Here is a 70,356-nt window from a genome sequence, read left to right on the forward strand (position 1 = left end):
AGAGTTGAACCCGTGTCAAGCTCCATGCGGCATGGGGCCCCCTCTATCTGCACCTCTACATAAATTTTCTCTACGTTGGGGTGGGGCAACTGGTATACCTGGCAGTCCGTGAGCTCCGTCGAGTTGCCTTGGTGCGTTGGGCCCCGGGACCTGGGGCTCTTGGGTTGGTCATCTGATGCCTGGTGTCGGGTGGGCCGAGCCCGACACACCCGGGCGATGTGTCCCAATTTTCTGCACTGCCTGCACTCTGCATTGCGGAAACGGCAGGTCCTCCTCTCGTGACTCTCCCCGCAGCTTGCGCAGTTTCCTCCTTCTCGTCGAGGCAGCTGTGGTTTGTGCGCTGCCTGAGTGCGCTGCTGTACTCGGTGCACTTCCTCCCTGTCGGATCCTGAGTCGTCAGTGAGGTCTTCGTGGTGGACCCTTGGTTGGGATGGCAGGCTCGGCCGTGCCTCTTGCGTCGACCTCTCGGCAGCTTCCGTTGCCAGTGCCTCCTCCAGAGCGACCTGGAACGTTAGGTCCTTCTTAGCGTAGAGGCGTCGTTGCAGCTTCTCATCCTTCAGGCCACCGACGAGGCGGTCACGAAGCATGTTCTCCAGCTCTGAGAAGTTGCAGAACTGGGTGGCTTGGCGGAGAGAGGTCACAAACCCAGTTATGGTTTCCCCAGGGGCTTGTCGCTTTGCGTAGAAGGCATTTCGACGAGCCACCACTGAGGGCTGCGGCGAAAAGTGCCCCTTCAGCTGTTCCATTATTGTTTTGTATGGAACAGTAGCGACGTCTTCAGGCGCAAGGAGAGCCCGGGTGATTTCAAATGTCTCCTCTCCGCAGACGCTGAAGAATATCGCCCTCTTCTTGGCGTCTTCTTCGTCGGTGACCCCTTTGGCTTCTAGGAGGAAGGTGAAACGGGAGGCGTATGCTTCCCAGTCTCCAGATGCTGGGTTGAATGACGAGAAGCTGCTGTTGGCTGCCATTCTGAGTTCCTTGTGTCCCGGAGCTGAAGCCTGGATACATGGTGCGAGGCAGCGGTGCGGCAGGTGGCGGTGCTGCGGTGCTGTGTATGCCAGTCAGCTCAGCAGGATCCCATCCTCGTCGCCAGTGAAATATACTCAGAGTCGCAAAGTGATTTCATGCTCTTTATTCAGCTCATAGTGGTGAGGAGGAATGAATGAAAGTCCCCTCACAGTATCTGCTTTATATACACTATTTACACAATGGGCTGCACATGATTGGCTAATTCCGGAATTCTACTGTAAGCCAATCAGGTTGTGGATTCACTTCTATCTGGAGCAGGATTGGGTGGTTCCTGCCAACCAATCATACTGCTGCATTGTTCTAGGACCAATCAGACTGCTGCATTCTGAATCCTATTGTTCTAGGACTAATCAGACTGCTGCAATTTGGATCCTATTGTTCTAGGACCAATCAGACTGCTGCAGTTTGGATCCTATTCAACTCAGTACATAACACTTTTACTTAGTGTCAGATCACCAACATCCATAGAGGTGAACACCAGGTCTAAGGCATGCCTGTGGCTATGTGTTGGGCCAGACTTATTCAGGGACAGCCCCATGGAGGCCATGCTTTCCACGAAGTCCCGAGTGGCCCCTTGTAAGGTCGTGTCGGCATGGATGTTAAAATCCCCTAGGACAACCAAACTAGGTGTCTCCAGGACGACATCCACCACGACCTGAAGCAGCTCGGGCAGGGAATCCTTGGTGCAGCGGGGAGGTCGGTACACCAATAGGAATCCTGTACTGCCCCTATTGCCCAACTTCCAGAACATGCACTCAGAGAACTGGGTCTTTCCAATAGGACGCCTGGTGCAAACTAATGACTTCTTAAAAATCACAGCAACACCCCCTCCCCGCCCACAAGGCCTGGGTTGCTGTGCGTAAGAGAAACCTGGTGGACAAGCAGCGGCAAGGACAGGCCCATCTGCTTCATCCAACCAGGTCTCTGTCACACATGCCAGGTCAAATCCTCCATCCACAATCAAGTCGTGGATGGCAGTGGTTTTATTCATCATTGACCTGGCATTGCACAGCAACACTTTCAGGTCATGTGGGTTTCCCTTGCTGATTCCAGTACCCTTCCGGTCAGGACCAGACCTGGAGGCAGGGATAGTCCTCAGACAATGAATAAGCCTGCTTCCTCGGTAATCACATGGTCTGGTCTTAGCGTAACTCCTCCTCCTACCCATGATCACTGAGATCGGTTGTCCCAGTGCATCCCCCCCTGTGGAGCCTGCCCCAGCCATTTTGTTTGCTGGGACCCACTACCAGGCAGCCCTGACCCCTCCCCTTAAAATCAAATTAAAACCTATACAAAAAACAAACTAACAGAACAATAAAACTATAAAAACAAAAAACAAAGTTACAAACACAATATAATTAAATTAAACAAATTCCCACACCCAACTAAACACCCACCCCACCCCACACACCCGAGGCCTCCCTGGAGCCCCATAGGCTGCAGAGGTGAGTATGGGGCCCACCCCCAGGCCCAAGGTGGAAAAAGGGCTTCCAGGGGGAGCGGTCCTCCCCACAAACTCACGGCAAAGCTGCCAAAAGAACACATTGTCCTCTGTTCTTTGCTCCTGTGTGAACCCTTATTCCTACGTTCTCATTAGATCCTCTTTTACTTCACCACCCTTTTCTCTGTCTCTCCTGTCCATTCTTCTTCTCGGGCCCCTGCTTCTTATACTTGGTTGGTATCCATCTGTCTCAGGAGACAGTGGAAGAGTGCGCCTTTGGGGGTGAAGTCAAGCAGTTGGGAGAGTTGCAGTGCCTGCCATGGTTGTAGAGACCAATAAAGGAGAGGCCTGTTTCATTGCAGCTGGGGTAAATGAAGGCATCCAGTTGTGCTGATGTAGGTGTACCGTGACGTTACTTCTTTCTGCACTCTTCCCAGTCATTGTTCCTCCTCTGGCCACTGCTGTAGATACACAACCTGACACATTGTCTCCAGGTGATGTGGTTGACTGCAAGCGATTCCCACATGGTGGGGTTGATGTTGCCAGCCTTCATGTCACGTTTGCACACGTCTTTGTAATGCAGAGTTGGTCTGCCAACGGGCCTGGTGCCTGAAGCCATCATCCCAAAGAACACATCCTTGGGGATCCTGTCATCTTCCATTCTGTGGACATCAGCAAGTCATCGTAGACTTCGCTGAGACAGGAGTGTGAACATGGAATGTGGGCTTGGGAGAGCATATCTTTGTTTGAGACTGTCCTGTCATGTGATGCCCACATGATATAGAACAAGTGGAAGGCATTGAGGTGTTGCTCTTGACAGCTGCAAGCTGCCCATGACTAAGTAGTGTGCTCAATATGCAAGCCTGGTAGACCTTCATCTTGTTCTTGGATGTTAACATCACATTCACCCGTATGCTTTTGGAGAGGTTAGCCATTGCCATAGCTGTGCCTTTTAACTATGCTCCTTTCAGACACCCTCTCCCTGCCCCAAGCACACACTCTGGACTGATCATAGAACTGTAGAGATGTATTATGGTCCTCTGTGCACCAGAAGCAGTTTAGTCATGCTGGCCACACAACCTGAACATGGACAAACACCGGCTCCCTTGGCCTGAAATGTGAGATGAGCGCCACACCCCATAGTCTTATGGTCACTAACTGCTCGGAGAGAGGAGTTTTTCAAGACTCAAAAGAATTAAAAATGAATTAAGGGCCACAATGTCTCAAGAGAGGTTGTCTACACTGAGCATTCTGTACACTGAAAGTGACAAACTGAGACAAACGAATTGTGATGAAGCTGTGGATGATTTTGCTATGAGGAAGGCTAGGGGAAAAAACATTTTAGCCTTACAGTGGTGCCTCGCAAGACGAAATTAATTTGTTCCGCAAGTTTTGTCGTCTTGCGAAGCACGGTGTTGGAAAAGTTTTGGAAAAGCTTCAAAAATCACCAAAGTCTTCAAAAACCTCAAAAAAGGCTACCACACCGCGTGCTATGAGTTGCTCCTCGAAGTCAAGTCGCAACTGTATTAACGGTTTTTTTAAAAAGGAAACAAACTTGCAAGACGTTTCCGTCTTGCGAAGCAAGCCCATAGGGAAAATCGTCTTGCGAAGCAACTCAAAAAACCAAAAACCCTTTCGTCTAGCGAGTTTTCCGTCTTGCGAGGCATTCGTCTTGCGAGGTACCACTGTACTGTATTTGATGGTTGTAGTTTACTTCTTAATATGTATTTTAAAACTGACTTTTTAATGAAAGCGTAGATTCTAAAAGTGCCACACTGCCAGGTAATCATGGTCATGTTATTTACACTTCCCAGGCAATATAATTTGTAAACTCAATGTGTGGGTTTTTTTTTTAAAGAATAACATTACAACTTCATTCCCCTAAAAAGTAATGCTTATTCCACAAAAGGTTTACAAAGTTCAGCTATTGCAAAAGTTTTTCAGTGTTAATTTAATGCATTTTTTTAAATCACCATGGTATTTAACAATAACATCTTACGCCCTTTAGAGGAGAAATTGAGAATCGTAGAATTTTAATACCCATCATCATCTTTGGCTTTGTTTCATTTTCTTGTAGTCGTGAGGGTGGGGGGTTGGGAGAGGCCTCACAAGTGGAGCAGCCTACCTTGGGCCTCTCCTCATCTAAATCCGGCCCTGCCCCCACCCCACAAATAGCCCTAAATGTTGCAAAGCAGCGTCTATTCCTGCGCCCAAATCATATCTAGCGAAGGGACCCAAGGGATTCAGAACGTCACTCCTCTGGCTCCTGTAACGTCAATACTAAGTCATCTGCAAATGCTCTCAATTTGTACTGTTTGGCTCCGACATGTATACCTTTAACCAACTGGTCCCTTCTAATCATGTTCAGCAAAACCTCCAGGACCGATATAAAAAGCAATGGGGAGATTGGGCAACCTTGTCGTGTCCCTTTTTCTATCTTAAATTCTTCCGTCACCACATTATTTACAATTAATTTAGCCTTTTGTTCAGAATATATTGCACTTATACCGTTTTCAAAGCCTTGGCCTACCCCCATACCCTGTAAGTTCTTCTTCATAAAACTCCAAGAAATGTTGTCGAAAGCTTTCTCCGCGTCCACAAATATTAAAACTGCCTTAGTATTTATATTCACTTGTAATTTTTCTAAAATATTGATTATGTTTCTCACATTGTCAGATAAGTGTCTACTTGGGAGGAAGCCTGCTTGGTCTTTATGTATCTCTTCCACTAACACTCTTTTTAGTCTTTTAGCCAAGATGTCTGCAAAAATTTTGTAATCCACACTGAGCAGTGATATGTGACGGTAGCTCTTAAGCTGCGTCTTTTCAGTCTCTGTTTTCGGTACAAGTGTGATATACGCTTCTTTCCACGACTCTGGTGCCCTTTTCCCCTCCATTATTTTGTTGCAGACTTCTTTCAAAGGTTGTACTAACCATTCTTTTAAAGATCTGTAATATCTAGAACAGTGTTTCCCAACCTTTTTTGGGCAAAGGCACACTTGTTTCATGAAAAAAATCTCGAGGCACACCACCATGCCAGATGGGGAAAGGTCACTTTTTACTTATGTAAAAAAAAAAAAAAATAGTAACAGCATAGAAGGTAATGGTTAGGCTAGCACCCCTCTTCCAAATATGCTAGGTTTTTATTTGCAGGGACTGTTCTACATGGGAAAGCATTCAGCACTGTCATTCTCCCATCTGCCATCTGAATTGGTACTATTCTGGGTCAACTTACTCTGCTGCATGTGTAGATGAAAATGGCACCAAGTGTGGGGGAGGGGGCAGAACAGGTTTCAGATACAGGATATTAAGCATACACGTACTTCAGATTGAACTGGTTGCTTGCTTTGCAAGTTTTCATTTCCCAAATGACTGCCTTGGCAAGCGCAATACCTACCAGGCTCAACGCCGGTCTCGCGCTGCCGCTTCCCGCGCTCTCAAGGACCCGGGAGGAGGAAGGCGTGAAGGGAATCCCGAAGGCGCGAAAACCTCACGCATGCGCAGGCCTTCCGCCTGCGACAGCCCAGTAGGCCGGCCGAAGCGAGCGGCGATGGGATGTGGGAGCTCGCTCGCTCGCCGCCCCGCGTGTGCCTATGTGGGGCACGTTACAGCCCCGTGACGTCAGCGCCACGCAGGCAGCCAGGCAGGCAGATGGCGAGAGCCCCGCGCTGGGCGGCCTCTCCTCGCTGCCGCCGCCCCGCCTCTCGCCGCCCGACTCACCCGCCTCCCTCCCACGGCACACCAGGCAACGTCTCGCGGAACACTAGTGTTCCGCGGAACACCGGTTGGGAAACACTGATCTAGAAGTCAGTCCATCCGGTCCTGGAGATTTACCCAATTGCATATTCTGAATGGCACCTTCTATCTCCTGTTCAGTTATTTTATAGTTCAACATTAATTTATTTTCATGAGAGATTTTTTGTAATCCATTTGTTTTCAAAAATCAGTCTACGTCAATTTCTTTCTGTGGCCCTTGTGTATATAGTTGTTTAAAGTACCCGTGGAAGCAATTTCTAATCTCAGGTGGGTTCTGTATATTCCTTCCTTCCACTTCTAAATTTGTAACTGTATTTAATTTCTGTCTTTTTTTCATTTGCCAAGCCAGCAATTTCCCACATTTATTAGCCGACTCAAATGTCTTTTGTCTCATTTGTATAATTTTCCATTCTATCTCCTGATTCATCATTTTCATGTATTGCACTTGATGTAACTTTATTTCTCTCAAAATCTTTTGCGACTTTGGTTTTGCTCTCAATTTCTTTTCACTTTCCTTTATTTTCTCCAAAATTTTATCCTTCTTCTCATTTTGGATTCTCTTCTTTAATGCATTCTGTTGTATCAAGAACCCTCTCATAACAGCTTTACTTGCATCCCAGATTACTCTTTTTTCCACATTGGTGCTCATATTTATCTCAAAATAATCTTTCAAGGTTTTTTAGGCCTTCTTAAACACTTCTTCGTCTCTAAATAACCTAGCAGTTCCTGGCGGGAAGGTTAACGGCGTTTCCATGCGCTGCTCTGGTTCGCCAGAAGCGGCTTAGTCATGCTGGCCACATGACCCGGAAGCTGTACGCCGGCTCCCTTGGCCAGTAAAGCAAGATGAGCGCCGCAACCCCAGAGTCGGTCACGACTGGACCTAGGTAGTTTTTGCCTTCAAACATATATGCATTTTAGGCTTTTTGAATTATGGAAGCAGAATAGTTATTTAACTATAACCCACAGTTTGCATAGACCTGGATTCTTAAAGTGCAATGAGTTTCTAGGTATTAGACAGGGGGGGAGCCACCAAGGGTGGCCCTCAGCCGCATTTTACGAGGCCCTCTGCAAATGATGGTAAATTCATATCTCTGTTGAAAGCAATCTGTCTCCGATGTTCCTCTCGTATTTATTTTTAGATTACAGTGGTACCTTGGTTCTCAAACTTAATCTGTTCCGGAAGTCCCTTCCAAAACCAAAGCGTTCCAAAACCAAGGTGTGCTTTGCCATAGAAAGTAATGCAAAATGGATTAAACCATTCCAGACTTTTAAAAACAACCCCTAAAACAGCAATTTAACATTAATTTTACTATCTAACGAGAACATTGATCCATAAAATGAAAGCAATAAACAATGTACTGCAGTCACACAATCAATCAATCAATCAGTAGCTGAACTGGGTTCCACACAGTCACACACACAAAAAAGACAAAAACACAAATGCAAAATAAATAGTAAAAACAGACAGACTTCAGCGTTACACTCAAAACGTAAGTGTTGCACTCAAAACAGAAGCGTAACACTCAAAAAGTTTGCAAACCAGAACACTTAATTCTGTGTTTGCAGTGTTTGGGTTCCAAGTTGTTTGAATATCAAGGCGTTCGAGAACCAAGGTACCACTGTATAAGCAATTTGGGGGCAAGGACTCGTCATCACACACTTTGTCCGAAGGTTGTGGGTTGTTTGTTATTTATTTATTCTATGATATTTTTTATCTATGTACATAGGTGACACTATGTCAATTAACACCAACGTAATTTTACACCAGCGTATTGCTAGAGAGGGATGTGGGTGGCGCTGTGGGTTAAACCACAGAGCCTAGGACTTGCTGATCAGAAGGTCAGCAGTTCGAATCCCCGCGACGGGGTGAGCTTCCGTTGCTCGGTCCCTGCTCCTGCCCACCTAGCAGTCCAAAAGCACGTCAAAGTGCAAGTAGATAAATAGGTACCGCTCCAGTGGGAAGGTAAACGGCGTTTCCGTGTGCTGCTCTGGTTCACCAGAAGCGGCTTAGTCATGCTGGCCACATGACCCGGAAGCTGTACGCTGGCTCCCTCGGCCAGTAAAGTGAGATGAGCACCGCAACCCCAGAGTCAGCCACGACTGGATCTAATGGTCAGGGGTCCCTTTACCTTTACCTTTATTGCTTGAGAAGAGCACAAGGTGTGGTTGGTATCCTGTCATACATTTAGGCTGAAGAATGTGAAAGCAAACCGACAGAATACCGGTCAAGGTGAGCTACAGACATCCCTCTGCAGAGACCCGAGGGATTCAAATCTGAAAATCACAGGTAAGTAATTACTGTAAAGGCTTAAACCACTTTTGATATAGTATAGTATTTATTCCTCTCGCTGATCATTTGGCAACGCATAGTCTAATAGAGAAATAGTGCAAAAAGGGATCCAATGGGCTATAGCACATAAAAAGCCCAAATCTGAACCCATAAAAGCCTAATCTGAATATGGTGCATTTACAGGTTGCATTTAGCCACACAGGCTTTCCCCTTTATCAGTCAAAACCTTCAAAGCACCATTTGCTAGTTTAAAGGGTGCTTGCCGGGCGCAATGTAACGCAGCGGAAAAATTCCATTAAAAACCCAACACCCCCTCCCCACATCGACTGCCAGCCTTTCTCAGCTCCTCCAGGCAAATGTTACGCCCCTGTTTAAATGTCAGCTTCTCTTAGCTGGGTGACCCTAGAGCAACAGTACTGAATGGCAGTAAGCTTCCTGAGAGAGACAACTATCTAGAAGGACAAATTCACTGCAACAGCAATTTTAACCCAGAACAGCCTTATCTGGTAACTGTAAATAGGCTTGGCCCAAAAGGGTCTCATGGTATTTTTGAACCACATTGCTGGAGAAACTGCATTAGGAGATTCTCCCACTGACATTAGGTTGTTAGGACAACAACAACAACAACAACAACAACAACAACAACAACAACAACAACAACAACAACATTTGTACCCAGCCCACCTGACTGGGTTGCCCCAGCCACTCTGGGCAGCTTCCAACATATATAAAAACATAATAAAACATTACACGTTAAAAATGGGTGTACACATGGTATTGGCGCTTCATTTGACGCACGATCAAAACTGACAGTAGCATCCAGCCAGGACATCATTCAGCGTCGCCCACTTTGGAAAACCCTGCTCTAGCTTATCCATATTCTTTCTCAGTTCGGCGAGGCTTGGGAGGGTTTCAAGAGGTATTCGTGGCTTTCCACCATGTTCATGTCTAAAGCTTTATCAATCATCTTTTGGAAATTGGAGAAGTCAGTCAGCAGCACCCTCAAAGGTCCTGTGAACAATGCATATACGAACGTACTGCAGTGGAAAGCTTTTTCCAGTGCCTCTATCCAGGGGCGTACGAAGGGGGGTGCGGGGGGTGCTGTCTGCGCTGGGTGCCACTCTGATGGGGGGGGTAAAAAAAATGGCGGGCGGAACTCATCACCACGGGGCCTGCAGCATGCACAAGCCATGCGTCTAGGTGCCCACAGGCTCCGCGCTGTCCGCCCGCTGCCTCCCCCCCAGCTGTAGGTGGTTGAGGCCCCACTGCGCTCCCCATCCCTATGGGTGCTGCATCCCGTCCCATATGGGTGCCATGCGCTGCATCTCCTCCCTATGGGTATCACGCCCCATCCCGTATGGGTGCCACCCGCCCTGTCCTTATGGGTGGCACGGCTGTGTCTTGGCCCAAGAAGTTCCACTAGTGCTTAGAGGGTGGTATTCTGCTCATTCTAATTTCAGCTATAAAAATACCAAAAAAGTAAACAAGGAACAAATCGTTTAATTTGCAAAATTAGAGAGATCAGAGATTATCACTTTTAATTGGCAGAGATTTGGGATTCATGTTTTCATTTCCTCACTGAGTCATCAAACCATCTGCTGCAGATAAAAAGCGTTGGCTGGGTTCAACCAGAGGAGTAGCCTTCCATTTAGGAAAAACTAGCTGTTTGAATAAATCAGCCATTGGAGTTTCAAGTTGCTGGAATAAAATAGTTGGGAGTGGCAACAAAATGTTCTAGCTGTAGAAAAACACTCCCACCTAATGTTTGCAGAAGAGAAGTGCAAAGAATAAGGCCTCTTACATATGTTTTATATAAGGGTTATTTTTTCCCCTTTTCGTTTATGCATTTTTACAACTTATAAATACACCATACACTATTCATCATTATCTCTTATCCTCGGACTTCCCTGTCTATCTCTCCATGGCATTCTAAGTAGTCTTTTGTTGGCTGCATAATCTAATATTCCACCCATTTTCGTCTCAGATCTTCCTTTATTTAATGCTATCTGCTGCTCCTATGTTCATTCCTACTTGTAGGTTAAACTGACTATCATACCCTCTGAGATACAGTGGTACCTCAGGTTACATACGCTTCAGGTTACATACGCTTCAGGTTACAGACTCCGCTAACCCAGAAATATTACCTCGGGTTAAGAACTTTGTTTCAGGATGAGAACAGAAATCATGCTCCGGCGGCGTGGCAGCAGCAGGAGGCCCCATTAGCTAAAGTGGTGTTTCAGGTTAAGAACAGTTTCAGGTTAAGAACAGACCTCCGGAACGAATTAAGTACTTAACCCGAGGTACCACTGTACTCTTCAAAACACTTCCACTCATTTCTTATCCACGACTCATCCTTATTTCTTAGTTTCGCTGTCATAGTTACTAATTCTGTGTATTCTATCCATTTATTCTGCCATATTATTCCTTTCGTGGGTATCTCTTTTTTCATTCCATTTTTATCGCATATACCATTCTAGCTGCCACAGTCACATATAAAAAGAGACTGAGGGCCTTTCTCAGGATTTCAGCGCTTGTTATCCCTCACATTGGGTTGGCCTCTGCTGGAATAATAATAATAATAATAATAATAATAATAATAATAATAATAATAATAATTTATTATTTATACCCCGCCCATCTGGCTGAGTGTCCCCAGCCACTCTGGGCGGCTTCCAATCGAGTGTTAAAAACAATACAGTATTAAATACAGTGGTACCTCGGGTTACATACGCTTCAGGTTACAGACTCTGCTAACCCAGAAATAGTACCTCGGGTTAAGAACTTTGTTTCAGGATGAGAACAGAAATTGCACGGCAGCGGCAGGCCCCATTAGCTAAAGTGGTGCTTCAGGTTAAGAACAGTTTCAGGTTAAGGAACTTCCGGGTTGGCGCCATCGCCGAATGGCGGACTCCCTCCGAGCTCCGGAGGGAGTCTGCTCGGCAGGGGCTGGGTCCTACCGCGCCGGCGACGCGGGGACCCTTAAAAACCACGGTCACGGAGACCGTGGACATGGGGACTCGGCTGGTACCGTTAGCGCCCTCCCGACTCGTGAAGGAGCCTTTTTAAAGGCTACAGATCGGGTGCCGGGGAGCGGCGTGGTGCTGAGAGTCCATCGCTTCCCCTGCCGAGCGCAGCCGCATGCCATTCGTCGGAGAGCGCTGGCTTCTTCTATTGGAAATTCGGACATTTAACAACAACCTGTGAGTAATTGGGTAGTCGGGCATAAAAGGAGAAAAAAAGAATTTTTTTTTCGAATTCGGCACGAGCGGGGGGGGGGGGGATCTAAAAAGGAAGTCAGTCCCCTTCCTGATTGTAAACATGCTAAAACAAGGACTGGGAAACCAAGATCGATTCAGAAGCTTATCGCTGACAAAGATGATCAATTCCACGATGGGATATTATAAGAATAAGAATTGTGCTGGAGGAGAAAAAGTCGAAGAGGGAAAAGGCAATCCCCCCCCCCTGGGAACCGGGGCGATTCGGAGAACCTGGTGGAGAGAGACGGAGAATTTGACAGCTGTCAAAGTAGCTGTCAAATCTTGAGTATATAAAGAGGACTCTGTTACAAGCATTTTGCTGGTTAATTCTGTTACAATTGGACATAAATATGGATACAAAATGTCGGAGGGAAAAAGAAACAACAATTTGACTTTTGGATTAGAGGACACAAAGTTACTGCAACCCCCCTAGAGGGGCTTTGGGACATTACAACTGGCGTATGTGGAAAACTACTCCGGGACGTGTACAGGTCTTATCTCCTGGGAAAGCAGCTAAACTGAAATATTGTTTCGTCTACAGAGGTGACAACACAATAGAATTTTTCTATTGAAGCAAGGTAGGAACTGGACGCAAGTCTTTGTTCCTGAATAACAAACCTCTGTGGAGATACTAGATTTCGGAATAAGAATGGTTTTGCAGCTGAACAAGACAGAAACCTGAGAAAGCAAGAAACAAAAGAGCAAAGGACCAACTACGTCACAGAAAGAACAATGGGAGGAGTAATAAGGACTAAGGAAAATTAAAGGCCTCTATAAGTCTGGATTTTTGAAGTTAAACACCATTAAAACAAGCAAATTTAAAGAAAACCGGCAAGACGGATTGAGAAAATTCTGGCTGTGGACTTGAGACCTCCAGGCCGACAACACATAGACTGATGGACATGGGGAATCTAAACCGGGGAAGGGAGGGGGAATTCTAGAATCCAAAGGCTATGTAACCAATTTTTGAACTTTCTGCTATCTTTTATCTTTTATCTTTCTATCTTGATTTAATATGTTTTGGGGGGGGAAAGGGGGGGGAACTCGTGGGAGGAAAAGGGGTAGATCTTGGAGGAAAAATCTTTCTTTTTCTATTTTGTTAAAGATGAGGAGTGATCTTAAGATTGTAATTTAAATTGGCTAATAGGTACAACATATTAGGTTTAAATTGGAAATGAGAGCTTGTGGAACTAAATTAGGGAAAGGGGAATACAGTCGGGAGGGGAAGGAGGGAGTCCCAGAAAGAAGGCTAAGAAAATAAGGGTTTAATGTTGGTCTCTTTATTTCTTTCTTTTCTTTATCTTTTCTATCTTTTCTATTCTGTTATTATTGGAAATTACAATAAATATGATTTTTTTTTAAAAAAAGAACAGTTTCAGGTTAAGAACGGACCTCTGGAACGAATTAAGTACGTAACCAGAGGTACCACTATATTAAAAACTTCCCTAAACAGGGCTGCCTTCAGATGTCTTTTCAAGATAAGATAGCTGCTTATTTCCTTCACATCTGAAGGGAGGGTGTTCCACAGGGTGGGGGCCACTACCGAGAAGGCCCTCTGCTTGGTTCCCTGTAACTTCACTTCTTGCAATGAGGGAACCGTCAGAAGGCCCTCGGCGCTGGATCTCAGTGTCCGGGCTGAACGATGGGGGTGGAGACGCTCCTTCAGGTATACAGGAAACAGAATGCAGGGCTTTATGAGTCTTTGGCCTGACCCAGCAAAGCACTTCTTACATTCCTTAGTGACATCACAGAATCACATACAAGGTTCTGAAAGCATCACAAACAGCGCCTCATACTTTGTTTAAGCTACCTGTAAAGCTAATTCAAATATTACATAGAGCAAATTCTAATTGATCGGGGGGGGGGAGGAATCATTGGAGAGACTGTGAGTTAATGACACTATATTTTTATACAATCATTTCAGCATCAATGTGTTACTCTAATGGGACAAACTTAACAATTAGTTGCTCCTTAACAATTAGTTGCTGGGTTTGTTTGTTTTTTTAAAAAACTGTAAGGTCTTTTATGCTTCTTTTAGGTCAAGCTTTCCCAAACTTGAGTCTCCTGCTGTTTTTGCACTACAACTCCCATCATCGTTACCTAATAATACTACTAATAATTTTTATTTATACCCCGCCCTCCCCAGCCAAGGCTGCGCTCAGGGCGCCTAACAAGCAATAATAAAAACAATTTGAATGAATACAACTTAAAAACAAGATTACAATACAACAATTAAAATACTGAAACATTAAAATATTAAAATGCAGCCTCATCACAGGAGGAGAAAGGAAAAAGAAAAAAGAAAGAGGGGGAGGGAATCAAATTGGCTCCAAGCCAAAGGCCAGATGGAACAACTCTGTCTTACAGGCCCTGCGGAAAGAAATCAGATCCTGCAGGGCCCTGGTCTCATGAGGCAGAGCGTTCCACCAGGCCGGAGCCAGTGTTGAAAAGGCCCTGGCTCTGGTTGAGGCTAATCTTACTTCCTTAGGGCCCAGGATCTCTAGGGTGTTGCTGTTTATGGACCTTAAGGCTCTCCGTGGGGCATACCGGGATAGGCGGTCCCGTAGGTACGAGGGTCCCAGGCCGTGAAGGGCTTTAAAGGTCAAAACCAGCACCTTAAATCTGACCCTATACTCCACCGGGAGCCAGTGGAGCTGGAAAAGCACTGGGTGAATATGCTCCCATGGCAGAGACCCCATGAGGAGCCTCGCTGCAGCATTCTGCAGACACTGGAGTTTCTGGGACAGCTTCAAGGGCAGCCCCGCGTAGAGCGAATTACAGCAGTCAAGCCTGGAGGGACCGTCACATGGATCATTGTGGCGAAGAGGGTTTCTTATCACCTGCTACCTAATGTTTTTTTAATCAGGTGTGGGGAAACTTTGGCCCTCCAGATATTGCTGAACCATCATTCCTGGCCACTGGCCATGCTTGCTGGGGCTGATGGGAGTTGTTCGACAACATCTGGAGAGTCAAAGGTCCCCCACACTGGTTTTAAATGAGGATTCCAGGGATTCTGCATGCAAATCAGTTCTTTTCCACTGTATTATATTCCCTCTCCAGTAGGTGCGGTAGCTTTCAGAGAATGAGAATGATAAAAGCAAGATAGCAGCAGAAACAGCACCCCACCTTCCACCCCGAATTGGTAGGCATTTTGGGAAAGCAGTCTCTAGGTCATTTGTTTTGCCTCCTCCAACAGCTTACTAGAATGCCATTCATACGAATGAGTTGCCTGATGCTGGCAGGCACCATCGATGGCGATATATATTTGTGGCTTATAGGAAGAGTCAGGGCATCCATTTATCATGGCTGATGTTGACGTAACACCTACAGTGATTCTTCCATGAGTGCCTAAGCTGCCAGCTTATGGTCAGCATTAGAAAGGAGGTCATTGTAGGAGGAGGAACGAGAAGTCACAGAACATGTTTTGCCAATGAGACAGTCTAGTCCAGGGGTCAGCAACCCGTGGCTCCGGAGCCGCATGTGGCTCTTTTACACCTTTGCTGCGGCTCCGGGGCAGATACTAGCGAGGGGAGGAGGCGCATTGTGTGCCCCGACACTCCCCACTGTTTTAAATGTTGCAATGGTTTTGCGGCTCCCAGTTTTTTTTTCTTCGGTCCAAGTGGCTCTTTTTGTCTTAAAGGTTGCAGACCCCTGGTCTAGTCTGATGTGGAGTTAAGATATGCCTAACCCTCCATATAGTTCAGAGTTTAAATCCTTCCACATTCATACAGGCTATACCAAAATTGCAATACGACTGTGCACTTCATTGCTGAAATAAAGGTAAAGGGACCCCTGACCATTAGGTCCAGTCGTGGCCGACTCTGGGGTCACGGCGCTCATCTCGCTTTATTGGCCAAGGGAGCTGGCGTACAGCTTCCGGGTCATGTGGCCAGCATGACTAAGCCACACGGAAACGCCGTTTACCTTCCCGCCAGAGCGGTACCTATTTATCTACTTGCACTTTGATGTGCTTTCGAACTGCTAGGTGGGCAGGAACATTGCTGAAATAGTGAGGAGCTAAAAAACAGATGCCTTCACAAGGGTGAGACAATATTCACTTACAAGCGTATAAGGATCCAGCTTCATGCTCTACAGATCTCTCCACAATCATATTGATCTCATCGAACCAAGCCTATAGTAGCCCTTTCTTCTTACCCTTTAATGTACCTCACCTTAAGAGATGGGGGGAAAGGGCAGTGAAGGAAGAGAGCTCATCACAAAGCTTAACTTGCTGTATAACCACAAGTTATTAAGCATCTTTTCTTTCACAGTGGAATGCTACAGGCCAGGCATGTCCCAAGTCCGTTTCGGGGGCTGGTCAGTTTAATCTGGCCCCTGTGGCAGTTTATTTCCTGGGGTAAAATCCCCCCAAAAACCTCAACCCCCCCAAAAAAACTCAACAACTTTTGTTGGCCCTCACGGTCCTTTACTTCATCAAATCTGGCCCTCTTTGAACAAAGTTTGGACACCACTGAGATAGGCTGTAAATTAGTTATAATGTTCCTAAAAAACAAAGATTTTTTCATAATGTATCCATTATGTAACTTTTACTTTCGGTGACACATAAAACAGGAAGTTTGGAACTCACTTCTCTCCTTTCCTTATTGTGCACCCCCCCACCCGAAGAAAAAACCATTTGGACAGATCATTGAGGGGTGGGGGGACAGGACATTCAGTTATGAACTGCCAGACGGTGCATCACTTTCTTTCAAATTTACATCAATATTTCTCAGCATAACCACTTAGCATGCTTCGTATTGAAAGTGACTTCGAATGACGCTTTCAACGGCGGGCAAAGAACACATCTGTGAAGTTTCCAAGTCTGCTGAAAAAGATTTTATTTTTATGCTTTGGAGCGAGACTGTGTTCCAGTAATCGAGAAGTACAAAAGCAGTCCACAAAAGATTGTGGCACACAAATCTTGAGATGTCTTCTGATATGCCAGAATATTAAGAACTGTCTATGAAAGTGTCCAGTCAATTCATTCTAATAGCTTTGGATGCTCAATCCGTGTAATTGTCCAGTCTGGTTTCACACCTTGTGTAAATTCTCTTCGAAATCTGGGGGGGGGGGGGAGAGAAAGCACAGAAATAAGAGACTGAAACATAAGCCAAGCAGTAAAACATTTCCAAATCCTTTATAAAGCTTTTAGTGTTGTAGCAAATTCAATACTGAACTGATGGATAAAGTATCATTTGGCAATGTAATAATAGGCTCAAACTTGGCTGCTTAATCCCAGTGGGTTGTTTTCAATGTAGAAATAAGGCAAATATTCCATCCGCACAAGGATATCTCCTTGCAAAAGGAAACATCTCCCTACTCTTTCCCCCCCTGTGCTCCTGATAATCTGTTTTGGGTTCCCCCCAACCCTCTGAAGCAGATTTTGGGATTGTGTGGGGTGCACAGAAAGTCCATTGGTTCTTCCACTCTCACAAATTTTTATTTAGCTGGATACTTCCCAATGGTACACTAAATGTTGCGACAATAAATCAATCAAATCTTAATGTTTCTGTATCAATACTTTAGGAGACCTGTTAAAACATTCTCTCTTTTGCAGGAGAAGTTTAATGCACCTATTCCTGGTCTCGACTTTTATTTGCCATTTATTCACATTTATGTATATTATTCACAATTAAAGTGCATAAATTCGATTATCTTCTTCATCCCCCACACCCACCTTACTGTTGCTCACATTTCAGGAGAGAAAATAGTCAACTAAGTGGCTTTCTCACAATGGCATGGGGTTTTTTTCAGGAAAGTAAACCCTGAACTAAAATGCACTGATTTGATGGTAGTTTCTTTATACACAGAGCACAATGCCGCCGCCACGTAGAAAACCAAGGATGTGCTTACTCATAATTTGCTGTTAAAAGACGCTTCGTTTCCTGTGAAGTTTCATCTCCAAACACGACCTGGAATATTTTGGTTCCATCTGGAGTCTCGTCAGGGAGGTCAGCACTTGTCAGATACCAGAAACGCATCAGGATGCTAACAAACTTTCTTCCTGTTTTCAAGATAAAAGGGGTATTAGAAGAAGAAATACTATTCTACAGCTTCAGACACGTGGATTGGTACAAAAAGGATGGAGCAGACAGATGCTCCATTTAAGAACAAACGCACACATACAGCCTAATCTGGAAGGCTAGTGGGTGGCGCTGTGGGTTAAACCACTGAGCCTAGGGCTTGCTGATCAGAAGGTCGGCGGTTCGAATCCCCCGCGACGGGGTGAGATCCTGTTGCTCGGTCCCCGCTCCTGCCAACCTAGCAGTTCGAAAGCACGTCAACGTGCAAGTAGATAAATAGGTACCGCTCTGGTGGGAAGGTAAACGGCGCTTCCGTGTGCTGCTCTGGTTCTCCAGAAGCGGCTTAGTCATGTGGCCACATGACCCGGAAGCTGTACGCCGGTTCCCTCGGCCAATAAAGCGAGATGAGCGCCGCAACCCCAGAGTCGGTCACGACTGGACCTAATGGTCAGAGGCCCCTTTACTTTTACCCATACTACAGCTTTCAAGGAGGTGAGGAAGGTGGTGGGATAAGCGACAGATTGTTGATGGAGAAAGGATGGTACTTCCACCCAGCCATTCAAAGGTTCTTGGCTGCATATCTGAACACAAAAAGCTACTGAATTCCTCCATCAAGTTTAGTGGCTCTTCAGTAACGACCCATTTTAAGAGTCCCTCGGCTTGATTATGAGTAGACCTCTAATTACAAGCAAGCTACTCTCTTGGGCATCTCATTGCCTCCCTGACAGGGCTACTGATTCTCATATATCCTCCAATTTGGCCCTCTTCTTCCTTCTCACCCCCCACAACATGGAACCTGGAACCTTACCATCTGGGATAACCCCTATATCTCTAAATGCTGCCATGCAAAGAGAGTCACGACAGAATCTTATGTATGCTTAAAGTTCTAAGCATGGGAGCTCATTGATCAAATCTGAATTGGACCAAACACTGGAATTACTGTTGTTCATTTATTATATGTTTTGTCCATCCTCCAATGAGTTCAAACAATTATGTTGCACTCAGGGAAGGCGACTGGTTCAAGCTCAGCCCTGTGAGCTTCCCAATTGAGCAGAAATTTGAACCTGGGTTTCCCCAGCCCTAGTTCGCACTCTAACCCAAGGCTGGGGACCCTTTCCTAGGCAGAAGGCCAGATGCTCATCTCACCATCCCTGCCACTACAAATTTGACAGGTTGCCCACCTGTCAATCACCTGACACCACTATGCTATCAGGTGATGCTGCCCTTTGAAGGCCCAATTGTCAGGACTGCAAAGGAGAGAGAAACAAACAGAGGTCTGAAGAGCAGCATGGGACTGTTCGCAAAAGGACTTTCAAACACCTCCATGCTGATCTTTGAACCAATGATTCAAAGCTAATGGGTAGTAGGAGCGCACCTTGCTCCAGCAAAAGGTTAACCGGGAGCTCACCTTAAGCTCCTCATTGCTCCTCTACAGTTCTGCACTCCCATGCTTTATTGTGCATAACAACATGTGTAGGGAGGATGGGCATGGCTTGCCCAAAATGGCTTTGCTGTCCAAAGTTCTTCACCCCTCCTATATAGGGTGCGGCAAGGATACACCAAGAGATGAACAATGTACAGGACCCTAGTGGCATAGAGCCAGTGTGGTGTAGTGGTTAAGAGTGGTAGACTCGTAATCTGGTGAACCGGGTTCGATTCCCCGCTCCTCCACATGCAGCTGCTGGGTGACCTTGGGCCAGTCACACTTCTCTGAAGTCTCTCAGCCCCACTCACCTCACAGAGTGTTTGTTGTGGGGGAGGAAGGGAAAGGAGAATGTTAGCCGCTTTGAGACTCCTTCGCGTAGTGATAAAGCGGGATACCAAATACAAACTCTTCTTAATATTATTAATGTTAGCATCAGATTGAAGAAAAGTACCGTATTTTTCGCTCTATAAGATGCACCAGACCACAAGACGCACCTAGTTTTTGGAGGAGGAAAACAAGAACAAAAATATTCTGAATCTCAGAAGCCAGAACAGCAAGAGGGATCGCTGTGCAGTGAAAGCAGCAATCCCTCTTGCTGTTCTGGCTTCTGGGATAGCTGTGCAGCCTGTATTCACTCCATAAGACGCACACACATTTCCCCTTACTTTTTAGGAGGGAAAAAGTGAGTCTTATAAAGCAAAAAATATGGTACTTTGAACAGTATCACAGAGAACGGATGATAAGTGTTTCCCAAAAGCGGCCAAAGGATTTAAAGTAAAGCATTCTGAACAGGTTGCATACCACTGTCGTCATAGTAAATGCCAACATCTCCTGCTGTTGTGTACATTATTTCATCCACGTCGGCAGCTAGGGCACTTCTGTGGCTTTCGGAGAGTGAAGAAAGCTTCTCCTTCAGCACCTGCAGCATCTGATTGAGAAGGGATGATTGTTAACATAGACGGCAGGATCTCCAAGGATGTGCTCTACAGGGAGCCGAGTTTGGGTACCAGGCACACTCCTTTTCACAAGGTGCTTAACTGAGAGATTTAGGTTTCACAACTTAGTCCCTACATAAAGGTTACAGTCTCTAACTTGGGAGCCTTTCCCCCCATGAGTGGCTGGTGGTGGAGATTGCTCACTGATGAGGGGAGAAGTACTCTGCATGTGTTCACAGATGGTCTTCCTAGTAGTACTACATCTTCCAGGAATGAGCCTTCCTACTGAAAGAGCTATGGACCTGTGACTTGGCTCATATGCCTCTTTTAAGAGATGGCAGTAGAACTGAGGGAGTTAAATTAGGGGGGGGACTGAAGAAAGAATGAAGAGAGGACGAAGTGGCAGTGAGTAGGTTATAAATTGCAGGACACAGAGGAGGAAGGATACATCCTGCTTTCTGTTCCCAGAAGCTCAGGTGCTAAACCCATTTTTTTGAGGTGTCAGTTGCTATTCCTGCTTAAGTAGATGAAGGTAAACACGACCCAAATAATATATTCTAGCCTTGGTCTACTACGTCAGCTTAAGGAACGATGGATATATCAGTTTTACCATAACAATGGAAATAAACATTTACCTCTTTTGATACAAGCTCCTCCAGTAGATCATATTTACACTGAGAAATTAGCCTTGAAACAAGAGCAAAAGCCTAGAAGACAGGACACACAAACAAATATCATTTTTTTACTCCGAAGTAAATTCACAGTATTCTCTCTGTGTATTAAGTACATATTATGTCTCACAAATCAATGTGCTCTTGTTGTGCAGCTATATTCCCAAGCAAAGCAACGGCAAACAGGGAGTGATAGTTATTTTATGCTCAGTTGCCTAGACTGCTTAATGGTGTCCTGTTTGTGCAACTTGAAAACGGACTCAAATGATGGATAGTGCCAGAGAAAATGAAGAAGGGCTCTCCTACGCAACCAAGAGGTGGTGCAGTAGAAAAAGGATCAATAGAGAAGAATTTCAAACAACTGGGAAATCAGTGTTAGGGATGCCACCTTTCTTTCTTGGCTGGATTGCTGTACCTTTTAACAGTATCCTGAAAACTAAGGAATGGCAGACTTCCGGGGGCGGCGCGAAACTGTAATGGCGGTCCTCTTCGAGCTCTGAAGAGGGGCTCCGCGGAAAAGGGTCGTTCGCTGCGGCATAGCGACGACCCATCAAGATAAACCACGGGTAGAGTGAGCCCGTGGCCGTGGGACTCGGCGGGCACCAGAAGCTGCTCCGAAAACACAGAAGGGACCCCGTAAGGAGACCCGGAGTGAAGGAGGGGTAGCGGTGCTGTGAGTTCATCGCTCTTTCCGCGGAAGTGAAGCCGCGCGGCTGTTACAGATGAGCGCTGATCCTTCTTCCTAAAATCAACACCAAACTGCAAGTAACATACCCGTGAGTAAAGGGGACTAAAATTTGGCAAAGAATTTCGTAAATTTGGCTGAAAGCGGGAGACGAAAAAAGGGAAGTCCGTCTTCCGACATTGCTGACAAGATCAAAGCAAAGCTTTAAAAAGCGGAAGCGCTTGAAACGGGACTTTGGGAAGCTTTAACTTCTTCGTGCTATTAAATCTGCTCTTTTTTCTGCTGAACTGAAGTTGGAAAGGGACTTTGATTATAAGAACGAGTAACGGGGGGTCTCCTCCTACCTCCCCCTCCCTTTGGGGTGATCTTTAAAGAGCCAGATCGTCGGGCTGCCGGAGAGAGAGACCGTGCTAAACTGCGGAAACAGTTGCAAACTTTGTAAAAACTTTGTTGGAGTATAATTGATACATTTGAGCAGGAAAGTTTGGATGTGATATTGTTGCAAGCACCCCCTGTGAAACTTTGTTGAACTTTAAAAGGTGCTTTGGGGAATTTTGAATCTTTGAAGGGACTGTTGGATATTGAACTTACTGAGTCAAAAAAAAAATTTGGAACTTTAAATGGCGGATTACTTCCTTCTTTGTCTTTGAAACTTGGTGGCACTCCCCCTACAGGGCTTTCGGATTATAAAATCCTGGGAACTGACTTTTGTTTTGAATTCCACTTTACCGGTTGTTTATAATTGAATTTGTCCTTCCCATGGAACAATAGACAATTTGACCTTGAACACTGACAGATGTGTAATGAGTGGTGCAGGGAGAACAAGAGCATCTAAAGCTAAGGAATCTAAAGAGGCCAAGGAGAAAGAAAAGGAAAGAAAACCAACACAGTTTGTACAAACAACACTGACCCAAGGACGCCGATCGTCGGTTCCAGCTGTACTGGTGACCCAAAGGGAACAAGGGGAAACAACTGAGAAGTCCACTGAGGAAGATATGGCAGCAGGTGGGTCAGATACACTATTTAAACAAATATTGGAGCAACTATCAAGTTTAAACCAGAAGGTGGACGACCAGTCTTTGAAGATAGATAAAGCAACTTCCTCGATTCAAAAATTGACTGATCAAGTTTCCCAGCACACGCAAGCCATAGAGAATTTGCAAGGAGCAACAGCGGAAAATCGGGAATTGGCTGGAGAAGCAATCCAGAAAGTGGGAGCTCTACAAAAAGAAGTGGAAGAAATAAAAGGAGAAGTTAAGCCCCTGCACAAACAGGTGGGTGAACAACAAGTTTATCTGTCAATGGTGGAACTGAAAAATCGCGAGAGTAACATCAAATTGAGAGGCATCCCGGAACTAGAGCAAGGAGATTTGATTGGATACTTAACACAAGAATTTTCGAAGTTCTGGGGTTTAAAGGAAGACACAGATTTTAAGATTGTCTCGGCATATAGACTGGGAAGAGTGGTAAAGAAAGATAGATCCAGAGACTGTTTGATAATTTTAAGATCAAAGGAAGAGAGGGATAAGATCCTAGGTCTTCATTTCAAAAAAGCAATTGAAATACAAGACAAAAGGGTGGAAATCTATAGAGATATTCCGAGACAGCTGTTGGATCTTAGAGCCACCTATTCAGAACTAGCAAAATTGCTGAGATACAACGCAATTCCCTATAGGTGGGAGTTTCCACAAGGACTATCCTTCACCTACAAAGAAAGGAAGGTTAAAATTAGAACACCTGAAGATAACCAAAAGTTCCTTCACGACCACGGAGAAGATCTCCAAAAAGGAGTGGATTGGCTTCCAGCTGTACCAGCACCAATATTGCTTGAAAGCGGGCCAACGCCTGCACCCTCGGGATCTGAGCAAAAGGAAGGCACCCCATCTTAAGAACGTTTAAAATAGAACAGGATGTCTCTGCAGCTACTTAGCTGGAACATAAATGGCGGGAATTCTCCGGAAAAAAGGAGGAGGATATTCCATATTTTGAAAAAAGAACAATTGGATATAATATGCCTTCAAGAAACACATGTGACTAGGCTCCACAGGAAAGTATTAATTAATAAAAGACTTGGCCAAGAATTTATCTCATCAGACAAAGTCAAAAAAAGAGGTGTTGTAATTTATGCAAAGGAGAACCTATCACCAAAATTCTTATTTAAAGATGATCATGGAAGAATTCTCGCAATTGAAATCCAAACACAAGGGGAAAAGATTTTGATATTAGGAGTTTATGCGCCAAATGATGGAAAATCAGAATTTTATAAGAAGCTGCATGAGACAATGATGGACTATTTGGACTATTCTAATATTATCGTGATGGGAGATATGAATGGGGTGGTGTCTACAAATATGGACAAATCCCAAAATCAAAATTTAACAACAGACGGCAGACTCCCTAAAACCTTTTTTGAAATGACAGACAATATGGACTTGATTGACATTTGGAGGACAAGGAACCCCTTGGGTAAAGAAGGAACCTTCTTTTCTGAGGCCCACTTGTCATGGACACGAATCGACCAAATTTGGATATCTAGAGGGCTGGCCCCGAAAACGAGAAAAGTGGAAATCTGCCCAAAAACCTGCTCCGACCATAATGCCTTAAAAATGGAATTGAGACTTTTCCCAACTGGATCCTTCAGATGGAGAATGAATGACACCTTGCTAAGAGATCAAGAGATCGTTAAGAAGGCCCAAAAAACGCTAAAGGACTATTTTGAAATAAATTTGAACACTACGGTGGAGAAAAGAATAATCTGGGACGCAAGCAAAGCTGTAATGAGAGGGTTTCTGATACAACAGAATACAATAAAGAAAAAATTTTGGAATGGAAAAAAGGAAAAAATTCTAGAGAAAATAAGTGAAGGAGAAAAAAAGCTGAGAACTAATCCGAAGTCAAAAGAGGTGCTAAGAGAGATCAAATTCCATCAAGCACAATATTCGAAATTGATTAATCAAGAGATTGAGTGGAAAATAAAACAAATGAAGCAGAGATCGTTTGAATCAGCAAATAAATGTGGAAAGTTGTTAGCTTGGCAATTGAAAAAAAGACAAAAGCTAAACACAGTCACAAACCTGGAGATTCAAGGAAAAATAGTTCAGAAACCAGAAGAAATAAGAAAGTGCTTCCACAGATACTTCAAGGAACTTTATGCACAGGGGCCTCAGAAAGAATCGGAAATAGACCAATTCTTGAGGACAAATGGACTATCTAAAATAAGTCAAGATAAAAGATCAATTCTCAACAGTAAAATAACTCAACAGGAAATTGAAGGTGCCATCCAAAATATGCAACTTGGCAAATCTCCAGGCCCAGATGGTCTCACCTCCAAATATTATAAGACTCTGAAGGATTGTTTGATACAACCGTTGTTGGAGGTTTGCAACCAGATTATGGAGGGGAGAAGGGCACCGGAAACGTGGAAAGAAGCATTCATCACATTGATTCCCAAGTCAGAGAAGGAAAAGACTCAGCTTAAGAACTACCGTCCCATCTCACTCCTGAATGTGGATTACAAAATATTTGCAGACATTTTAGCAAGTAGACTTAAAAACGTTTTAAACGAAGTAATTCACAAGGACCAAGCAGGCTTTCTCCCTGGTAGACACATGTCTGATAACACCAGGAATATTATTGATATATTGGAGCTGTTGCGAATTAGAAACACAAGGGCTGCTCTAATCTTTATTGATGCGGAGAAAGCATTTGACAACATTTCTTGGATGTTTATGAAGAAAAACCTGAAGGGGATGGGAGTGGGACGGGGGTTTGAAAATGGACTAGAAGCAATTTATTCAGAGCAAAAAGCCAAGTTGATAGTGAACAATGTGGTGTCGGATGAACTTCTAATTGAAAAAGGGACACGACAGGGGTGCCCTTTATCCCCTCTGCTATTTATTTCTGTTCTGGAGGTATTGCTGAATATGATTAGGGAGGACCAGTTGGTGCAAGGTATAGAGGTCGGAGCGAAACAATACAAACTGAAAGCCTTCGCAGATGACCTAGTCTTGACAGTACAGGAGCCAGTATCTAGCACAAAAAGAGTTTTGGAACTTATTTTGGAGTTTGGTCGGGTGGCGGGATTCAAGTTAAACAAACAAAAAACTAAGGTTTTGGTCAAAAATTTGACACCTACAGAGATAGAGGGGTATCAGAAAGAGACAGAGCTAAGTGTGGTTAAAAAAGTGAAATACCTGGGGGTATACTTGTCCACCAAAAATTTAAACCTTTTCAAAGATAATTATGAAAAATGTTGGTTGGAAATTAAAAAAGACTTGGATATCTGGTCAAGATTGAAACTTACCTTGTCAGGCCGAATCGCAGCTATAAAGATGTGTGTTTTACCAAAAATGCTATTTTTATTTCAAACCCTTCAGGTCGTGGACAGAATGGAATGTTTTGGAAAATGGCAGAAGGACATTTCTAAGTTTGTCTGGCAGGGCAAAAAGCCCCGAATAAAATTTAAAATACTAACCGACTCAAAAGAAAGAGGGGGGTTTGCCCTGCCGGACTTAAGGTTGTACTATGAAGCTGCAGCCTTCTGCTGGTTGAAGGATTGGTTCCTGTTGGAAAACACCGATGTCCTAGATCTGGAGGGGTTTGATAATGTGTATGGTTGGCATGCATACTTGTGGTATGACAAGGCGAAGGTTCATAAATTGTTCAAAAACCATATTGTCAGAAAATCAATTTTTGCCGTCTGGATGAAGTATAAGGATTTATTAGAAAACAAGACCCCGAGGTGGTTATCACCTGTGGAAGCCAAGATTTCTAAAAAAAAGCCCAATATGGAGGCCTATTGGCCAAAATATTGGGAACTGATTGAAAGAGTTGGAGACAATTGGAAGCTCCAAAGCCAGGACAAATTAAAAGGTAAGGTGCGAGATTGGTTACATTATGCTCAAATTCAAGAGGTATTCAAAATGGACAAAAAAGTGGGTTTCCAGTTGGAGAAATCGAAACTGGAGACGGAATTACTAGAACCAAAGACTAAGGTACTTTCGAGGATGTATGACTTGCTGCTTAAATGGAACACACAGGATGAGACAGTTAAATCTGCCATGATAAAATGGGCACAGGATGTAGGACACAACATTATGTCTGAGGACTGGGAAAGGTTATGGAACACCGGTATGAAATTCACGGCATGTAGTGCCTTGAAAGAGAACATTATGAAAATGGTATACCGGTGGTACATGACCCCAGTCAAGTTGGCTAAAATATACCATCTTTCTGATAATAAGTGTTGGAAATGCAAGGAGGCAGAAGGGACATTCTTTCACCTCTGGTGGACCTGCCCGAAAGTAAAGGCCTTTTGGGAAATGATACATAATGAGCTGAAAAAGGTATTCAGATATACCTTTTCTAAGAAACCAGAGGCCTTTCTTCTGGGCATGGTGGACCGGAAGGTGCCAAAGAAGGACAGAACCTTGTTTATGTATGCAACCACAGCAGCTAGGATTCTTATCGCAAAGTTCTGGAAGACACCAGATTTACCCACACTGGAGGACTGGCAGACGCAGCTGATGGACTACATGGAGTTGGCAGAAATGACCGGCAGAATTCGAGATCTGAGCGAAGAAACAATGGAGGAGGACTGGAAAAAATTTAAGGACTATTTGCAAAAACATTATAAGTTGTTTGAGTGTTAAGATTGTGCACGATTAAGAAACGTTATGCTTCTGCAATTTATTTTAAGTAAATGATAAAGTAAGTATTGATGGAAAAAAATGAGACAAACTAGAAACAAAATATTATGTTTATTAAGAGTGTTAAAATTAAATTACAAATTTTTGAAATTGGTAACATAATAAATACAAAGGTATAATAAGTTCGGAAATAAGATAATAAATTGCTGAATTGGTTAGAATGATGAACGCAATGCTGAGAGGATGCGAGGAGGTCCAAAAAGATGTCGAAAAAAATTTATAATGATCTTTTCTTTTTTCTATGCTTTTCTTTATATATATGGAAAATGTTTCTTGTATATTGTTGTCCAAACAAATTTGTTCATCTATGGAAAGAAACGCAATAAAAAATTTTTATAAAAAAAAAAAAAATGAAAACTAAGGAATGGCATAGTCACCACAGTCTTCATCACTAGACTTTTGGAGTAGTTGTGGTAGGGAGGCAGGGAAAGAGAGGTAGGATCCTGTTGGATCAGACCAAGGATTCATCTAATTCAACATCCATCACTGTTTTTCCTTGGCATCTAATACTCAAAGCAATACAGTCCATGTGCCCAGAGGGGCTATTTAGTTATCACTGGTACCCTCCATGGAGTTCACTTGTAAGAGACTTACACTTAACAACTTGCCACGTGTAAACAGGAATGAGTGGGTTGCTAGGTGGAAGTAGCACAGTTTTCTCATTAGTGGGCTGGACTGTTGCATCCTTCCTCCACCACTTTATTTGATATTTTGGTAAACCACTTTGTTCTTGTTTTTGCACAAATGAGCAGGGTATGAAATAAATAAATAACAACACTAGCTTGCTAAAATGCTTGCCACTTGGATTTTCATGCTAGGCGGGGGAGGGGGGATAGGCTACCTTTCCTCTGCAGACAGCATAGAAAAACAAGCTACTTCAGTAGTTGCTGGTTTTGAGAGAGGACAAGCCAGTAACCCCTGTGGGCTCGTTTGCAAGGTTACCTTTTTCTTCAAGAAGTCAGAGCTTGGGCAGCTTCACCCATTGAACTTCTGCCTTACCTCAATCAATAGAGCATGAGACACTTAATCACAGGGTTGTGGGTTCAAGCCCTGCATTGGGCAAAAGATTCCTGCATTTCAGGTGGTTGGACTAGATGACCCTCGTCGTCCCTTCAAACTCTAGAGTTTTGTACTTTTATGCTTTGCTGCGGTGAGGAGGCCCAATGGCATGGTAAGAGGACACTATACCATGTGTAAAAAAAGATAAAGGACCCATGGACAGTTAAGTCCAGTCAAAGTCGACAATGGGGTTGCAGTGCTCATCTTGCTTTTCAGGGCAAAGGAGCCAATGTTTGTCCACAGATTTCTTTCTGGATCACATGGCCAGGATGACTAAACCACTTCTGGCGCAACGGAACACCGTGACGGAAACCAGAGTGCACGGAAATGCCACTTACCTTTCTGCCGCAGTGGTACCTATTTATCTACTTGCACTGGCGTGCTTTCGAACTGCTAGGTTGGCAGAAGCTGGGACAGAGCAACAGGAGCTCACCCCATCGTGTGGATTCAAACTGCTGACCTTCCAATCGGCAAGCCCAAGAGACTCAGTGGTTTAGACCACAGAACCGCCAGTGTCCCTAGTGAACCATGAATGGTATAAATGTAGCATAAACACCAACAACTGGGAAACACTTGCCTGCGAGTGCTCCAATTATAGAATAGCCTCTACCAAAGATGTCATGGACTTTGAAGACGCTCGACCACAGGACGAAAGGGAGAAATGTGCTAAGAGGAAGGCAGGTTTGGCAATCCCTCACTATGATCAACTCTTATCCGGAAACCTATGTCCCCACTGTGGAATGACGTGTGGATCCAGAATTAGCCTCCGCAGTCACAGACTCACACCGTGTTCATGGAAGACAACCTTACTCGGCTACAAGTGATTGCCAAAGAAGAAGAAAGACAAGGTCGCCATAACCCAGGGTCGACTCAAGACATTTTGGCGCCTGAGGCGGATCCCAAAATGATGCCCCCTTCCTGCCAGAAAAGAAGGGGCAAGGGAAGATCTGCATCAGTGACAAGCAGGGCCAGATTTAGGTTTGATGAGGCCCTAAGCTACTGAAGGTAATGGGGCCCTTTATATATCCAGCTGTCCTTTGTCAACAACAAATTGTTGCTGTTTTTTGTGTTGAATATATGCTATATGGTAATTTAAGGACTTAACAGGTTATCTAAAACCATTTGAACAAAACAAATAGGAGCCTACACAACACACAACACTGTTGCTGTATGTAGGTTTTATTTTCTGTTTTTTATCTTATATTTTGGAAATGTACATCCAGTTTTTCCCCCTTTAATTATTTCGGAGACCCCCCAAGAGAGTGGGACGCAGGTGGCACGGGTGACGCTGTGGGTTAAACCACAGAGCCTAGGACTTGCCGATCAGAAGGTCAGCGGTTCAAATCCCCGCGACGGGGTCCTGCCAACCTAGCAGTTCGAAAGCACGTCAAAGTGCAAGTAGATAAATAGGTACCACTTCGGCGGGAAGGTAAACGGCGTTTCTGTGCGCTGCTCTGGTTTCGCCAGAAGCGGCTTAGTCATGCTGGCCACGTGACCCGGAAGCTGTACGCCGGCTCCCTCGGCCAATAAAGCGAGATGAGCGCCGCAACCCCAGAGTCAGTCACAACTGGACCTAATGGTCAGGGGTCCCTTTACCTTTACAGTGGTACCTTGGGTTAAGTACTTACCGTAAATTTCGCTCCAAAACACGCACTTTTTTGCTCCGAGAAAGTAAGGGAAAATGCCTGTGCGTGTTACGGAGCGAATGCACGGATCGGAGCCATGGCTGCCGTCAGTCAAGCAAAGCGGGAGCTGCTTACACGCTCTACGAGGCTCTCACTTTGCTTTCTTTAAAGCGACCTGGAGCCAGGAAGGAGGGAGGGAAGGAGAGCCATAGCAGCAAAGCCGGCAGCAGCCGCTTACACGGGAGGAGGGACAGACGCTAGCAAAGGTCTGCGCGCTCTCTAAACAGAGCAATGAGGCTGCAGAGAGACGGCAGGAAAGATAAAATTTAAGCAACCAGCAGCAAAATAAAACCAACCTCGAGCTCTGAGCCAGCGCAGTGAAAACCAGGAAGTAAAAAAAAAGGCTGGGGAGGGCATGAGGGAGAGCGGAAAACTTTGCAAATCCCCCGCGTCTCAGCTGATCGGCTGGGATGGAGCAGCTTGTTTTCAGGCAGGATAGATTTGAGCATTGTCTGGGTCCTAGTGCCCCTATCGCTTTTTTGTGCTCCATTCTATTGCTGCTGGTGGCTGCTTATCGTTCAGGCTGCAAGGAGAAGCGCTTTTACACAGCTAATGGCAAATCCCCTGCAATCCAAGTCCTCCTCACTTGCTCAAATCTATTCTGCCTCAAAACAAGGAGCGGAAGGAAAAGGCTGCAAACTGTTAAATGGAAAAAACCCAGGCACAGGGCAAATACCTTAAGTATACCTTTAAAGCAACAGTGCTCTTTCCCTCCCTCCTCCCCGCGGAAAAGCTCCTTGTCCCTTGAGTTCTTTTCCTTCCCTCCCCACTTAAAACGTGGTTACAAAGCACGGATCCACATGGATCCTCAGGATTTTTGCACTGGGTCACCCCAAATTCACCATCAGATCACATAGCATTTCCATGGCTGCAGCCTGCACCAAAAAACACACGCACCCACTGTTTCATGGGGCCGCAATGACGCAAAAACGTGGTTACAAAGCATGGATCCACATGGATCCTCAGGATTTTTGCATTGGGCTACCCCAAACTCACTGTCAGATCACATGTCTGTGGCCACAGCATGAACCATAAAAATGATACGTCCACTGTTTCATTTAGAATATTTTTTCCTTGTTTTCCTCCTCTAAAAACTACGTGCGTGTTATGGTCAGATGCGTGTTATAGAGCGAAAAATACGGTAATTCATTCTGGAGGTCCGTCCTGAAACTGTTCTTAACCTGAAGCACCACTTTAGCTAATGGGGCCTCCTGCTGCCGCTGCACAACTGGAGCACGATTTCTGTTCTTATCCTGAAGCAAGGTTCTTAACCTGAAGCACTATTTCTGGGTTAGCAGAGTGTAACCTGAAGCGTATGTAACCCGAGGTACCACTGTACTTAAGAGAGTGGAGCCCTAAGCTTTAGCTTCTTTAGCTTATACGTAAAATCCGGCCCTGGCAAGGGCCGATGGGGAGAAAGAGGGGGCAGGGGGCTCTGCTGCCCCGTGGATCCTGACCCCCTGAGGAGGCCCTCCTTCCCTCGCCTCCTGCCCAAAGCCCCTCCTCACCTGCGTGGCCCCTTCCGTGAACTCGTGGACGCTGAACTCCTGGTCGAAGTAGGCGCGGACGAGGAAGAAGTAGAGGCGGGTGCGGAGCCACATGAGCGGGTTGGGCACCCCGACCACCACCACGCCGGGCTTCCGCCGCCCGCCGGGCTCGGGGCCGCCGCTGCAGGGGCGCGCGGGGGCAACGGGCAAGCGGGGCGGCGCAAGGGCGGCCCTGCGGGGAGAGGGAGGCCGCGGGAACCCGGCCCGGCCGGGCTTGGCCTGGTCCGCCGCCGGGAGCAGGAAGTACCGGCGCGGGTGGGCCGCGGGGACCCGCAGGGCCCACGGGCAGCGGCTGCGGGAGGCGCCCACGGGCAGCGCCATCGCTCCCCGCCTCAGCCCTCCCGTCATCCCGCGGGAGTCCGGCCGCGAAAGGGGTCCGGGCGGAACGAGAGAGCGCCGGGAGGAAGGTTCCGGGCGCCGCTCCTTCAGCGCCTTAGGGCCGAGCCACAGAAGCGTCGGAAGGGACCATCTCACCCCCAAACCCTCGCAACGCAGGGATATTTTAGCCCAAACTTGGGTCACCTGCTGTTTTCGGACTACAATCCCCGAGCAGTGGTCTTGCTCGCTAGGGATGATGGGAGTTGTAGTCCAAAAAATCAGCTGCTCGCTAGGGGTGATGGGAGTTGTAGTCAAAAAAAAAAAGCCGCCGGAGACCCACGCTTGAGAAATACTGTTTTAGCCTAACATAGCGCTCGATCATGCTCCGCCGCAGGGTTTCCCAAACTTGGGTCTCCAGCCATTTCCCCCCCGGACTACAATTCCCATCATCCCTGGCCACTGGGTCCTCCTAGCTAGGGATGATGGGAGTTGTAGTCCAAAATCAGCTGGAGACCCACGTGTGGGGAACCCTGCCCTACGGACTGAGCTAACCCAGCCCAGGATCGTCTCCTACGCGCGGGGCTGGAAGCGCCTCGCAAGGGGTTTCCACGCAGGAGTCTGCTTTATCCCACCTTCCCCTTGCGAAAGGAGAAAACAACCGCGCGGTCTTCTCGGCCTGGAAAACCTGGTTTCCCTGGAGGAAGCAACCCGATCGCGGAAACCACAGCGAGAGGGGATCTGGCATGGAGGGGCAGCGAGTCATCCCGCTGGCTCAGTACCCCGGGGTCGCCCGGGAGCGCTTTCTGCAGGACATCTACCCTCTGGTAGGGGAAAAAAATTATCGCACCTTTACTTCCCTGGTTCTCTGGTTACCAGCGTTGTAACGATAATAAGCTTTATATTTTTGTAGAACTCAGAAAAACAAAACTGTCGGACTGATTGCCATGATACTTCTTTGCCTTCTGTAAAACAGCAACACCACAGGATGTCCTCTCCAAATGCATGTGTTTGAAAGGTCATGCATTTAAGCCCTGGGTGGGTAAGGTAAAGGGACCCCTGACCGTTAGGTCCAGTCGTGGCCGACTCTGGGGTTGCGGCGCTCATCTCGCTTTATTGGCCGAGGGAGCCGGTGTACAGCTTCCGGATCATGTGGCCAGCATGACTAAGCCGCTTCTGGCGAACCAGAGCAGCGCACGGAAACACCATTTACCTTCCTGCTGGAGCGATACCTATTGATCTACTTGCACTTTGACATGCTTTCAAACTGCTAGGTCGGCAGGAGCAGGGACCGGGCAATGGGAGCTCACCCCGTCGCCGGGATTCGAACCGCCGACCTTCTGATCAGCAAGTCCTAGGCTCTGTGGTTTCACCCAGAGCACCACCCGCGTAAGCCCTGGGTAGCCAAGCCCAAACAGATTTACAGATTCATGTGTGTGTAGGTGACAAATTCCAGAAGGGTCCTCCTGTTAGGCTGCAATAGGTTGTAATGGATTGCTTTCAAGTCACTTCAGCACCAGATGTGGGGAAAAAATCATCCACCACCCTGCCCTGTATTTTACTATGATGCTCATATTGACTTTCAGCATTTTAAAGTTGAAACTCAACTTAGCAAAGATGTAATTTTTGAAAGCATGTATATATTTGCATTGATTACTAACATTATGTCAGTTTATTCTTAGATGTCATAAATGTCCGTACTGTGAGAATGGTTGCTGGTAGAAGGTAGTAGAATTGCAAAAATGTTCTGCAACAATATATTTTTTTTAATTCTTAGAGAAAGCCAGTAGTGCTGAAAGGTATTGATTTGGGCCCTTGCATGACCAAATGGACCGTGGATTACCTCAGTCAAGCATCAGGAAATAAAGAAGTAAAGGTTCATGTTTCTGCGGTGCCACAGATGGACTTCCTCAGTAAGAACTTTCTGTATAGGTATTCCGTTTCAATCCTTTCTCTGCTTTTAGAGGAATGCTCCAGACTTTTAGAGACTCAGTACTTCTGCTTGAAACTTTTTATACGGGATCTGTGCTTTCACTTTGCAAATGGCATTCTGAATTATGAGTTGTTATCTTGTTCTGCTTTTGAAGCTGTAAGAGATTTTCTCCCTTCCAAGAACAGTTGACCTAATGTTCTGTGTGTGGGGGGGTGAGATCTGGTTTTCAATGTGATATATCACCAGCTAAACATTGTGACATACTCATATACAGTGGTACCTCAGGTTACATACGCTTCAGGTTATATATGCTTCAGGTTACAGACTCCGCTAACCCAGAAATAGTGCTTCAGGTTAAGAACTTTGCTTCAGGATGAGAACAGAAATCGTGCTCCAGCGGCGCGGCAGCAGCAGGAGGCCCCATTAGCTAAAGTGGTGCTTCAGGTAAAGAACAGTTTCAGGTTAAGAACAGACCTCCGGAACGAATTAAGTACTTAACCCGAGGTACCACTGTATCACAATGTTTGAAATAAGGTTGGAGCTATGTAGAGGCATTGGCTGCCTTCATGTTCCCCCCTACATTTGATTTTGGCATCACACACACACACACCATGATTCGCAATATATTGCCGGGTCAAAAATTACCGTACTTTTCGCACCATAACACTCAGTTTCCCCCCCTAAAAGGTAAAGGGAAATGTGTCTGCGCGTTATGGAGCGAATGCAGGCAGGAGGAGCCACTCTTGCTGGCTGTTCGGCAGCCTTTCTTCCTCTGCTTGGCTTGCTGAGAAGCCGGCAACAGCTGAGCAACAGCTGAGTGTCGGGAGACAGCCTCTCTTCCTCCTGTCTGCCTGCTCTATGGCTTTTTGGCGAGGTGGGAGAAGGGAGGCAGCTCAGAAGCCGGCAACGGCTGCACGCAGCGTGTAAAAGCCAAGGTGGGGAAAGGGAGACAGCCTCTCTTTCTCCTGTCTGCCTGCTCTATGGCTCTCCCTTACACAAATGTAAGCGGCTCTTACTCTGCTTTCTTTACAATGAGCTGGAAAGAGGGACAAAGAGGGCATCCCCTTCCGTCCCTCCCCCAGCACCTCACCGGTAAATTCAAACAAAGCGGCTTACAAGGCTCGTGTCCCTGAGTCTCCTCCTCCTCTTTTTGCTCTGGTTCGAGGCAAGGCAGCTGCACAAATGTGAGTTCCCCCTCTCTCTTCCTTCCCTCCCTCCCTCTTCCAACTTTAAAAAATATTGGGGTGACAGCCAGGTAAGCCCCACTCACATACCACAATGGGGTGGGGTGGGGGATGACTCCCTCAAATATTTAATGGGGGGGGGTGAAGGCACCTAGGCCTATAGGAGTTGGCTGCTTTGCCTAGGACAAGTGTGAGCTCCCCCCTCCTCTTCCTTCATCACTGTATTGGAGATACCATACATTACTGACAGTTCCTTCATTCACGTGGTTACAAAGCATGGATCCACATGGATCCTCAGGATTTTTGCACTGGGTCACCCCAAATTCACCATCAGATCACATAGCATGTCCATGGCTACAGCTTGCACCAAAAAAATCACGCACCCACTGTTGCCTGGGGCCGCAGTGGTGCAAAAACGTGGTTACAAAGCACGGATCCACATCTCAGGATTTTTGCATTGGGCTACCCCAAACTCACCGTCAGATCACATGTCTGTGACCACAGCATGAACCACAAAAATCATACATCCACTGTTTCGTTTAGAATTTTTTTTTCTTGTTTTCCTCCTCTAAAAACTATGTGCGTGTTATGGTTGGGAGCGTGTTATAGAGCGAAAAATACGTTATAAAACCAATATCATATGCAGTGGCGTAGCGTGGGGGGTGCCAGGGGGGCCGGGCGCAACATGGGCGGGGGGCGCGCTCGCACTAGCAGCTCTCTGCCCCTACTAAAATCCACGGGTTAGGGAGCCCGCGCTTGCTCGGCTTGGCGAGGAGGTCGCGGAAGGGGGAGAGCGAAGCCTTCTGCCGCGGGCAAAAAAAGGAGAGGAAGCCGGGCGGGCGGGCTGGCTGGCTGGCGGGGGTCTGGCTGCGCCTGCTGCTGCCGTTGCCGCTGCTGCCGGGGCTTTGACAGCTTGGCGAAGCGGAGGGAGAGGAGCTTTATGGTAATTGCGGCTCTCTCTCCACTGGCCGCCTGGGTAGTGAGCCGAGCAGGGAGTCTGGCGAGGGGGCGGGAAGAGACTTTTCCACCTCGCCTGGTCAAAAAGGAGAGCGGAGTCTCCTCAGGGCGCCCTCAGGCAGGGCAGGGCAAGGCAAGCAGAGCGAGGAGGAGAGAGAGGGGAAGGGGGGGAGCAGCCAGGAAACGCTGCGGTGTGGAGGAGGAATCAATTAAGGAGAGAAAGCGAAAAGCCTTGGAGAAAGGGAAAAAAGGAAAGAAAAGAGGCAGCTCCAGGAGAGCGCGGGGGAAAAAGAAGCCTCGCTGCTGCTGCTGCTTGGGAGAGTAAATTACTGTACTTGCCTTGCCCCGGGTTGGGGGGCGCAAATTAATTGCCTTGCCCCGGGTTAGGGGGCGCAAATTACTTGCCTTGCCCCGGGTGCTGATAACCCACGCTACGCCGCTGATCATATGGACTTGAAACCGGTTTTGGGTGATATATTGTCCAGCCCTAACACACACCATGATTCGCGAAATATTGCCAGGCCAAAAACTATGAAACCAATATCAAGATATGGATGATATATTGATATATCGCCCCGCGCTGTCTGTGACCTCTTCTGCTCCTCGGTTTAATTTTCAGGCCTTCACATCTTATGGGACACCAAGGCAAAAGCAGTTCCCTGCCTATGTGGCTTTGCGATACACTCAAATATTGTGCGGATCGGACCACTTTGCTGATGACTTGTGCTTTCTTCTGTACACTCACCCTGTTGTTTTCCTATTGTCATGACATCACAATTGGGTTTTGTGGCTTTTTCAAACCAGAACTGGGAACTATACATACCAGGAGTGTGGAACTTCTGGACTGTAGGCCTAATTAGGCCTTGCTTCATCTACGACATGAGCTGTGGAGGACGTAAAGTAGTGGCTGGGCCAGAAAGCCCTTTGCAAGGAACTTTGAAGGAACTGTCCGCTGTTTGTAGGGGTGAAGGGGGACCCCCCCCAACCAGGCCTCAAAGCCTCAAGCACTTTTCAAATTGCACTTTTCAAATTATTTTCTCTAAGGCTAAAAAAGTTTTTAGCTAAGCATCTTTCTTTGTAGCAAAAAGGTAGTTGAAGAACAATGCCTTTTCGCTTCTCAGGCTAGCTGACCACATTGTCAGTAGCACATCCAGCTTGTTGCAAACTTTCTTCCGGGAACAGAGCCAGGGAACAAGAGAGAAACATTTCTATGCAAACCTGTGAAGGGGGAGAGGGAAAAAGGGGTTTGAAAAAAGGATAAAACCTGCTTGTAAAAATGTTTCCGGCGCGGCCTGTTTTGTGAATTCATCGCACAGGTGCCTCGCCCCCCCCCCCTGGGCAGAATAAACGCTCTTTCCCCTTGGTGTCGTTTTGACTCTTTTCTTCCCTTGAAAAAAGTTTGGACAGTGACTAGCGCAATGGGATTCTCGCCCCCACTGGAGGTTCAGGAGAACCCCCAGAACAGCACATACCCTTTATAATATATGCAGTGTAATTGACAGTAGTATGTCTGATTATATGACAATTACAGCATGTATTTTAACAGCTTTCTGATAAGTTTCCATGACTGGAAGTTTAAAATTATTATTTTTTTAAAATAATATTTTTATTAAATTTTAACAAGAAAAAAGGTTACAAAAAACAACAACAAAAAGACATAACAACAAGCAATAAAGACATAACAACACCAAAACCAAAAATTCCACATAAAAACAGGAACAAAAAAAGGAAAAAATAAAAATAAAAATCCCTCCCTTCAATTTCTATCATTCTTTTACTTATTTTCCTGACTTCCTCTCACCTCCCTCTTTGTATTCCATTTAAAAATTTATTCAGCAAATCCATACCCTCTTATCTTACCCTTAATTATATGTCCTCATATAATATTACTTCATATTTTCATTTATAATCAAAAAATTCTTGCAAATTCTTATTTCACCTTATTACTCAGCCACTTCATTTTTTACATTAATTTCATTAATTTTATCTTATCCTCAAATCTCTAAAAATTCTAAATATTAACCATATTTAACCTTTCTGCAAAAGCCAGTTTCTTCCTTTCCAACATCTCTTAATATTTCATTAGTATTACACTAATTCCATAAATATAGATTTATTACAAAAAGCATTTCTCATTCTAAGTTTATCCAACGTCCTTTTTCCTGGTTCCGGGTGATGTCAGTCCTTATGTCATTATATCCTCATCAATCAGGTGTTCTAATATCTAAAGCTCTCAAGTCACTTCTAAGCCCCCTCTGCGAGTTTTCTTGTTTCTGCTTATGGTTGCATACATCCTTGTTCCCTGTTGGATCCTTTCGCATTTTCTTCTCTTTCTCTTTGGGGAGCCGATCACCAGGGAATTCCGTACAGTAATATTCTTCATTTCCTTTAATCCAATTGTCCCATTCCCCGGTGTTGCACTCCCCAGTATTTAGTTTATAATCCAAAGAGTAATTGTTCCAAAAAAGATCTTCCACTTGTTTCACAGTCCCACCAGAGATAGGAATTTTCTTAAATCCAAAATTTAGCCAGTGTCCTCCAAATTCCATCTCCCAGTGTTGCAGCTTTTGGTCATGTAGGACTTGAATTCTCTGTGTCTTTTGAGATGCATTCACAATCTCTTCCATCTTTCTCTGCCCTTGCACTTGCTCTGTTAAACCAGTTTCCTGGATAGATTGTTGTGCAGTTTCTGTAACTACGTTTCCCATTGGTACCTCTTTACTGACTGCAGCTGTTATATAGTCCATCTTTTGATTCATCAGAGACACTTTCTCATCTAGCTGTCGCAGCCCATCATATATTTTGTCCAGGGCAGATAAAACTTCCTCTCTAATCATTTCTGTCAAGGTCGGGGAGCTGGTCCCACGGTCTAATTTTCCCAGTTACTATATTCTCTTTATAAGTTGACACAGACACACTGGTAGACTTCCTCTAGGGGGTGTAGTTACTTTTTGGCATCCATTTTTAAAATGTATCCAACAAGGAAAAAAAAGAGAATTACTTTTGATTTTCCGATATTTTGTTTCCTTTCAATATAAAACAAACAGGCAGAAAGCAGCATTAGAATTATTATTTTCTTTTCCCTTTTCCATGTTCAAATTGTAAGCATCACCGACAGTTTTTTTCCTGTCATTCCGTCCCCTGGTTAGGGACAAGAAAGTCAAGTTTTCCCCCCTTTTCCTCCTGCTGTCTAGGGGGATTTGGTAGTAAAGATGCAGGAAATTTCAGGCTTTAAATTTATCCGGCTTTTAGCTTGTAAAATCTTTGCTTTAATCTTTATACAAAGAATGGGAGGCGGACTTCCTGTTAGCGCCTTCCCGTCTCGGGTCAAATTCAAAGGTATATTTTTAATCCAAAGTTTCAGTTGTCCTACTCACGGGTTGTTGTTTAAAATCCGAATTGTCACAGGAAAAAGGACAGCGCTCTCCGACATCAGCTGTGCAGCTTCGCTCCGCAGAGGTAGCGATTGACTCTCAGCACCGCGCCAACCCCCGTCTCACTCTGGAGCCCTTTGGAGGGTTCCTTTGCCGAACGGGGGGGGGGGGGGGCGCGCAAACGGTGCCCGCCGAGTCCCACGGCCGCCGGCTTCTTCCGCCTGCGGTTTTCAAAAGGGTCCCCGCTTTGCTGCAGCGGTAGACCCGATTTCTGTGGAGCTATCTCCCTCTGAGTCAGAGGGAATCCGCCATTGTCGGAGGCGCCGCCTCCAGAAGTCTAAAATTGATTTGATCTAGCACCAGTTAACTGAAAAAATGCAGTTTTGTTAAAAGGAAAAATGAAAAAAAAACTTTTTTGGCATTGGGTTTGGGAGCGTTCTGCTACCCGAAGTGTTTTTTCTTGAATTGTTGGAACTGCTTTTCAAAGCCTAATTGCTGTATCCTCACATAATGACCCTTGAGGCACAGACCTTTTTGTTCCGCTGTGGCTCTGAATAATCGTTCCTTCTTCCCCAGTGAGACAAGCAGGGTAATGTCACCACCAAAATCCAGTTTATCCAATTGTCCATTATCATTTGCCTGTGAAATTCCTAAGCTGTCTTAGACAGCTCCTATCCTCGTGACCCATTCAAACACCAAAGGGGGACATTATGTGCTCTTACTTAAACTTCAGGTTGCTCCGTGTAAAAGAAAACGAGAGCCTTGGTTTTTTAATATCATGCCCCAGCATAATTGAAAACCACAAATTTAGTGTGTCGGGGCTACTTGTAATTATTTCCATTGTAAACAGTGGGGCTCATAGCACAATCCTAAAGGAATGCACTTAGAGTTAAGTCCATTGACATGTTTCCTTGCCAGTATTAACGTGACACAACATAAATGAAACATTAAAACATTAAAACCACCAATGCTGTGCAAAGCTTAAAACATAAATCAACAAACAGTATAAATATAAGCCAGTTAAGCAATTTGTAGTAGGTTCCACACACCCCTGCTCACCCCGTTTAGCCTTGTGGGTTTTAAAAAGCGAAGCAATCTATTTGGAGTTGTTATTGCAATGGTGCCCCATATCTGGCAAAAGTCCTATTCCGTGTGAAATGCCTGAAGAGTTTTAATTTAAATATATTTTTATTTCAGAACGTTACCTTTCGATGTATTCATAAGGAGAGCTGCTGAAGCCAAACATACAGATTACTTTATTTCAGAGGTAAGACTGTGATATTGTGATTACACTGAGATGTGGGTTTTTTGGGGAGGTGTAGATTGAAATTCAAAATATTAATCCCGCGAAATGCCTTAAAATGTGAGATAAGAACTGTACCTCGCTGTAAATTCTACTGGGTGTGGGTGGTTCTTACTCTCAAGTAACTGTGGGCAGGGTTGCATTATATCAGTACAATCTTAGGACTGTCTACTCAAAAGTAAGTACTCACAGGTATGTGTTTGTGTGTGCAGAATTGCAGTGTCTCACTGCAGCCGAATCTTTGATGCATTTATAGCCAGCGCACGTAGACTCTGGTGGGATCCAGCATTAACAACCACCATCACTCTGGGGTCCTTTCCAACTCTACATTTCTATGATATTCACCCCGGTGACTTACACTTTATATTTGGAACGTAATTGACTGCATTATGGCAATATGCAGAAGAGTTCTTTTTAATTCTCTCTCTTTTTAATAGCACTTGTTCTGTGCGTTTCCGTGCGCTGCTCTGGTTCGCCAGAAGCGGCTTAGTCATGCTGGCCACGTGACCTGGAAGCTGTACGCCAGCTCCCTCGGCCAATAAAGCGAGATGAGCGCCGCAACCCCAGAGTCGGACAGAGTCAGGGGTCCCTTTACCTTTAATAATAACTCCCACTGTATTAAGCAAGGGGCTCATTCTCTCTTTGGCATGGCAGTTTTTGAGTGGACAAAGACCTAAAACAGGCTTCCTCAACCTCGGCCCTCCAGATGTTTTTGGCCTACAACTCCCATGATCCCTAGCTAGCAGGACCCAGTAGTCAGGGATGCTGGGAATTGTAGTCTCAAAACATCTGGTGGGCTGAGGTTGAAGAATCTTGACCTAAAATCTTTAAGCTGATTAGCTAAATGATACATGTTTTGCTGATTAAAGACAAAACAGTGGTTCCTCTTGGCTAAAGGTCACCATACAACCAACGGTTGAGAGAGACTTGAATATTGTAATAATTTATTCAGTTAGCTGCTAATGATTAGGTGAGTGGCAAATTGCAACTCTGTTTTACACATCTACAGCCCACTTTTTTCAAAAATGAGATTTTTTCGCAATAGGGAAAGTGACTGGAAAATGCACTGCAAAGTATGAGGTGAACAGTTGCTTTGATACAAACAAATCAGAATGAATGCCAATTAAATAACAACTGTTGGATAGGTTTTAAATCTAAATGAGTCAATAATTGTCCAAGATGTCAGGACCCTGCTTATGTTGATTCACATTATTTCTAAATAATGTTCCATTTCTTCAGCAAACAACAGGGGGGAAAACCGTCTTTAGCAAATTAGACTGGATCGATCAAGCCATTTGTTGTTGTTTAGTCATTTAGTCATGTCCGACTCTTCGTGACCCCATGGACCAGAGCACGCCAGGCACTCCTGTCTTCCACTGCCTCTCGCAGTTTGGTCAAACTCATGCTGGTAGTTTTGAGAACACTGTCCAGCCATCTTGTCCTCTGCTGTCCCCTTCTCCTTGTGCCCTCAGTCTTTCCCAACATCAGGGTCTTTTCCAGGGAGTCTTCTCATGAGGTGGCCAAAGTATTGGAGCCTCAGCTTCAGGACCTGTCCTTCCAGTGAGCACTCAGGGCTGATTTCCTTCAGAATGGATAGGTTTGATTTTTTTGCAGTCCATGGGACTCTCAAGAGTCTCATCCAGCACCATAATTCAAAAGCATCAATTCTTCGGCGATCAGCCTTCTTTATGTAGGTGTAGTGGTTAAGAGCGGTGGACTCGTAATCTGGTGAACCGGGTTCGCGTCTCTGCACCTCCAAATGCAGCTGCTAGGTGACCTTGGGCCAGTCACACTTCTCTGAAGTCTCTCAGCCCCACTCACCTCACAGAGTGTTTGTTGTGGGGGAGGAAGGGAAAGGTGATTGTTAGCCGCTTTGAGACTCCTTCGGGTAGTGATAAAGCGGGATATCAAATCCAAACACTTTATGGTCCCGCTCTCACTTCCATACATCACTACTGGGAAAACCATAGCTTTAACTATACAGACCTTTGTTGGCAAGGTGATGTATCTGCTTTTTAAGATGCTGTCTAGGTTTGCCATTGCTTTTCTCCCAAGAAGCAGGCGTCTTTTAATTTCGTGACCCGCAGCAAAATGTTGATGTGTGTTCATTGAAATGACTTCTGTCTTTTTTAAGGATGAAAAATATTATTTGCGATCCCTGGGAGAAGACCCAAGGAAGGTGAGTAATGGTGGCTCATCTTAAGGAGTGTTCCTTTGCTTTCCTATAAAACACTTCATTGGAATATGCCTTGTCTTAAAAAAAGAAAAGAGGGGAAAGGAGGGCAGTTTGTATCTGATGGGGGTGGGTGGGAGAATTGATTGAACCCTCTTCACTCATTTAAAGGGCATGTAGGCACCAAATGCTGGATGAGATTCATGAGGATCATTCCCTGTCACAGTCCTCCCTGATCCACAGTCCTGGATTTATGTATAGGCTTAACATTCTATAAGGGATGCGGGTGGCGCTGTGGGTTAAACCACAGAGCCTAGGACTTGCTGATCAGAAGGTTGGCGGTTCGAAACCCCGTGACGGGGTGAGCTCCCGTTGCTCGGTCCCTGCTCCTGCCAACCTAGCAGTTTGAAAGCACGTCAAAGTGCAAGTAGATAAATAGGTACCGCTCCAGCGGGAAGGTAAACGGCGTTTCCGTGCGCTGCTCTGGTTCGCCAGAAGCGGCATAGTCACATTACCTGGAAGCTGTACGCCGGCTCCCTTGGCCAATAAAGGAAGATGAGCGCCGCAACCCCAGAGTCAGCCACGACTGGACCTAACGTTCAGGGGTCCCTTTACCTTTACCTAACATGCTATAGCTTAGAGCCCCACTCTCTTGGGCCCCTCCAAAATATTTCAAGGGAAAAAAACCTTTAAAAAAGAAATAAACTAAAACCTACATACAGCAACAGTGTTTTGTGTTGTGTAGGCTTCTGTTGGTTATGTGCAAATGGCTTTAGCTACCTATTAGGTTCATAAATTACCATTAAGCATATATTCAACACAAAAAACAGCGGCAATTTGTTGTTGACAAAGGACAGCTGGACATATAAAGGGCCCCATTACCTTCAGTAGCTTAGGGCCTCATCAAACCTAAATCCAGCCCTTCATATGATTTTGGAGATTGATCTGAAAGTGTACAAGTAGTGTTTGCAAAAGACGCTACTGGTTCTGAAGAATGTGGAACCTCAACCATGTTATTCTAGCCAGATGTTCCTAGTCTACTCGTACCTCTCCTGCCCCCTTGCAAAAAAACAAACCCCCATTTCTGCAGCGTTTGGAATTGAATGCGGTGTTTGGGACATTTTTTTTATGATGCAAAATATACACACAATTACCGCATTCATACACATCATATTGTGCCTTATTTATCCAAACGCAGACCACGAGCAACCCTGGTTATTGTGGCTCAAGGACCCAATTTATCCTTGGCAAACGAAAAGGCCTCTTTTTTTTGGCAGTTCATACTAGTTCATCTAGGGACGCAGGTGGCGCTGTGGGTTAAACCACAGAGCCTAGGACTTGCCGATCAGGAGGTCGACAGTTCGAATCCCCACGACGGGGTGAGCTCCCGTTCCTCGGTCCCTGCTCCTGCCAACCTAGCAGTTCGAAAGCAGGCCAGTGCAAGTAGATAAATAGGTACCGCTCCAGTGGGAAGGTAAACGGCATTTCCATGTGCTGCTCTGGTTCTCCAGAAGCGGCTTAGTCATGCTGGCCACATGACCCGGAAGCTGTACGCCGGCTCTCTCGGCCTATAGTGCGAGATGAGCGCCGCAACCCCAGAGTTGGCCACGACTGGACCTAATGGTCAGGGGTCCCTTTAACCTTTTTACTAGTTCATCTGCTAAGTCAAATATTCAGTCGGGTTTCCAGTGGCCCCTCATGTTTATATGGGAAGAATACAGATGGATCTGCTCCTTAATTATTCTCAGCACCTGCTAAGGAATGAGATCATGCCTGTATGTAGTGTCCCAATGATTTCCGCCCTTTCCCCTTGGATCAGACACTTTATAGAAAACCTTAAATATGACCCCTCCCTTTTTTTTGTTTCAGGAGATTGCAGATCTCAGAAAGCAGTTTCCTCTGCTGGCAGATGATATTCAGATCCCGGAGTACTTTGAAAAAGAGCAGCTTTTCTCCACTGTCTTCCGCATAAGCTCAGCAGGAATGCAACTTTGGACACATTATGATGTAGGTAATATGCCTCTAAGCATCTTTTAACAAAGGACGATGACAAGCTCATCTTACGCTTTATTGGCAGCAGGGTGGGTTTGATTTAAATCTAATTGATTTAAATCACGATTTAAATCACTAGTCAGTAAGACTTGAGTTAAATCATTTTTTTACAGAAAGACTCATTCTTAATCTTAATATTTACAATCAGATGAAGGTTTCATTTTTGGAATAATAAATTTTCAGAGTAGTTTTTACAGTTATATAAAAAATTACTGATTTGGTTATACTGTTAGAAATACATAGACCAATAATTATGAAATTATAGTGAAGCTTAATAAGTTAACTGTTTATATTTGGATAACTTGGAAGGAGAAAAATGATCATTTCCTTAATAACAATTTAAACAATTTATTTAACTAAAACTATAACATTATAGCATATGTATCCATGTTTGTTAACTGATGCGGTTAAACATTTTTTATTTAAACTTGGACTGAGTTTTAGCACAGATGAAACGCTTAAACAAATCCTTATTTCCTAATGAATAGCCTTTGGACTATAGTGTAACTTAAACAGAAAACTATTTAGAAAGCTTTTTCCTCCCAAAGCATTTTATTTTAAAAATCCGATTTAAATCTAAAAATTCCAATTTATATCTAAAAAAAATCCTTTTTTATTTTTATTTTTAAAAATCATTTATTTTTATCCCCCCTGATTGGCAGTGATCTGCCACCCAACTTCCTGGACTATTAATATTATTATTAATAATTATACAATATCCCCCATTTATCTTCGAATAAACTCAAGGGAAGTGGTGTACATGGTTCTCCTCCTCACAACAACCCTGTGAGGTAGACTAGGCTCAGAGTTTGTGACGGGCCCAAGTAAGCTTCATGGCTGAGTGGGGATTCAAACCCTTGTCTCCCAGGTCCTAGTCCGACACTCTGTATGCCACACCGGCAACAAAACAAGAAACTTGGTATGGCAGTTAGGCCTTCCCTCTGGCATTTGACCTGGCATATAGGTTGTGATAAGGGACGCGGGTGGGATTGTGGGTTAAACCACAGAGCCTAGGACTTGCCGATCAGAAGGTCGGCGGTTCGAATCCCCACAACGGGGTGAGCTCCCGTTGCTCGGTCCCTGCTCCTGCCAACCTAGCAGTCCAAAAGCACGTCAAAGTGCAAGGAGATACAGTGGTGCCCCACAAGACGAATGCCTCGCAAGACGGAAAACCCGCTAGACGAAAGGATTTTCCGTTTTGGAGGTGCTTCGCAAAACGAATTTCCTATGGGCTTGCTTCGCAGGACGAAAATGTCTTGCAAGTTCCTGCGGGTTTTTCCCCCTCCCTCCCCCTTTTCCTAAGCCGATAAGCCGCTTATCAGCTGATCCGATAAGCCGCTAATAGCGCTAATCCGCTATTCCTTCAATGGGCTTGCTTCGCAAGACGAAAAAACCGCTAGATGAAGAGAATCACAGAACGGATTCTTTTCTTCTTGCGAGGCACCACTGTAAATAGGTACCACTCGGGTGGGAAGGTAAACGACGTTTCTGTGCGCTGCTCTGGTTCGCCAGAAGTGGCTTAGTCATTCTGGCCACATGACCCAGAAGCTGTACGCCGGCTCCCTCGGCCAATAAAGCGAGATGAGCACCGCAACCCCAGAGTCATCCGTGACTGGACCTAATGGTCAGGGGTCCCTTTACCTTTACAGGTTGTGACTAAAACCCAGAAGGCCTGTTGTAACGGTCCTCAGTCGCATTATTTGCCAACCCAGTGGCAGGATTTTTAGTCTCTGCTCCTGGTGTACTGGGGAGCAGAGCAACCAAAAGCCCCCCTCTCCCAAAGTTGGCAATTGGCTTCTAGGTTCAGCATTGTCCGTGGGGCAGGAAAAAGGGGTTGTAGAGGACACACTTTGAGGTCAGTATATCAGTCATTGCTGGTACATATTGAAGGGACTGGGGCTGTGTGTGTCTGAGTACAGTGGTACCTCAGGTTAAGAACTTAATTCGTTCTGGAGGTCCGTTCTTAACCTGAAACTGTTCTTAACCTGAAGCACCACTTTAGCTAATGGGGCCTCCTGCTGCCGCTGCGCTGCCAGAACACGATTTCTGTTCTCATCCTGAAGCAAAGTTCTTAACCTGAAGCACTATTTCTGAGTTAGCAGAGTCTGTAACCTGAAGAGTATGTAACCCGAGGTACCACTGTAACTGCAAATGTGTAGATGAGCCCAGGAGATAGATTAAGGGGAATGTGTACAAACAGCAAGCAGCAGAACAGTGAGCATTCTGCGTCTCCATTCCTGCTTCTTGCAGGGCAAGGAACGACCACTTACCCTAGTGTATGATGTAGCGCACGGGTAGGCAAATAAAGCCCAGGGGCCGGATCCGGCCCAATCGCCTTCTAAATCCGGCCCGCGGATGGTCCGGGAATCAGCGTGTTTTTACATGAGTAGAATGTGTGCTTTTATTTAAAATGCATCTCTGGATTACAGTGGTACCTCGGGTTAACTACCTAATTCGTTCCGGAGGTCTGTTCTTAACCTGAAACTGTTCTTAACCTGAAGCACCACTTTAGCTAATGGGGCCTCGCGCCGCTGCTGCGCAATTTCTGTTCTCATCCTGAAGCAAAGTTCTTAACCCGAGGTACTATTTCTGGGTTAGCGGAGTCTGTAACCTGAAGCGTCTGTAACCCGAGGTACCACTGTATTGTGATAACTGAAATTCTTTTCTGGTCGCATGCCAAGTAATACTTGTCATTTTCACATTTTTAGGTAATGGATAACTTCTTAATTCAGGTGACCGGAAAGAAGAAGGTTGTACTGTACAGTCCTCGTGATGCACCATACTTGTATTTATCAGGTATGTTACATGCCACAGGAACTCACTTTCACTTGTGAAGTGGGATTCCCTCTCCCTGTCTCCTCCCCCACCCCCCTGGGTCCCACCTGCAACACCTCCCCCCAGAAACTACTCCAATGGAGACCCTCCAGAGCAGATTTGGGGGGCACACAAGCGAAAGGAGAAATCCGGTTGCATAAGTGGAAGTCTGCTTTCCTAACAATGGATTCTGCCCTTGGGGTTTTATCTAGCTAGGCCAGAGAAGATCCACTAAAGCAGTGTTTCCCAACCTTGGGCCTCCAGCTGTTTTTGGACTACAACTCCCATCATCCCTAGCTAGCAAGACCAGTGGTCAGGGATGGTGGGAGTTGTAGTTCAAAAACAGCTGGAGGCCAAAGGTTGGGAAACACTGCACTAAAGTCAATGAGCTTAAATTAGTCACGTCCATTGATTTCAGTGGGTCTGCTCTGACTTAGCTGGATACAACCCATTTTCGTCAGTGGTGGGCAGCTTACTACTCACATGACCTGCTGGATCAAACCAAAGGCCTATCCTGTCCCATGGCGACCCACCAGATGCCTCTGGCAAGCCCACGTGAAGCAGGGCATGACAACAGCAACATTTCCCCGCTGTTGCTCTCTGGCAATTGTCAAACCCCCTCTGAACCTGGAGTTTCCATTTAGCCATAACAATTGATGGTCATTGGGCCCTGGGATAGCCCAGAAGGTACAGCATGAGACTCTTAATCTCAGGGTTATTCCATACTAAGTAATGCTTTATTCCACTTTTTTTACAGACCAGATGTTAAGCGAACTGCCCTGTAATTTTCAGGATGCCTTTTTTTTAAAAAAATAGCATTGCCTAGGATTGTGAGCACATTGCTTTCTAATCAACTCCACATCTCCTGGGTCGGCACCTTAGACACTTCCAAGCTATTTAAAGAAAAAGAAAAAAACCAAACACAGACAAATCCAGTCCTTTTCCCCACTGAGATAGCTAGGCAGATTAGGCAATTTATGAACCAGGTGCAAATTGGTAGAGATCATTTTAGTTACTCCGATTGGCACTGTTTGCATTCTAGATGAGATTGAGTAGCAGATTCTGTTCAGAATGAGCCATACATTCAAGCAATCTTTACGGAAATCACCGAGTGGAGGAACATAACAAGGCTTGTAACAGAGAAATCATGTAGTTTAGTATGGAATCCTGTTGTGCTATGTTTACTATCAGCAAAAACAAGTTCTAGTATTTTTAAGATTGAGGGTAAGTATGTCAGCCGTTCTGATGAACGTTTCCTTTAAAAGTACACCGTGGCTGAATTGGATTCACTTATATTTGATAGCTGCAAATGTCCGCTAGAGAAATAGAAATAGGGTACTATTAACAGCCTTCAGCACACAGGAGTGTATACACACACATGCAGTTTTTCCTCTCTGCCTTTTCCCACATTGGGATACCTGCACAGTATGTTTGCATCCCTGAGAGTAATCAGATAGCAAAACAGTCATGTCCATTGTTTGTTCACATCTTCATTAGGTACCAAGTCAGAAGTGCTAGACGTGGACGAGCCAGATTTGAAAAAATACCCTCTCTTTGTCAAGGCCAGACGTTATGAATGCCAGCTAAATGCAGGAGATGTCTTGTTTATTCCAGGTAAGAGGGCACAGAAATCTCCTTTTGTTTTTCTCCATTACTTCTTGGATTGCTGTTTAAGGGGCTATAGGTATACAACGTATGTAACAATCCAAAAAACTTATGGTGGTACGATTAATCAGCTTAAATCTCATGGTGCAGCCGTGCGTGTGTCGCTGTGGATTTTTCCAGGAGGATGCATCTTTTAAAAACTGCACCCAAATGAATGCTGCATCACACCTACAAAAATTATGTATTGAGTATGCTTTGCATGTGGATACATTTTCAATATAGCTCGTTTCGAAACTGACCTGGCATAATTATGTTAGCGTAATAATAATAATAGCATTGCAGAGTACTGACATTGTTGCAGACAGCTGCACATGCCTGTTTTCTTTGGCTGCGGTGTGTAGGTGTGTCGTGCGATACGCATCCGCATCTCTTGTAAGGGGTTAGTTTAACCTGTGGTTTGCTTGTAAAACTGGATTAAAGGTAAAGGGACCCCTGACCATTAGGTCCAGTCATGGCAGACTCTGGGGTTGCGGCACTCATCTCACTTTATTGGCCGAGGGAGCCAGCGTACAGCTTCCGGGTCACGTGGCCAGCATGACTAAGCCGCTTTTGGCAAACCAGAGCAGCACACGGAAATGCCGTTTACCTTCCCGCCGGAGTGGTACCTATTTATCTACTTGCACTTTGACATGCTTTCAAACTGCTAGATTGGCAGGAGCAGGGACCGAGCAACGGGAGCTCACCCTGTCGCAGGGATTCGAACCGCCGACCTTCTGATCGGCAAGTCCTAGGCTCTGTGGTTTAACCCACAGCGCCACCCGCGTCCCTTAAAACTGAATTACTGTGCCGCAAAATGATGCATGTCTTCAGTAAATCAGAAGTGTGTCACCAACATGAAGTTTGGAAAGCTCTGCTCCAGAGCCTGTGACCCGCAATATGATCTTGGTCCCCAGCCAGCATGGTCAGTGGTCCGGGATAAGAATTGCAGTCCAGCAACTTCTGGAAGGTCTGTGGAGTCCCTCCTCCTGTCCTAGAGGACACTAGGCAGTTGTAGCTATCTGCTCTCCTCAACAGAGTTTAAGTATTTAAATTGCACAGAGGCAGACTAAAATCTAATCAATGTACTTGCATCAGAATACATGACATGCAGTTTAAGACAGCATTAATGCTCAGGTGAGGAAATAGTTGCATTCACAAGTCTTTGTTTTGTCATAAGTGTGATTAATCTAGCCCAGTGTTTCCCAACCTTTTTTGGGCAAAGGCACACTTGTTTCATGAAAAAAATCTCGAGGCACACCACCATTACAGCCCCGTGACGTCAGCGCGCAGCGTCACGCCGGGAGGGACGCACAAAAGTGTAAGTTTCAATTTTTCCCCCTCCCCCTTGCCTTCCTTCTGTGCCAACCGCCAAAAAGCCAAGAAAAAAGCCAAGACTTTAGGGCAGCAGGTCGACACGGAAGAAGCTCCTACCTAAGGACAGGTGCGACGGCCGTGTCCTCTTCTGCCACACTTGGCAGCCCTGCCTCACGGTCATGACTCCCACCCTGATTTCTCCCCGCACAGGCAGCCCAATGTGTCCAGCCCAGACACAAGCCCCGCTTCCCCACTCTAGATCCTGAATGCGACCAAGTGCTCTGGACTCCCGAGCAGGGTGGGAAAGAGGACTCGCATCTGGTAGCCTCCGGGCTCCTCGCCTGCTCGAGGGATGGCATTGCAGGCAAGCTGCCAGCCGTCGCCATCGCCGCCCCCTCATGCGAGTGGACCTGCCCGGAGTGGTGGGCCGGGGGAGGCTCGCTCTCTGTGGGGATGTGGCCCGCACGCGCGGCCCCGCTTCCTCCTGCCCAGGGCTGAGCTCCTTACCCGCGATCTCGGTCTCGCGCACGCGGATCCCACTTATTCCGAAGCTCGCGCCACTAGCCGGGGCTCTCACACCGTGCCAGGGCGAGGCGGCGCGGCCCACTGACGTCATCGCGGCTCGCCGCCGCCCTCGACTTCCCTGTTCCCTCCCCTCCCTCGGGTCGCCGTGGTTACCGAGGACTGCAAGCTGCTCGGGCGAGCGTGGGGCATTAAGTGGGAGAAGGAAAATTAAAATTAAAACTCGCCTGAAGGCCGCCTCTCCGGATATGAAGCTATCTTTCGAATTTTTTAATTTTTCCCGCGGCACACCAGGCAACGTCTCGCGGCACACTAGTGTGCCGCGGAACACCGGTTGGGAAACACTGATCTAGCCTACCTGGAAAAATGGCAGAGTCGGACTGTTACAAACTTAGCACTTCAGTTTTCTTAGAAAACGGAAGGCTTCCTTCCAGTATAATGCTTGAATGCAATGTTGACCGAATTATATAACATTTCTGGAAATGAGGAATGGTGTATAAAGCAGAAAATCACATTTCCTCCCTTAACACTTACTGCCATTTTTTTCAGTTAACCATGGTGCTGCAATTTAGCAATCTGAGTCCTCTGCTATACAGGTTTTTCAAGCTCTCTTGCTTTAAACAGTGAAAAGTAAGTTCCTGAAGACTTACAAAAGGCTATGTCTGAATACTATTAAGATAAGGACTCATTTCTATGAACTGATCTTTGCTGGTTTGAGGTTAAAATACTGTCTTCTTCAAAATGTGTCATTGGGAGTCTTTATTTCAATTTATGCTTAAATCAGGCCTCTGCAAATTATGAGCCACTAAATCAAACCTAGCTGCCTGCCCATGGCAAAGCAGATCACCAGCAAATCAATAAACCTCCTATTTTTGCTGCCAGGCTTTGGAAACTGGGGTGTCAAGTACTTGGCAGGTCCAGATTGCATGGTAGCTGTGCTATATTATATGCAGCTTGGTGAGGGCATTACATAGCCCTGCTCCTAGGTATTGCATTAGTCACACAGGATCTTAGGGTTGGGTGACTGAGAATATTGTCATACTGTGGTCTTAGCTGTAGAAAATCATAAGCTCCACCTAACTGTGCATATAATTAATATTTACACAAAATACTGAAGGCTGAATACTGAAAATATAGCAGCCTCTGCCAAGCTGAAACATTCTTAAAGTACAATTACTGTTTGCTAGCCATAAAAATTGGTATTTTATTTTTTTTAAACAACAACACTGGAGCATTTGGAACAGCATTCTCTTTAACTGTTCACAGCAATATCTTACAGATTCTAGTTACTGTATTGTCTGTAAGGCATTTTCATTCAAAGTTTTTTTCTCTCTCCTTATAGCTTTGTGGTTCCATAATGTGACTTCTGAGGAGTTTGGCGTGGGAGTCAATGTTTTCTGGAAACACCTTCCTTCTAATTGCTATGATAAGACAGACACCTATGGAAACAAAGATCTTGCGGCAGCCTCAAGAGCAGTACAGATTTTAGACAGGGCACTGAAAACCCTAGAAGAGCTACCAGAGGAATACAGAGACTTTTACGGCCGGAGAATGGTTTTACGGATTCAAGAAAAAACCTACAGTACTAATTATGAATAGTTTACAAACATCTCATGAGCTGGCCTACAGACATTGCCATGGGTACTTCCATTGTTCACCACTCCCCACTTTATATGTGTGTTTGTTGGAACTTTGCCCCAAGTTTATATAAAAGTAAAGCTGGAGTACTGGTCCATTAATGAATAGACACATAATTTGTCACCAAAAGAATTTATTTAAAACTTGTTTTAAATAGTTTAGATTACACAATACAAAGAGATGTGGGTGGTGCTTCTTTCCTCTAACATTTCTTCTAAAAACTGCTCTGTAAGTTTGTGGTAGCTTCAAGCAACTATTTGCACACAGGGCTCTCTGGACCAGGTGATTTTAAATATATAAAGAAGAATAAAAAACAGTAAAGTATCCCCCCCCCCGAACTGAAATACAAAGTTTATACAAGCAAAGCCTACACAATTCACTTGGCAGAATCCATGAGTGGGTATTGAACAGAGTTTAATGGCTGCTTTTCTACATGAAGATGAAACTGAGTCAAGCATATAAAGTGTTGCAAAATAACAACTGCAGTTATTATGGGATTGATGCTGGGGGCTACAAATTAGCAGGTCGTGCCTTATCAAATATCTGGCTCCAGTAGATACCACTCTGATAATCCACTGAGCACCCCCTCAGTGCTTTATTAAACCTGTTTTATTTCTTCCAAGATCTTATTCCCGTTTGAGCAGAACATCCTAACATCATTATCCTCATGACAAAACACATTTCTGCTCATTAACTTGCATTCCCACTTTCTAGAAATGTCTTTGCATTTTTATTTCAAAATATGAAATTTTAGCTTGCAAATCACAAGGTTTGAGCCAGTGAACTGTGCAAGGAAGACAACAGATGCTGGAACTGACCTTAAAATGCAGGTGCAAACATTCATATGGTGCCGTAATAGGGAGCTTCTATAGCCATGCTCATATTTGTGCAAGTGATTCTATAACCAGAACACTTTTGGGTTTAGCTCTACTCTTCAGCTTCTGTTTGAAAAGTGGTCTACCATAAGCATTTTTGGGCTGTCTACTACAAAATCTTAAATGTAAACTCATTCAAGATGGTGTAACACTTGCGTTTTAAAAATAGATGCAGGTGTAAGCATTCAGTCTAAATTTATGAAGCTGAAAGTACCGTATTTTTCGCTTTATAGGACGCACCGGATGCAACCCAGGATTCCTCGGGTTCCTTTCGCTGACCCAAAGCCTTTGGAGCGCAGCGCGAGTTCCTGCTGCTCTCCAAATTGAGGCTTCGGGGACAGCCCTTGTAGCCTCCGCAGGGCAGCGGGGTGAAGGCACCCCGCCGCCCTGCAGAGGTTTTGCGCAGCCATCCCCAAGCTAGAAGAGCGAGACGGAGCGCTCCGCAGCGCTCCGTCTCCCTGTTCTGGCTTTGGGTATAGCCACACAGCCTGCATTCGCTCTATAGGATGCACACACATTTCCCCTTCATTTGTGGAGGGGAAAAATGCGTCCTATGGAGCGAAAAATACGGTATATTCCACATTTCAATGGCAAAGTACCGTATTTTTCGCTCTATAGGACACACTTCCCCCCCTCCAAAAATGAAGGGGAAATGTGTGTGCGTCCTATGGAGCGAATGCAGGCTTTCGCTGAAGCCTGGAGAGCGAGAGGGGTCGGTGCGCACCAACCCCTCTCGCTCTCCAGGCTTCAGGAAGCTATCCGCAAGCCTTCGGAGGCCAGCGGGAGTTCCCACCGGGCTTCCAAGGCTTGCGGATAGCAGCCTGCAGCCCGAAGCTGTTCTAGCTTTGGGGTGGCTGCGCAAAGCCTCCGCTTGAAAGGCTGTCCCCGAAGCCAAAATAGGGAGACGGGGCGCTGCGCAGCCCTCCGTCTCTGCGCTCCAAAGGCTTCAGGGATTTTTGAGGCTGGCGGTGGGGGAAAGCAGCGCTTCCCCCAACCGCCATGCCCACAAGCTTGGGGGGCAGCGGCAAGGCTGTGCGCAGCCTTTACGCTGTTCCCTGACCTGCTCTTGAACGCACCTTGTTTTAGAGGGGCAGAACAATAAAAAAAAATTTTCCCGTTCTCCCCCCTGCTATGGTCCAGTGCGTCCTATAGAGTGAAAAATACGGCACTTTAAATTTGCCTAGTTGTTTCTTAAAGCCAAACTTAATTAGTCCACCTTGCCTTAGTAGATGATTAAGTCTCTTGTATAGACATACTTGGTATATGAGAAGGTAACATTCACATTTCTAGACCAAAACCTACAGAGTGTTTGAAGGGGACTGGCTAGTTTAAAGCAAGCAGCTTTAAACTAGTGCATTCTTTTTTTGCTACTATTTGCTCAACCTACTGCCGTCAAATGGGAGTACTTAAAAGAGAGCAACTAGTCAAGAGCTGTGGATTTATCTGATGAAGCATGGAACACTAATGATAGCACTACTATTAGAGAAACAACGGTCTGTGCAGGAGGTGGGGGGAACCTCTTGGAACACTGGAGAAATTATTCAGTGAGCTCCTTTTGTCAACAGCAGCAATTTAGAGAAAACAGCATTCTGTCACATGAATGGGTAACAATACTCTTAATGACTGTAAAACAGGCAAGCATTATAGTCACTGAATGAAATCCAATGCTTCCACTATGATTATGTAACAGCTTCTGACACAGGAGAGGCATCTGCTAGCGTAAGACATGGAGAGGCAATTTTCTCCCTCTTCCCTCTGTAATCCCCCACATTGTGTTCTATGATGTTCTGGAGGATCCCCCAACTCTCTGGAACTGATCGAGGGATGAAGTGGGATGTAAGAGGGGGGAAAAGGAGAATATCACCTTTTATATTAGTCGACACCTCCAGTGGATTAAAAGACATCCCATTAAGTGGAGCAGCAGCACAGGATTCTACTTTGCTTTTTGCCCAAGGGGATGATGTTTCAAGGTCAGAACATGATTTAATATATTCTTCTTTAAACACTAGAAATCTTTCATCTTGGTTACAGAAATCTAAGGATGCATTTATTCAATGTTCGTTTGTGTGACAACTCTGAACGGTCTCATTCCGACATGGCAGCCTTTTTAAAAATACTGTAAAATAGATGTCCAACAAGCAGAACAGCTTAAGTACTGACTGGAACAACTAGTAACGACTTTTTCACTCTTCAAATTATTTTCAGTTTTAATTAAGAATGGTGACTTGATATGAACATTCTTAATAAAAACTGAAAATAATTTGAAGAGTGAAAAAGTGGTTGCCAGTTGCTTAACTGGTAAGAGAATCGTTTCAAAATATATCAACACTTAATGTTTGGAAAAGGAATTGCTTATTCATAAAAGCAGCTTTCAAAGGCCAACAGCAGTTTCCTGCATGCCACATTGGGGAAAAAAATTATTGGCACAGAAAACCAACTTAACATGTTCATAGTATGGAAGTTAGTCTTATTCCACTATTCAAATTGATACTAGAACTGTCACTGCTAAAATCTGCATATTTTGGTCACAACACAGATGGTTAAGCCACCCCTACAGGAATGGCTTTCAATTATTTTGTAAAGTGAGCTCCACAAATGGAAGTGCAAAAACTTTGCTTACTTCTCATAAGTAAATCAAAAGTGCTGCAGAAACATATGATTGGAATGTGCTAACTGCAAAACTGCTCCTAACATTCAGTAATGCAAACTGGTATCCTAGCTACACAAAAAACCCCTCATAATCTGTATGATTGCCATTTGGTAACAGGAACTCGTAAGAGATAGTCTATGGATGCTGCAGTCACTTTAACGATAGCTCTAAGATGTACAATAACCTGTAAGAACCTGTGGTTTGATTTTTAGCAAAACACATTTGCCACAATTGCCTCACAATATAAAAGTTCAAAAACGCATTAAGTTAAATCAAGCTTTCGTATTAATAGGGAATGTTGAAACAGCAGCAAGATAATACATTCTTGGTCACTTAACAAAAATAGATGTTTAATACTCTTAAGTCTTAAAAAAGGTTATTCACTAGTAGATGTTCAGCAATGGTTAGAAGTTGCACAGCACCTCTAAGGCAACAGTATAGTCATTATGCACCTTATTTCCCATGCAAAGTGTCATTTATACTTAGTTGTAATGAATATTTAGCCCCTTGGCATATCCATAGCACAAGCAATGCAGTAAGCTGGTAATGTTGACACAGTCCGTGCCAACATTACCAACTTACTGCATTGCTTGTGCTATGGGTATGCCAAGGGGCTAAATCCCAATGTTAGCAACATAATCCACGTTAACTCATAGTTCTTTAGTTCTAGAATTGAGTGTTGAGTATTTTTGAATGATTAGTCGCTTTTATTCTTTAGTTTTAAGAATAAAAGCGACTAATCATTCAAAAATACTCAATACTCATAAATGTATGATATCTAAAACATTTTAGGGTGCAAATTATTGAGCCCGGATCTAAATATTCTGCTCACAAAAATCCACACTTGTAAAGCAAACATTAGTTCCAATTGATGTTCAGAAAATTAGTCAGATGAACTGGTGTGGCTTTTCCTCAGGGATCTTATTGTTTCAACCAGAACAAAATAATTTCTTTAAGCCAGGAATTTGTTGTTGCTCCTCAGTTGCAAAAGCAAGACAAGATTGGCTTCACTGAAGGTCTTAAAAAGTAAGTATTAGCGCACACAGCATTAAGCCTTTCCATGACTTAGGAGAAAGCACATTCTCAAACTGTCAAGTCAAAGTTTAAAATTATTTTTGCAGTTAACAAGAGTATTTTGATATATTCACTGTGTCAGAATACTTCATGAACTCTGAAGTGGTTATCTAAGGAAGGTGCTTCATCAGCAAAATGAAGCTGGCTATTTACATTTACACCAAGCTCCTCCAGAATTTGCACGAATCTCTTCTGCTCTTTTCCAATCCATGCCCTCATTGTATCAAATACCTGATATGGTGTAACATGTGCATTAACTGAAATCCCAGTCTCTGAAAAATCTTTCAGCACATCAGGGTAGGTCACCCAAGTATTGCTTCCTCCAGAATGGCCACCATCGAGCCAGTAAATTGCTCTTATGTTTTTTATGAAGGCATTTGTGTCCTTTTCCTTTTTAGCTTCCTTTAGTTCGTGAAGTAATTGATTCAAGACAACACAACCTTTACTGAACCCTATTAAAGTGAATGACGCTTCACCAATCACAGAAGGCTCAATGAAGTTCATGGCAGAGCTGTTGAAATATTCAAAATCTCTTCCCCTTTCCGTTGCGGGGCAACCATTAGTAGTAGCAACAGTAGGTGATTGACAAGCAATGGCCTTTGCATCCTTGCTGAAATTATACAGGCTTTTCTGAGAAAGAAGAACATTTTGAGCAAGTTTAAATGCATTAACTAGTAATGCATGAAGATGTTTGAAGGCTCCAAAATCAGTGCTGTGTTCAGGTGCACCAAACATATTGCTTGCCACAAAATTGTCATAGCAGCTGAATTTGTGCAAATGCATACGGGAACATTTTATAACCCAAATGTAACTCTGAGGGAAACGGCGACCCAGAAGAGAAGCAACGTTTTCTAAGCACCATTGTTCCCACTGGAAATTTTCTGGATGGCAAACCATAATTTCATGATAGTTCTGAAATAAAACAACACATAAAGAGCCTTACTATTTGGAACACAACATGCACAATTAATCACTTAAATTATAATTGTACAAGTAGGTTGCTGGGAAAGGTTATTCTTGGCAACTAACAGAATTTTAATAAGGCATGCACTTGAAAATGAAATTAGAAAACAGCATAAAGTGGAGTATGTGAATCTCAACTGAAAGAGAATTAAAATGTTTGGAATAATTAGGAAAGAGACTGAAAACAAATCAAGTATCATTATGCCATTATATAATTTAAAGTTGTGAACACCTTTAGAATACTTTGTAGCTCCGACTGCCTCATCTCAAAATACATATTAAAGTGATTTAACATTCCCTGCAAGCAAACATGTAGTTTCTCAAGTAAGCAAGGCATTTTCTCTGCCGCCTCCCAACCTGTCACCCACCCCCTGCCCCAGCAACCAAGGCAATAGTCACTCTCAATTTTCATCCAATGATGATGAAGAATCCTTGCAATCTTCTGCATTGTCACTACTGGTATACAGTGCTTTTAAAACATGTCAAAATCGTCCTACTTTTAGTTAAGTATTTTTTATTTATCTACTTGATTCAGGGGGGCCTGCTGACCCCCCCCCCCGCTATGCCCATGGTGAAGGGCACCAAAGGAAGAAAGTTCCAAGTGCCAGTTTTCCCTCTACACTGGGCACCATCAACCATCTCCTTGGTGCTTACACCTGTGCATTTCTATTAATATTCTGTGTGCGATCCCTTGCATAACACGTCTACAAGCAGTCTGCAATCGCAAACAGAACTATGCGGGAGAGATGCACATCTTAACACGGGGAGCAAAAACGCCAGAGAGTCCCTGGTCGAAAGGATTTAACCTTCACAGGTGCTCCATCAGATGCTGGAAAAACCAGCATCATGAGGAAGAAATATTAAGTTCTGGTGAGTGCAATGAAAAAATTTAGGGCCTAAACAGAGGCTATGGCTTCTTCCAGAAAATCACCTCTGCTTGGGTATCCATAACAGGAAGAGGGGGCAGGAGAGGGTCGTCGTCTCCCCTCAGTCTGCAGCTTCGGGATCCCTCAGGAAATAACCCGCCACACGCTCTTTCGGTACAGCATGAAGCTCTTAACCCGAGGGTCGCGGGTTCGAGTCCCACACTGGGCAAAAGGATTCCTGCATTGCAGTGGGGGTTGGACTAGATGACCCTCGAGACCCCCTTCCAAACCCTAACTAGCCACGTCTACTCAAGAGGCAAGCTCCGTTTGTCCCAGGCTCTCTGAAAGGCAGCTGGGCTCCCTTCTTCCTACACCGCCGCCGGGTTCCTCCCTCCCCTCAGCCTTACCTGCACGTCGCCGGGAAAATAGACGACATGATGCTGAGGCGGCTCCGGCAAAGGGCCGGCGGCGGGCGGCGGCAGCAGCAGCAGCACGTCGTTGGCTCGGAAGGGCTCGGCGCCCGGCACCTCAGGGAGCCGCAGCCACGGCAGGTTCAGCCGAGGAGACGACGACGAGGAGGAGGAGGAGGCTCCGCCGCTACTACTACTGCTACTACTACGGCCGCCGCCGCTTCCTTCGGAGCTCCCGCCGCCCGAGGGCCCCGACAAGCAGCTGGCCGGAGCTCCTCGCTGGCTCATAGTCCGCGCGAGGCAGAGGAATGCGGAGCCGACGAGTCCCCTCAGGACGGAGGAGGCAGGTGGGCAGCGCCTGCTCATGGAGGCTCCGCGGCGCGAGCTCCGCCTTCCTCCCTTAACGCGCGCTCGCGCACTGACAGACCTCCCAACGGCTCCCGCAGACGAAAACAAACAGGCCAGCCAACCAACCGCCCACGCCTCCGGGGCGGAGCCACGCCGACCGCGCAGGCGCCCGAGAGGGAGCGAAAGGAGCTTTCCTGCGAGGGGAGGGGCGGCGAAAGAGTCGCCCTATCGTGTGATGGGAAGCTTCGGTTTCTCTCCGCTGATTGGGTGTGGGTGGCAAGGAGGGAAGCTCAAAGAGGGGAAGTGGGGGGGGGGGGAGCGGCTGCGCGCGCAGTTAGTTCTGTAACGAGTTACAGATAGGTAGCCGTGTTGGTCTGCCATAGTCAAAATAAAAAAATTCCTTCCAGTAGCACCTTAAAGACCAACTAAGTTAGCTCTTGGTATGAGCTTTCGTGTGCATGCACACGAAATGTATCTGAAGAAGTGTGCATGCACACGAAAGCTCATACCAAGAACTAACTTAGTTGGTCTTTAAGGTGCTACTGGAAGGAATTTTTTTATTTTAGTTCTGTAACGGTTTGGGGTTTTTTTTCAATAACAGAGAGAGGATTTTATGCAAATAAGTACGACGGTTTATTTATTTATTTATTTTTCCAATTTTTAAAAAAATTAGTTTTCCAAATTTATAACAAATAAAAAGAAAACATCAACAAACAAACATTTATCCTAACTGTGATAATTCCACTATTGTTAACATTGTTGGGTGACTTCCTCGAGACCCCCTGGCTGAGTTTCCATATAAATCATTGTAGCAGTTTTCCAAAACTATTTTCACATAAAATTTACTTGGTCAATTAACATCTTTCTTTCTTTCTTTTTTTTTTGCCATAGTATTCTACAACATCACTTATTTAAGTCCTAGGCCAATCTGATACTCGTAAGTAATTCTATTTAAGTTATCTTAACATATTTAACTAAGTAGTCTTTAAATTTCTTCCATTCCTCTTGGTACTCCTCCTCTTTCTGGTTGCAGACTCTTCCGGTCAGGTCGGCTAGCTCCCAAAAGTCCGTCATCTTCATCTGCCATCCCTCCACTGTTGGTACTTCTTGTAATTTCCAATTTTTGGCCAATTTTTTATTTTTAAAAAACGGGCTCCTTTTTAAGCTGCTCCTTCACTATCTAAGGATGGGGTCACTTTGGGATGGGGCCATGTCCCAGGGCACAGACCTCAGTGGGGCACAGTTTTATGCAAATTCACAATATTATTCAAAATGATTTGTGTGCTAAAACATTTTCTTTTGCAGTTGTGAAAGAGAACCAAAGGTTGTTGCCCAGGCAACAACACCCTGTTTGTGTGGGGGTCATTGTGCAATGGCCATTGTGGTCACACTTAAGCCTGTTCCATCACCTTCCGGAGCCGAAAGTGGTACGCATGTCGGTCGCATGCCAACTGGATGCATGCAAAATGTCCACCACCTGTATAACTTACTCTTTCAATTTAAAATATATTGAGCAGTTTCACGTTCTGCGCTTCCCCCCACATCTGTTTTGAAAACCGAAGTTAGCAAGTTGGTGGAAGTAGAGGTGCAAGTCAGTAGCCTTGCCTAGGGGGCAAAATGGAGGGACGCGGGTGGCGCTGTGGGTCAAACCACAGAGCCTAGGATTTGCCGATCAGAAGGTTGGCGGTTTGAATCCCCGCGACAGGGTGAGCTCCCGTTGCTCGGTCCCTGCTCCTGCCAACCTAGCAGTTCAAAAGCACGTCCAAGTGCAAGTAGATAAATAGGTACCGCTCTGGCAGGAAGGTAAACAGCGTTTCCGTGTGCTGCTCTGGTTCGCCAGAAGCGGTTTAGTCATGCTGGCCACATGACCCGGAAGCTGTACGCCAGCTCCCTTGGCCAATAAAGCGAGATGATCGTCACAACCCCAGAGTCGGCCATGACTGGACCTAATGGTCCCTTTACCTTTAGGGTGCAAAATAACTTGGCACCAGCATTTCCCATACCTGTCTGGCCCTTGGGACATTTCTCCAAGGCCACACCTCTCATCGGTCCTGCTCTGTACCCTCCTTGAATACTTGCCTAGCCAAAATGTGTCCTTGAACTCAGACCACCTTGGTTGTTAGGCCTGGAAGACCTGCTCTCTGCCTTGCAGGCCTTTCCCACCTGGCCTGGGATGGCAATGCCATGACTGACTCCAACTACAAAAGCTGAGGCTGCTGAAGAGGCCAGAGACCATCTTGGCTGTCTCTTAGCGCCAACCCAGGTCACTGAGCCTGAGCTTCCACAGCCGCCTGCTTGCCATGAACCACCATTGGAGCAGCGACAACAGCTGATATGATCGCATTTTTAATATTCTGTTGGGAGCTGCCCAGAGTGCTGGGGAAAATCCAGCCAGATGGGTGGGGTATCAATTAATTATTATTATTATTATTATTATTATTATTATTATTATTATTATTATCTTATGATAATATTTAATTCTCTTGTTAATTGTGCTGTTTTAAACGTGCAATTTACATCTGACATCCATTAGTAATCTTTTATTTTGAAATGTTCTTTATATATGCTAATGCAATCAGTGAAGAGAGTCCCCAACAAAAGTGATTTTACTTCTCATTACATTGTGTGCAAGCACACTTGCAGTTAGAAATATGTGGCACTTAAGCCCATTATCCTTTTTGTGGAAGATACTGTTTCAACCTCAAAGTTTTCAGGAGTACAAAAAACTGTACAAAAACAAACACAAAACAGCCCAGTAAGCATGCTCAGTAGCCACAGAACACGAAGTATTCATTGGAAAATAAAACATATTGTTGCAATTCTTATTTGTTCTGCTGTTTCCTGCTGCACCCCCACGCATTTTGTGTCCTTTGGAATGGCTGCGTTCTGTCATTGTAAGGATAATGTTTTATTTTGCTGGTGAAAGGTGATTTAATAGCGATCCTTTCCTCATCTAGGTGGCATGAGGTGGGTAGGACCACACTGTTACTTTTTAATGTGAAATATACTTTTGTTATCTAGCTAATATTCTTTGTTGTTGTTGTTGTTGTTTAGTCGTTTAGTTGTGTCCGACTCTTTGTGACCCCATGGACCAGAGCACGCCAGGCACCCCTGTCTTCCACTGCCTCCCGCAGCTTGGTCAGACTCATGTTTGCCACTTTGAGAACACTATCCAACCATCTCGTCCTCTGTCGTCCCCTTCTCCTTGTGCCCTCCATCTTTCCCAACATCAGGGTCTTTTCCAGGGAGTCTTCACTTCTCATGAGGTGGCCAAAGTACTGCAGCCTCAGCTTCACAATCTGTCCTTCCAGTGAGCACCCAGGGCTAATATTCTATTGACTTCTAAATATAAAATATAAATCTAAATATAAAACGAACTCTGATCACCACAAGATGGTGCTGCACATTCTAGCTTGAATAATAAATTTACTATATCCTATATTTTACCATCTGATTATTAGATTTAACCATAACGTTTTCAGTGATAGTATATATACCAGCAAACTCTTTCTTTTGACATTTGTTAAGAAACTGATTAGGCAGCACAACTGTAAAGTTTTAACGTTTGAGTTTTTTACATGGAGGGTTCTCCCCCCAACAGCTGTCTCTGTGTGACTCTAACATTTTCTAGTTGTCCTTTTAAATTACAGTGGTGCCTCGCAAGACGAAAAGAATCCGTTCTGTGATTCTCTTCGTTTAGCGGTTTTTTCATCTTGCGAAGCAAGCCCATTGACGGATTGGCGCTATTAGCGGCTTTTAGCGGCTTATCGGATCAGCTGATAAGCGGCTTAGCGGCTTAGAAAAAGGGGGGGAGGGGAAAAAACCCACAGGAACTCGCAGGACATTTTCGTCTTGCGAAGCAAGCCCATAGGAGATTCGTTTTGCGAAGCACCTCCAAAACGGAAAACTCTTTCGTCTAGCGAGTTTTCCGTCTTGCGAGGCATTCGTCTTGCGGGGCACTACTGTATCTCACAAAATTTGTTTCAATTAATTATTGTTATTGTCGCTCTGTTATTGTCAGCCCCGAAAGGCCCCCAGACCACCTTATGGATAAAGTCCTTGCCCACAGGCTAACAATCTAAAAACATAGGAAGAATTTGCTGCAAGAGAAGTAGATGGAGCTGAGATGAAAACATCTACTGGGTGACCTTGGGTTAAGCATTCTGTCACCTCACAGGGTTGTTGTGAGAGTAAAACGGGGAGCAGAACCATGGCATTTATGCAGGGCTGGATTTAGGTTTGATGAGGCCCTAAGCTACTGAAGGTAATGGGGCCCTTTATATGTCCAGCCGTCCTTTGTCAACAACAAATTGTCGCTGTTTTTTGTGTTGAATATATGCTATATGGTAATTTATAGACCTAATACAGGAGGTATCTAAAGCCATAACACATAACAAAATATGTATTTTATCAAAGTAATTGCTGAACTGAAATACAGTTAAGAAGTATATGAATAGTGAAATACAATTAAGAAGTATATTAATAGTGAAATAATTATTAAGCTCTAACTGTATGTAGGTTTTATTGTATTTGTTTTTTATCTTGTATTTTGGAAATGTACATCCAGGTTTTTTTCCTTTAAATTTTTTGGGGCCCCCCAAGAGAGTGGGGCCCTAAGCTATAGCTTGCTGGGCTTATATATAAATCTGGCACTGTATTTATGCCACGGTGAGCTCCTTGTAGCAAAGTCAAGATGTAAATGTCATAAAATATGGAGTGTTGTAGGAGAGAAACTGCTGCTGCTGTTGCTTGCTCGAAAGTGCAGTAATCTGGACCTCACCTTAGCAATCAAATGTTGCCATTGCTTTGCGATTTATGACGTTCCCTTGCATGGGCATTTTTGTTGTTGTTTAGTCATTTAGTCGTGTCCGACTCTTCGTGACCCCATGGACCAGAGCACGTCAGGCACTTCTGTCTTCCACTGCCTCTCACAGTTTGGTCTTCACTTCAAAGTATGAGGTGAACAGTTGCAAACAAATCAGAATGAATGCCAATTAAATAACAACTGTTGGATGGGCTTTAAATCTAAATGAGTAAATAATTGTCCAAGATGTCAGGACCTTGCTTACGTTGATTCGCATTATTTCTAAACAATGTTCCATTTCTTCAGCGAACAACAGGAAAATCCCCATCAACTTAGCAAATTAGACTGGATCAATCAAGCCATTTGTTGTTGTTGTTTAGTCGTTTAGTCGTGTGCGGCTCTTCGTGACCTCATGGACAAGAGCACGCCAGGACCTCCTGTCTTCCACTGCCTCCCGCAGTTTGGTCAAATTCATGCTGGTAGCTTCGAGAACACTGTCCAACCATCTCGTCCTCTGCCATCCCCTTCTCCTTGTGCCCTCCATCTTTCCCAACATCAAGGTCTTTTCCAGGGAGTCTTCTCTTCTCATGAGGTGGCCAAAGTATTGGAGCCTCAGTTTCAGGACCTGTCCTTCCAGTGAGCACTCAGGGCTGATTTCCTTATGGATAGATTTGATCTTCTTGCAGTCCATGGGACTCTCAAGAGTCTTCTCCAGCACCAGAATTCAAAAGCATCAATTTTTCGCCCATCATCGTTCTTTATGGTCCAGCTCTCACTTCCATACATCACTACTGGGAAAACCATATCTTTAACTATACTGACCTTTGTCGGCAAGGTGATGCCTCTGCTTTTTATGCATGGGCATAGCCAGAGGAAGAGGAACAAAGCTGGCATCTCGGAGCTCTTTCCTGTAACCAGCCGTCTCTTGCAGAGGAATCTGCAGAGCGATTCAAATCTCAGCGCGAAATTAATCCACGGAGCAATTCATTTCCCGGGAGGAGCGAGGGGAGGTGGAGCGCACGCGACAAATCCCGCACCAACAGCAGCGTGAAAATAGTCACACACCAGTTTCCCGGAAGAGGCTCCCAGCAAAGCAGTAACCTTCCAAAACTCACGTGGCGTTTGCAGTCTGGGAGGGACATTGACAGAAAGGAAGAAAAAGTTCCTGTTCTTGGAAGTCTTAGGTTTGTTTTGCCTCCGCGCCTTGCAGATTTTGGTGCAGTTGCTGTCTGGTCGGATGCTGCAAACCAGAGATACTAGTATTGGTTAATAGCAAAATACCCTGAACCTGCTCTGCTAGCCGACCAGACTTGTTTCCAACATTGTAAGTAGACCACCAGTTAGTCTAGATACAGCTCTGTCTTAATTTTGGGGATTCGTGCGGCAGCCCTTCCCACCCCCAGCTTGTATGTATAATATATATGTATAATATATATAATTTTTTACCCGTTCATACACGCCGCGATCAAATAAGACAGAAGTCCTGAAACAAAAGTCTCATTGTTTTCTTCCTTATACTGAAATCATTTCAAACAAATATGCTTCAAAATGGAAAACAACGCAATCAGTGCAATCCTGTACGAGTCTGCTCAAAAAGTAAGGCACACTTTATTCAGTGGAGCCTACTCCCTTATATAGGGATTTAGTACAGGGCACTGAGATAAAAGGGTAATTGATATAAAAAAAAGAGAAAACAATTATTTGATTTCCATGAGAAAGAGTGAATCTGTGTTAAATGTGTGTGTGTGTGTGGGGGGGGGAATAAAAAGGTAAAGGGACCCCTGACCATTAGGTCCAGTCGTGACCGACTCTGGGGTTGCGGCGCTCATCTCGTTTTATTGGCCGAGGGTGCCGGCGTACAGCTTCCGGGTCATGTGGCCAGCATGAATAAGCCGCTTCTGGCAAACCAGAGCAGTGTACGGAAACGCCGTTTACCTTCCCGCTAGAGCGGTACCTATTTATCTACTTGCACTTTGACGTGCTTTCGAACTGCTAAGTTGGCAGGAGCTGGGACTGAGCAACGGGAGCTCACCCCATCGTGGGGATTCGAACTGCCGACCTTCTGATCGGCAAGTCCTAGGCTCTGTGGTTTAACCCACAGCGCCACCCACGTCCCGTGGGGGAAACACAGGCTGTCATTTTGATGTCAGTGGTGTCATGTGGTGCAGCAAAAAACATCCACAAGGAGCACCGACCCCATTTTTAAACAATCGTCTGGAAGCATCTAGATTGCACCTAAATTTGGCATTTAATCTATAACAATGTGGAGAATTTCATAACGTAACTGCACTTGGTCAAGATGGGCTTGCTAGGCAGAATTGCATGGTGCAGATCGTAATTAATGACAGTGTTACTTACACAGGTGCATGTCTCCATATGTACTCTCCAGAAGGGGCGTCCAATTTTAGCTTCCCAGTGCACAGAGAGACAGGGATTTAAAGCCACATAGCAGTGTTTTCCCAACCTTTGGTCTCTGGCTGTTTCTGGACTACATTTCCCATAATCCCTGACCACTGGGCTTGCTAGGTAGGGATGATGGGAATTGTAGTCCAAAAACAGCCAGAGACCTACGTGGCGGTGTCATATTTTATGATTTGCATCCACAAGATTCGTGTGAATGTCAGCATGAAACAAATGCTTTCGTGTAGGGATTTTGTCCTGGGCTAAGGTATATTGTGAAGTGACTCGAAGCGGTTTCCTCCTGTTGAGAGAAAAGGAATACTTCGACATCACAATTGGAGAATGCTACCGGTACCTCGCCTGTTCTGTTGGAATTAAGGAGTATTCTTTTATTACAGGGGCGAAAATGACTTCCGGCAGAACTGGCTTGCGTCTGGCTGCTTGTTTGCTAAACATTTCAGAAGGAAGAAGAAAGGACATTGTTGAGAAAGTAGCAAGAGCTGCGATTTGTGAGGATAATGGTAAGAATAATGTAGATCTACTCCAAATATGGGACACGGGTGGCGCCATAGGCGCCGACTCCATAGGGCCTGAGGGGGCCCGAGCCCCCTCAAAAATTCGTTTGGGGGGGCTCTGCCCCCCCAATAATCTCAGGCGCCCCTCCAGCAGAGCGCCCGCCGAGCACGAGCCGGGGGGAGGGGTGGGGGCGCGGTGCAAGCGGGCTCTACTCGGGGCAGCAAGCGCGTAGTGGCATCCCTGCTCCCCGGCACGCCTCCCTCGTCCTGCAAGGCGCCGCGATGCCGAAACCCTCCGGCTGCGCAACAGGCGCTCACTTCCAGGGAGGGACCCCTGCTGTCCCCGCCTCCCTGTTCCGCGGGGCGGGCGGCCCCCGCCGAGGCGCCTCTTGGCGCAGAGACAACGGCAAGCACCCCCTGTCCCGCGGTGTTTGCTTGGCCAAGGGGCCAGGGCAGCCGTGCAGGTTGCAGCAACCCTCCTTCCCCAAAAGGGCAGCCCGCTTGCTTTGTTTGCATCTCTCGCCGTGCCTGGGAATGCCGCCGCCTCACCCAAAATGTCAAATGCTTGGAAATTCAGCTCACCTTAAAAAAATTAAAAAGGATTGCCTGCTTCAAGAGCGTGGAGGGGAATAACTAACCCGCAAGCAACTGGGGTGGGAAGGGGGAAATGCAGCCTTGCATTATGGAAAGAAAATCTCTTGGCAGGGGACGCAGGAGCAGGCGGGACTTCTCCGAAGGGTCTACTATATAGAAAACCAAGGGATGGGGCAGAAGGAGCTGGGGCCTGGGGGGGGGCATGGGCGTAGCCAGGATTTTTGCTGGGGGGGGGCAGCCAAAGTGGTTGAGGCCCGCCTCCTCCCCACCTGCTCCCTCGCCAGCCAGCCAGCCAGCCGCGCGCCCTAGCCGGAGAGCCCCGGCCGTCCCCGTCGCGCAATCGGCTGGATCTCCCTTCAGCAGGCCGTGCTCACAACTTGGCACAGGGACCCCCCCCCCAGCAACGGATCTCTGGCCCAGCTGAAGAATCCGGCAACAAGCCCCCTCCTCCCCAATCGCTCTGCCGAAATACGCTCCAAAACCCCCCAGATAGGCCGCCGCCCGCCAAGTCTCGTGGCGCCCTGAGCGAGGGTCTCTCCCCAACACCGCCACCTCGAACTGCGTTCTCCCGGCTACCCGAGCGAACCAGCAGCAGGACCCCGGTATGGGCCCCCCCAATATTTTTTATAAGTTGGCGCCCCTGGGTGGCGCTGTGGGTTAAAACACAGAGCCTAGGACTTGCCGATCAGAAGGTTGGTGGTTCGAATCCCCGCAACGGGGTGAGCTCCCATTGCTCGGTCCCTGTTCCTGCCAACCTAGCAGTTCGAAAGCATGTCAAAGTGCAAGTAGACAAATAGGTACTCCTCCGGTGGGAAGGTAAACAGCATTTCCATGCGCTGCTCTGGTTCGCCAGAAGCGGCTTAGTCATGCTGGCCACACGACCTGGAAGCTGTACGCTGGCTCCCTCGGCCAATAAAGTGAGATGAGCACCGCAACCCCAGAGTCGGTCCGTACTGGACCTAATGGTCCCTTTACTTTTACCTTACTCCAAATATACCTAGTCCAGCCAAAATTAAAACATCTGCAACCCAGTTCTAGGCACGTTTGCTTAGAATTCCACTGAACTCCTCTTTGGAACTTAAACATGTGTGGAATAAGTTTGTCCAGTTGGTTGACACAAGGGTCAACCTTTCCTATAGTGGTGTGGAGGGATGCCAGTGGTGCTGTCGGTTAAACCATAGAGCCTAGGACTTGCTGATAAGAAGGTCGGCGGTTCGAATCCCCGCGACGGGGTGAGCTCCCGTTGCTCAGTCCCTGCTCCTGCCAACCTAGCAGTTGGAAAGCCCATCAAAGTGCAAGTAGATAAATAGGTACCGCTCCAGCGGGAAGGTAAACGGTGTTTCCGTGTGCTGCTCTGGTTTGCCAGAAGCGGCTTAGTCATGACGGCCACATGACCCGGAAGCTGTACGCCGGCTCCCTTGGACAATAAAGCGAGATGAGTGCTGCAACCCCAGAGTCGGTCACGACTGGACCTAATGGTCAGGGGTCTCTTTACCTTTTACCTATAGTGGTGTGGAGGAGCCCTCTGGAATGTACTTGGCTAGCCCACCCTTGGTATTGCCTGTGGAAGGAGCCCTATCCGTCTTCATGCGCGTAGGCCTCTGTCTGATGCATGACCAGTGTTTGTTTACCCTAAGGAGTCTCAAAGCGGCTAACAATCTCCTTTCTCATCCTCCCCTACAACAAACACTCTATGAGTGGTGTCTGGAATGAGGCTGAAAGACTTCAAAGAAGTGTGACTGGCCCAAGGTCACCCAGCAGCTGCATGTGGAGGAGCAGGGAAGCGAACCCGGTTCCCCAGATTACAAGTCTATCGTTCTTAACCACTACACCACACTGGCTTTATTTACAGAGAGAGGCTTGGAACACAGCCTCTTAGGATAACAGCATTGTCCCGAGTGACTCTCCACCCTTCTTTTCTCCCACTTCTTCATTCGTCATTGTCATCATCTCCTCTACAGGTGGTGCTGAGGGCCCTCTGAGCCCTTTGCTCTCCTACTTTCAAGGCCTGCCAGATTCTGGGAGAGGGGTGGTGTCTGGAATGCTTTCTAAAGACACTGTGTCCGTCAGCTGTTGCCCCTCTGGTGCTTTCTCTTCCTTCTTTTCCTCCTCTCCCATTATTT

The 70,356-nt window shown here is 45.6% G+C and overlaps 4 protein-coding genes across 8 annotated transcripts in view; 2 read left to right on the forward strand and 2 right to left on the reverse strand.

The window, feature by feature from the left end:
- Window positions 1-16,593: 16,593 nt before the first annotated feature.
- On the reverse strand, window positions 16,594-31,874 carry MAIP1 (matrix AAA peptidase interacting protein 1). The gene is made up of 5 exons (XM_081183515.1): window positions 31,473-31,874; window positions 20,792-20,863; window positions 20,023-20,149; window positions 17,626-17,776; window positions 16,594-16,832 (listed from the first exon to the last, which is right to left on the reverse strand). The coding sequence occupies exons 1-5, from the start codon at window positions 31,857-31,859 to the stop codon at window positions 16,754-16,756; spliced, it is 816 nt and encodes a 271-aa protein (XP_081039641.1). The 5' UTR covers window positions 31,860-31,874; the 3' UTR covers window positions 16,594-16,753.
- Window positions 31,875-32,361: 487 nt separating this feature from the next.
- TYW5 (tRNA-yW synthesizing protein 5) lies at window positions 32,362-52,850 on the forward strand. 3 transcript variants are annotated; one of them, XM_081183227.1, is made up of 8 exons: window positions 32,363-32,653; window positions 33,604-33,758; window positions 40,472-40,541; window positions 42,712-42,756; window positions 44,620-44,757; window positions 47,511-47,598; window positions 49,114-49,230; window positions 52,439-52,850. In XM_081183227.1, the coding sequence occupies exons 1-8, from the start codon at window positions 32,573-32,575 to the stop codon at window positions 52,693-52,695; spliced, it is 951 nt and encodes a 316-aa protein (XP_081039353.1). In that variant the 5' UTR covers window positions 32,363-32,572; the 3' UTR covers window positions 52,696-52,850. The 3 variants fall into 3 exon arrangements, with proteins under 3 accessions (XP_081039354.1, XP_081039353.1, XP_081039355.1); XM_081183229.1 differs by lacking the exon at window positions 32,363-32,653 and adding an exon at window positions 32,817-32,864; XM_081183228.1 differs by lacking the exon at window positions 42,712-42,756 and having other exon boundaries at window positions 32,362-32,653.
- Window positions 52,851-60,045, reverse strand: LOC308580358 (mitochondrial protein C2orf69). Its single transcript, XM_081181786.1, has 3 exons — window positions 59,570-60,045; window positions 54,707-58,245; window positions 52,851-54,298 (listed from the first exon to the last, which is right to left on the reverse strand). Exons 1-2 carry the CDS (start codon window positions 59,936-59,938, stop codon window positions 57,412-57,414), a joined length of 1,203 nt encoding a protein of 400 aa, XP_081037912.1. The 5' UTR covers window positions 59,939-60,045; the 3' UTR covers window positions 52,851-54,298; window positions 54,707-57,411.
- Window positions 60,046-65,639: 5,594 nt separating this feature from the next.
- FTCDNL1 (formiminotransferase cyclodeaminase N-terminal like) overlaps window positions 65,640-70,356 on the forward strand; it is a 19,357-nt gene continuing 14,640 nt past the window's right edge. For 2 of the 3 annotated variants that reach the window (XR_014004852.1, XM_081183088.1), the window contains exons 1-2: window positions 65,643-66,048; window positions 67,523-67,645. Coding sequence is in view for 2 of the 3 variants with exons in the window: in XM_081183088.1 (XP_081039214.1) it covers window positions 67,531-67,645 (115 nt within the window). In the remaining variant the exon portion in view is untranslated. Of the gene's footprint in view, window positions 66,049-67,522; window positions 67,646-70,356 lie in introns of all 3 variants that reach the window. The other variant, XM_081183089.1, reaches the window with a different exon arrangement.

Source organism: Podarcis bocagei (genome assembly GCF_964188305.1).
Source record: "Podarcis bocagei genome assembly, chromosome: 1".
Classification (NCBI taxonomy): Eukaryota; Metazoa; Chordata; class Lepidosauria; order Squamata; family Lacertidae; genus Podarcis; species Podarcis bocagei.

Coding starts and splice junctions, on each gene's coding strand:
- MAIP1 (XM_081183515.1), bottom strand. CDS start 31,859: ATGACGGGAGGGCTGAGGCGGGGAGCGATGGCGCTGCCCGTGGGCGCC. Junction 20,150..20,791: donor AGGAGCTTGTATCAAAAGAG/GTAAATGTTTAT, acceptor CTTCTCAATCAG/ATGCTGCAGGTGCTGAAGGA. Junction 17,777..20,022: donor CATTTACTATGACGACAGTG/GTATGCAACCTG, acceptor TCTTGAAAACAG/GAAGAAAGTTTGTTAGCATC.
- TYW5 (XM_081183227.1), top strand. CDS start 32,573: ATGGAGGGGCAGCGAGTCATCCCGCTGGCTCAGTACCCCGGGGTCGCC. Junction 33,759..40,471: donor AGTAAGAACTTTCTGTATAG/GTATTCCGTTTC, acceptor TTTTTATTTCAG/AACGTTACCTTTCGATGTAT. Junction 42,757..44,619: donor TGGGAGAAGACCCAAGGAAG/GTGAGTAATGGT, acceptor TTTTTGTTTCAG/GAGATTGCAGATCTCAGAAA.
- LOC308580358 (XM_081181786.1), bottom strand. CDS start 59,938: ATGAGCAGGCGCTGCCCACCTGCCTCCTCCGTCCTGAGGGGACTCGTC. Junction 58,246..59,569: donor ATTTTCCCGGCGACGTGCAG/GTAAGGCTGAGG, acceptor GTTTTATTTCAG/AACTATCATGAAATTATGGT.